The 72089-nt window shown below is 35.2% G+C and overlaps 2 protein-coding genes across 2 annotated transcripts; one reads left to right on the forward strand and one right to left on the reverse strand.

Annotated features, from left to right (window-relative positions):
* Positions 1-1631: 1631 nt before the first annotated feature.
* LOC115443887 (mitogen-activated protein kinase kinase kinase 15) lies at positions 1632-31573 on the forward strand. The gene is given in 26 exon segments (XM_037442196.1): positions 1632-1680; positions 1765-1970; positions 5381-5575; positions 11364-11533; positions 12075-12353; positions 12687-12857; positions 14801-14913; positions 15976-16177; positions 16967-17075; positions 17248-17417; positions 17865-18045; positions 18505-18705; positions 19248-19398; positions 19832-20046; positions 20540-20635; positions 20829-20968; positions 21454-21603; positions 22564-22659; positions 23792-23885; positions 24579-24761; positions 24970-25234; positions 25716-25857; positions 26509-26625; positions 26885-26980; positions 26982-27092; positions 27516-31573. Coding segments are annotated over 26 exon segments (4176 nt in total). The 3' UTR covers positions 27790-31573.
* Positions 31574-53580: 22007 nt separating this feature from the next.
* LOC119190391 (coiled-coil domain-containing protein 38-like) lies at positions 53581-56612 on the reverse strand. The gene is made up of 2 exons (XM_037442162.1): positions 56501-56612; positions 53581-56341 (listed from the first exon to the last, which is right to left on the reverse strand). Exons 1-2 carry the CDS (start codon positions 56506-56508, stop codon positions 54889-54891), a joined length of 1461 nt encoding a protein of 486 aa, XP_037298059.1. The 5' UTR covers positions 56509-56612; the 3' UTR covers positions 53581-54888.
* Positions 56613-72089: the final 15477 nt, after the last annotated feature.

Genomic DNA, 72089 nt, shown 5'->3' on the forward strand with positions numbered 1-72089 from the left:
GCTTGTTCGGCCAAAATATGCGCCATGTTTTGGGCAACACAAAAGTGATGAAAGTCCAAAATGGCCAAAATCCGAGTTATTTAGTTCTCCACCTACAACGACGATATGCGTGAGATTATGGAGAAAAAGGTATATTTGCTATATACTTATAGGTTTTATATTTTTGCTTTGATGCTCTTCGACCCTATTCTCGTATTAATTGACCTATAGGAGCTTTAAATTAATACTAAAGAACACGTAGTTACTCGGCTCGACATTGAACACAACTAACTTGCCCGTAGGTATTGTTTGTTCATATTTTGTTATAAAATACAAGAAACGAAGATGTAATTGGAGAATCCGGGTAAAAAATTGATTAACCAAAAGAGAGCATTTAGCACAATATAATTTTTGGTATGCCACAAGTAAGAACACAACACACAACAGCAAATCAAATGGGTTGGATCGCTAACAAATTTTGCCGGCGATTTAAAAGTATGTACACGTAGAAGAAGATCATTGAGCCACAATTACGCGTACTTACTCGAACGTCTGTCACCCTCTTAACAAAACGTTGGCCAAGCTGGGCAAATAAATAAATTAGAAATTACTGACTATAATAATAATTTGTTTTGTAGACATTAACCATTTTAAAAAGTGCCATCTAGCGGCAAAAGGTAAAAATTGAAACAGATGTGAAAATTATTGTAGACATATGTTTGACATATTTTTGCACAGATGTCGCTTTCACAAAAAACTCAATCAAGGTCTCTAGTGGTGTACTGTTCAAGACATCGATATACAAATTAATCCGACTATCAGAAATTAATATAATATTAACGAATTTACAAATTATTGGCTGGATAATTGATAATAATAATAATATTGTTTTAGTGTACGGATTTCATCGCGTAATACAGTAAATGGGTAGTAAAAAATTACGATGACAAACAACAATCCAATATATTTCTGTACCTAATGCATTATATTATTTGATAATAATTTGCCTTCTACAATCGTTTTATACAATTATATTTGTAGTCTCAAAACAAGTAGGAAGCAGGTTAAACTAAAATATTTTAAAACGGCTTTCTGAATATTTTTTTTTCTACCACACGGTAATTATAAATGTCAGTATTTTTAAGATTTCCTTATCTTTCTTAATCTTGTTTTTTTTTATTTGCCTATCAAATTTAAACATTGATCTTCAATGTTTATGGTACATATAACATAATAAACCCGGCATTTATAAGCATTTATTTGCAAAAGTCATTAATACTTATTATTTTAACGTCATATGGTTATCAATGAAACTACACAATGATGCAACATGAGAATGTCAAACTACAAAATGATTATAATATTTGTTACTCGAGATTGGTAAAATTACCGATAAATAAACGCTGGTAGCCATAATATAAAAGAAGAAGTTTATATTATTACTATATAATATAATAACGAAATATGAATTCGTTCTATACACAATCGAATACATCGATCATAGTCACGACCGTTCACATCACTACAAATGTTAAATAACACAAGCGCGCGGTTCCCGTAGTACTTGTTTGTGGAATTTATTTTTTATGCTGCGTAATTTATACCGTGAAAAGTGTGTTAAACTGTCCAAATGTTAATAAACACGTGAAAAAATGATAACATTCGGCGGTGCGAACACCTCCACGGCTGCGGAGGACACAGGTCCGTCTCGTGAATGCACAGTGAACTTTGTTTTCATGTTGTGTTTTCGTATTTACGATTGACTTATATTAATGTCAATTTTAGGCGAAGTGAGAAGCATCTGCGAGAGTGTGTGCAGTGATGGATCTAACGCGACGGTGCAGCCCGGGGCGTCCAACCAGCGACCTCGGATGGACATCGCCTGTGTTTTGGACGTTACCCAAACTTCCAACCTAACACACAGAAAAAGAGCTTTAGAAGAAGTCCGTTTGGCCTCCGACCTGGTGAACGCCAATTTGCACCACATTCATGTGAGTATGCACGCATGTTGGGAAATTGTATTTTTAAGGAAAAGTCGTAGGTAGGTGTGTGGTACATAATGTTGATGAATAACAAGTATTAAGTTGCATATTGAGACTGATTGCCTTGTTTATTCATATTTAAATTTAGTTAAGCAGGTACAGAGTTTCCTTATTAAACACGAATAATTTAAGAATAATCATTTTGAGTCTTCTCAATACATTGCTAGTATCAGTATTGTACTAAACAATGTAATGCTGGACATGAACCTCAACTCTTCAGTTCCTTATGGCCACCCAACTCAGCATTAATGGTAGCCATAATATTAAATTATCTACCAACATAGACTTCATATAAGTACCTTCAAAATTCTTGTTGGGAAAACTCCAAGACAGATTCCTCACAATAATTTCATCTACTAATAAAGCAATAGATAATTGACAACAAAGTAAATAATTACACACATAATTTAAAAAAAAACTAAAGACGTCTTGGTATTAACCTGAGACTTGTCTTTGGAAGTAGGCTACCACAAATTTGTTTACATATAAATTCACAAGGTAATTCAGATGGAATCACATTCAATTGACTAAATTTAATCTGGTTCCACAAAGTTTGTTTTAAGGATTTTCCCCAGTAACTAAGTTAAAATTGTCTCATATGGTACAAGGAAAATGCATACCAGGATAAAAAACAATAAGATAAGTAATGCAATGATTGTTCATCTTACTTTGTTGAGATCACATAATATCCCCAGTCTGTACCCCTATTTTAGGAATAAATATTTATTGCCATTGGAATCATAGCTTTTGGCATTGTTAATGAAAATGACTGCCTTGGTGGCAAGTGTATTTCAGGATGCCTTGTAGTGCTGAGGTCTGGGTTCGATCCTTGGGTTGGGTACTGAATTTGGGTTTTTTTAGTCAGTATCAGCCCGAAGTCTGAAAGTTGTGTGCAATAGGTTTGTTCCATATCGCATAATCGGACAGAGTACACATTGTGGAAAGTGGATGCACTTCCCACAATGTGTACTCTGTCCTTGAGTTACGCCTCTGCTTACCCCTTCAAGGATAAAATGTGTTAGTATGTATGTAATGAGATTTTGTTGAGATCTTTTGCAACAAATAAGGTTTCATGCTGGACTAAAATGATTAAAGATTAAACAGAAAAGTCAGGTTTAAATATTAACCAAAGTAACCAATTCACAAGCTGGTTAAACTACAGTTTCTCACAAACAGTCTGTGGAAGCTGGTCCTAAATTACAGAAAGCAATTGTCCTAAATGGAATTAGAACTGAAGAAATATTTTAATTAAATAATGATCAAGAAAAAAATGTTATACTCATATAGAGGTTTGTTTTTGTTAAAATTTGTCATCCAATGTCTTTATTGGTCTGACTGCTTCAACGGACTTTGTATGTAGTTGTATTTGTATCTATTAATTACATAAAGCAGTAAATTAAAAACATACAAAGGACCTTCCATAGTTATTGTTAATTAAGCATCTTGACTCTAATTTTTAACGGGGCAATGTAGTCCCGCACTCAATACAGCAACATTTACCAAAATGTGTATTTGATTTGGTCACTGTCATTGCCAATATTTGTAAGTAGTTTTGACCCCCTCGACATTACATGAGCGAATTTTCTGTCCTATGGTAAAAAAGGTAATGCTTAATGAAACACATGTTATACTTTTTAATGTATTTATTAAAATTTTTCATTATTTCATTTGAACATTGTTTTTTATACTTACCAATACTTTTTACTTTTAATGAGCTCTTCTTCCCTTTTGTGTATGGTATATCTCATTTTGTTATAAAGGATCATAGTTCATCACAATCACACCACAATGCTTCAATTTGCAGCAACTTGTATACCTATTTCGTAGGGTGGTAGAGTGTATGATGCATCGGTAAAATTAATTTGGATTATGGAGGAAGTTATTTGGAATTAATTACATCATACAAAATTATTAAATACACAAAGTATTACATTAGTATAGTGAAGAATGTTAATTTTGGCATGCTCATGCTAATAAACTTTTAAGCCAATTAATCATCTAAACTAGCTTTAGTGATATTAATACATTTTTAAACAAGCTAAGCTTTGAGCTAATATTAAGGGGATTTGATGACTTCATTCCTTGTTTTCCACAATGCATATAATGTTAATTTTTTAGAAAGAATTGTTAGTAAGTTATAGTTGTTAGTATCTGTTCTTGGAGAAGTTTATTTTTAACCCCTGATGGAAAAAGAATGTTATAAGTTTAATGTGTGTATCAAATATCTATATAGTTGTATGTCTGTTGCAACATAACTCCCCAACGAATGGACTGTTTTAATGTGTTTTTTTTTGCTTGAACACTGATGTGATTAAGATGGTTCTTACTATGATTTATGAAGATCTATTTAGCGGTTTGAAGATCATCAGCTCATTTCATACTTTCACATATCTGACTGATTTTAAATTTGGTGCACTGTTTCTTTTGTGGTATTTACAACACATGGCAACAGTGTGCTGAAGCTGCAGCATCAAGTATGTGGGATACCTAACACATTGGCTTACAGCAGATATAACATTTGTGAGCTTGTAAGAATGGTTTCCATGATTAGGTGTTAGATATATGACGATGGAGGACCCTTGTAGAGGAATTAATTTATGAACTAAAAAGGTTTAAACAAAAATTAAAATACCTCTGAGACAAAAAAAAACCCCAAATAAGTAAAAAGTTAAATATGTTAGTTTGCCCATGATAGACTTTATTGTAAATAACTATTATTTAAAACCAAGCCAAAGCGAACTATGGACTGGGGGAATGAAAAACCTTTTTTTATAATAATATTATTACAAATCACACACGTCTTTCTCCTTTTTTTTACATACATCCTATGGTTGTCTGGAAGATATTGCCTAAGCAGTCGAGCGATAAGATCGCCCTTTGTACTCATGGATGATTTTTTGTTTTAAATAAAATGTTATACTCATGTGCTAAAAAGTGTGAATAAATAAATAAATATACATAATAATGTATTTACAAAGTAATTTACTAAAACAAATAAGTTAATAATATTGTTGAGTTTGTGCTACTAGTAAGGTGTTTTGGACTGAGTACTGAACAGATGTTATCATTGGCGTAATCTGGGATTTTACCGTCTGGGGTCGACGGGAAATGTTCTGCCTCGTTTATCTACATAATAATTTAATTTCAATGAAGTCATTTTGATTTTTATGTGAAATTAAAAAATGTTATACTTTAAAAAATGCAGATCTCAAACCCACATTTTCAGGTGCCGCCCGTGGCCAGGGCATTATTTAATCCCCTCAAGCTACGCCACTGGATCCTATCATAACAATACCTAGTAATATTCGATGTCCCTGGACACTCAAGCCTTAAATATTAATATTAATAATAATTTACAGTTCGAAAAACTAGACTTCGGCGAGACGAATGTGCTGGACACGTTCTACAATGCTGATGTGGCGCTGGTGGACCTCAGCGTGCAGGTGCAGCAGAGCTCGTTGCTCTACCACCTCGGAGTGAGAGAGAGCTTCGACATGAAAGAGAATGTGCTGCTGTACAATGATGTTGATCCTGACGCTACGTTGCGGCTTAAGGTAAGCAATTGTGATTATATATATTTTTGATATTTGTCTGCTTCCTTAGTTGCCAATCGACGGTTACCAAGAATAAAATCTCATCTGCAAATTACTCTAGTTGCAGTATGATGGTTTTAAGTTAAGTGAAAATATAAATATCAATTATCCATTTCAAAATTATGGATTGCTATAAAAAAATAATTTCTACTTTGAGGTAATTGATATTTATATTTTCTATTTATTTAAAACCTTCATACTGCAATTAGAGAATTTTGCAGATAAGATTTTGTTCTTGGGGACTGTCGCTATATTATAACGTAGTTATGTCCGGCTATAATTAGGTGAACAATATTATAAGTCTTGTTTGTACGTTATACACATGCGTATGCTAACTATTGTATCATCTGTTGACTAAATAAAATGATAAAAATAAATAACATTAAAATTTACGTCAAAGAAATTACTGTGTTTTAGCCCATATTGCTACTCGTGCGAGACTGGTCATCTTATGCCTCATATCGTTTATAAAAAAAATGTATTAAGCTATTAATAAATACAAAAATACACATTCAAAATATTTATAAGAAAACTCATTTTGACATACAACGGCGAATACTATATTCATTTATTTTGTATAAATTGGGGCTTTAGTTGCATTGTAGGATGTGACTCGATTCAACTAAATCTATTTAATAAATATTTAAACAGGTAAATTAGACTTTATGTTTCAAAATTTACCTGTTTATTAAAATCGTTGGTATGATATCTGTCTGATCGTAGAGAGCGAAGTAAAAAACAGTTTTTATCTATACTTATAATAAATCTGTAGAGAGGTCAATTCTGTACATGAAATATATTTCCAAAATAACTATCAGGGGGTGATTAGGGATCGATACTGATGCCAAAAATGCAATTTGTAAAATTTTTGTCTGTCTGTCTGTCTGTATAACCGTTATAGAAACAAAAACTACTCGACGGATTTTAACGAAACTTGGTACAATTATTTGTCATACTCCTGTGCTGGTTATAGTATACTTTTCATCACGCTACAATTAATAGGAGCAGAGCAGTGAAGGGAAATGTTGGGAAAACGGGAGAAGTTACTCCATTTTTTTAAGCTTCCGTCGCGTGTGCTACCTTAATGGTTAAAGCTACACAGAAATCATGTATGACGGAAATGTTCTCCTTAAAATTATGTAAAAAATATCCCACGACAGCATATGTCTATCTTTTATGGTTGACTCACAATAACACGTGTAACTCCCGATAGCTTAGCAGTTCGAAGCTTTCTCATTATATTTGTCTACTCTTACGTTTATAACACTCTCAGTCATCCCTAATTAAAAAAATTAACATTATTAAATATTCCATAAATAGAATCATAGAAATCGGTATAGAAACACCAAAGTTATACATGATATGCTAATAATAAGCCATCACGCGTGAATACTGAATCCCATCATCAGACCCTGACCGGACAATCGGACCACCTGCATACCACCATACATTAAAAAAACATTCCGACAAATTGAGCACCTCCTCCATTTTTTAAGTCCGAAATCCACGCGGGCGAAGCTGCGAGCGGAAGCTAGTTAACAATAAATACATTGTTAATTAATATAGCAAAAAATATTTTATTAATACAGTTTAGCCTATCATTGAATTTACAACGCGATACTGATATCTCTAAATGATGTAGGTATGTGTCTTGAACTGTTGTATCGCGAACTCGGGATGAAAGCGTCGTAATTGTCCCGTATATTACTTGTTGATTATGTTTGACAAGTTCATACAGAGACAATTTAAGTTGTACATACATCGCACGATGTTGCATCAAAACATTAATAAAACGTGACTCCTATATACGTTCAAAATACAATATGAATAAACATCATCACCTGACGAATTAATATTTTATATTTCATGTGGTGTATTAATTATTTTACAAACCGCAAATGAATTCAGTTATGGGATTTTGTGAACTAAGTTCAAAAATGTTTTCCTCATAGTTTCTATATTGACGAGAAATTTTGCGAGCGAAATTGATATATAAAAAAGAAAATTGAGAAATGTTAAATCACTAAATCTACTAAACAGATTTTATTTGAGACAGTCTTAGGTCGTATTTGCAAAGTTGCGCCTTATATGATTTTTTTTCTGCCAAAGTATAAAGCATCTGCTCTTGCACACATTTATAAGATTTATTTATTTATTTATTACACACAAAACAGGTTATAATCGGGTACATATTGTATACAAAATTGCGTTAAGTTTTTTAACATAATTATAACTTAAAACTTGTGTTCCGGATTAATAGTAAGTATTAACGAAATAATAAATGTGCAATAGCATGTATATTGAAAGTATGCATTGTTTGCGTCAAGAAGTACTTATGTAATCGTCCTTTCGAAATGGTCTAAGGAGACAATCATTTGTCTATTGACTATAAAACCAAATGGTAACTCAACTTCAATATTACAAACGAATTACTACGTCTCAAATCTATCTGGATTTTATTGCATTCAGAATCATCCAATAATGCAACATGCAAGAACTATTTATATCTTGTACAATAGTGGCAAAAGGCCCATACAACCCGATTGCTATTCCCTTTTGTAACTTATGTAATATCACTACATAGTATACAACAAAGTCGCTTTCTCTGTCCCTATGTGTGCTTAAATCTTTAAAACTAAGCAACGGATTTTGATGCGGTTTTTTTTTAATAGATAGAGTGATTCAAGAGGAAGGTTTATATGTATAATAATAACATCCATTAAATAGTCAGCATTGCACCCGTGCGAAGCTGGGGCGAGTCGCTAGTCTAATTATAATTAGAACGAATTGCAGACCCCATTTATGCATATTAGTACTTACACGTTGTGTCGGTTTCCTTCGAAAAAAAAAATCACCATTCGCCACTGTTGTACAGTAACAAGTTTATTGAATAATAATTGTAAAATGTAGGTAGATGTAACTTTGCGAATGATCAACACCTCAGTCCCCCGTGACCATGAAGGCCACAGTCTTCGAAACGTCTGGAGAAAAAAATATAAAAATCGCGATAAAATCTGAAAAATTGTTTAAGGGCCGTTCAAGTATTACGTAACGCAATTTTTTCTTGTAAAACGTTACGATGCGTTACAGGGCCGGGAGGGGGTCTCATACAAAGCGTTATGTAGTATATTTTTATATTAAAACAATAACAAAGGGTTTTAGCGAATTTCCTATGTTTTACGTACAATAATTGAGAATATTTAAAAAAATAATTAAAAAAGATACGGCGCTTTACAGGGGGGGGGGGGGTGGTTGTCAAAAATCTTTAAAAAATGCGTTACGTAATGCTTGAACGGCCCCTTAATTTTAAAGTAACAAGTTGTTATTATTGGTCCGGTTTTTCCCATGTCCAGATATGATTTGTAACACACCAACTAGTCCATGTGCTCATACATCTCAATAGCTATTACTCTCAATTTGTCAGATCGTCCTGCCCCTGTCCTCAATCGCTAGGACTAGCATTCAAATAACTCAACGGGTAATTGAATTATACACTGTCGCTATACTTTGTTGTCAAGATGTTCAGTTCAGTTCATAGAGGAATGTAATGTTTAGGAGATGGAAATGGAGCCTAAGCTTTCAAAATATTGCATTTCTGAGGATAATGTTTATTTCGGGTGAAAAAGTTACCATTCCCCCCAATCACATCATGCGAAAGAATACACACGGCAAAAAAAGGTTGCAATAGTTGCGCCTCTGCCTACACCTTTGGGGATAAATGGCGTCGGTGTGTGTGAAAAACATAATTCGCTCTCTTAATAAAACAATGACCTATTCCAAATTGTTAATTTGTGGGAGTCGTCAAAAAACTCACTTCTGTTTGCGACCTTTTTTATTAAATTGCTATAAAATTGAAATTGTAAAAGATAAGTCAAAAATAAAAGCTATAGCATGAAAAAAAAGGGAAAATAAAAAAGGTCGCAAACAGAAATGAATTTTTGGACGACTCCCACAAATTAACAATTTTGGAATAGGTCATTATTTTATAAAGAGAGGGAATTATATACGGGTTCATTTGAAGAAACTATTCCATTAAAAGTTGAAAAATAAATTCAAAATAACAGTAAATCTAGGCAACCACATCCACCACTGAGAACTACTTTATCTCATTTGTTTTAAAATAGAAATGAATTTATTAAAAGACAAAACCACAAACCGAACACTACTAATAACATAAAAAGGATTGTAGAATGTAATTAAAATAAATTTGCAGAATGCAGTCAGTTCTTTATTTTAAACTAGTCTTGGCTCGCGGCTTCGGCTGTTTAAAGGAGTTTTACCGTATAAAAGGTAGCATTATGTCCTTCAAGGGTCTCAAATGATGTCTAAATCAAATTTCATCTAAATCCGTTCGGTAATTTTTCAGTTTATCGCGTTCAAGTAGACTGGGCCAAGGACTTTGTTTAATAATTATGCAAGGATTGTAATTTGAGTTATTTTTAAATAGCTATAAAACCATAATCTATTATAAACATATAAATTAGAAAAATGGTAAGCAATTATGTTAGAAATAATATTGACAGACTAAATTGCCACATAAAACATTTGCTTGCTTAGAAAAGTGTTTAGAAACATTAACCGGCTTCGGCAGTCGCGTAAAAACTCACACGCGAAAAGAAGTTTTATTCGCTCGAATTAAAATCGAACTATAATTAGTTTAGCAGTAATAGTAACATGAAAACATGTTTTGCTTGCGGTTTAAATTGTTTTATATATTCCATCCCATGATGTGAGAGGTGGCGAATCTATCGCCATATCGGGCACAAATTGAAGACTCCGGGCTAACACTAAGCGACCCGGGGAATGAAACTGAGATCCAAGCACTGCAGTCGTACCGCAGTTAAAGATACATATTAATATAGACGAAATTATAGTTCTGGTTCATATTTCTACTTTTTAAATGACCTTAATGCAATAGTCCCTAGAATTAGACGTGAGTGTAAAATATTGTTATTACTTCACGTAGACAACAATTTCTGAGAAGTATAATAACAACACCCATGAGTCCTCTAATTAATGCAGAATCTATTCTATTTATATTCTAGGAATCAATAGTATTGCACCGTTTGTTTCAAGGTCTTAATCTGGAATAAGAATTTTAAAATCGAACCCCAGACGGCACGCTTATGAATCTTGAACGAAACAAACGCTAAGGCCAAAATGATTCGTGTAATATATCATTCACTATTAATAAAATCAATTCATACGAATCGATCGATACGGATTGGTCGTCACAAAAATCGTGTTCACAAATAGACTTTGTAATAATTTTTAACGTTAGCTATTTGTGATATTATATAAATGTTGAGTTCTCCTAACTTGGGCTTGCATTATAGCTATGTTATAATATTTTAAATATTGTATTTGTAGTGTTAAGTTTGCTGGAAAATCTTATTATTAATAATAATATGTACTTGAGTCTATAGTTATTTATAAATAGGTAAAGTAGGTATGTTGTTTGGACACAGAGAGTAAGCTGTGAATCGGATTTCTAATTTTTTTACTAATACGAGCTACGTTATCTCTGACAGCTAAAGACTTTTATATGCCAATAGTATAAACTAGTAGTGGATTATTTTTATATTACAATTTTTTTTTATATTTTATAATTTTTTTTATGTAACTTTAAATGAAGGTTTTCGTTTAGGTTCACAGTAAATTCTTATAAAACCTCGCAATTGAGATCAATGAACATTATTAATATGACTCAATGATACATTATAATTTGTATCGTTTATGAATGAAACAGATGTCGTTGCCGAACTTCCTGTTCGTTTCGTACAAGCTCACCGAGGCGGGAACGTGCGTCACCACGAATCCTGCAGCTACAAAGTTCAAGGGGGAAGAGACAGCAGATCCTAAACAGCATCTTACGTTGCGCCTCAAGAATATCTTGCAAGATGTCGAGGTTCAAACCAAGTAAGTTTAGCGTGAAGGGCAAAGAGAGTTCAAATAGGCGTAAAATTACTTATCGAACCACTGCACCCTTATGTTCAGCGTAGACTGAGTGGCGGCTATGTATATTCTATAGCAATTTAATTACAACTTTGTGTGCTTTTACATACGGTTCAATTTAACAAATATAACTCGTAGTTTTAGAATTCCATCTGCCGCAGCTGTCCGTCTGCGTTGACCTTTAATTGCCTCGAGGTCAAGGACACTAGGTTTGTGGCGCCAGGTTATAATAGGTTCAACACTAGTAATTTTGTAGCGTTAACACGCAAATATTGCTGTGGGGCGATATGACCTTGGCGAAGGGCGTAATAGAGAGAAAATAGGGAAACATGAAAAACTAAATAAACTTAATAAAATTACTTGCCTGCCATCATTGTGTAAAAAAGTAATAAATATTATGTTCTTGACAAATATTTGAGCAAATCTTGTTGCTGACGTTACCAACCCCAGTTTCGTAGAATGTTTTATTTTTCGAATTGAATATACAAATTGACCACACTTTCAGAGCACACCTCCAAGAGAAATTCCTGTCGGATCTACGCAAAGCCCGAGAGACATACAGCGGGCAGGAACTTGCCAATGTACTGCATGCCATGCGACGTCGGCTAGATGACCCTGCCGTTCTATCAGGAGACACTATCCTCAACATGCTCATATCATACCGGGAGATACAGGACTATGACGCGATTGTACAAGTCGTCGATGATCTGAAAACCATAATGAACAGGAAAAACTACGTTAAAATGCCAATCATAAGGTTCATGTACGCTTTTGCGATGAACAGGTGCGTTGTCAGGGTGTGGATTATTATTTATTTTTGTATAAAGGATTGCTAACAATATTGTCTATTATATACAAATACAAGGTAAAACAAAATACTGGACTAATTGCAATTTGAATGACAGGCAACCACAACATGCGCTAGGTATTTTTTGTAGGTGTAATTAAATTGTTGTGACTTTATTAACTTATTTTTTGAACTTTGCACTTGTGATGTTATAATTTTTATTTATATTTGACCAGTTAGAAGTAAATATATTGACTTGATTAATTACTGTATAATAAAGTGATTTATTCTTTTATTACCAAATTATGTTATGTTTATTTTTATTTTTAGACGGAACAAAGAAGGCGATCGCGAGAACGCGTTAAAAGTATGTGTGAAGGCGTTGGAAAAGAAAGAGAATCGGTTCCCTGACATGTTGTGTCTCTGCGGTCGCATCTACAAGGACAAATTCGTTGAATCTCAACACACGGACAAGGAGAGCTTAAACAGTGCTATTCACTGGTATGTGACTTATACTGTACTAGCTTTTGCTCGCGGCTTCGCCCGCGTCAGTCCGATCAGTTTAAAATTGTCAAAGTTTCATACAAAACTTTCATCCCCTATTGGGGGTAGAATTAACCAAAATCTTTTCTTAGCGGATGCCTCCTCTACTACTGACAGGGTTTAGGCCTTAGTCCACCACGCTGACCTAGTCCGGATTGAAAGACTACATACCTTCAAAAATACCCCAAGAAGGCTAGGCGGTAGAAATAAGAGCCTTTCTCCATGACGAAAAAGTTACCTTCACTGTCAAAGCTAGTGATGAATCTCAAAGAATACTCACAACTTTAGGAAAGTTAGAGTTGCCCATAGGTTTTGAATCTGCACACATTCGTCTCGGTAGTCCGTTCCACTAGGCTATCGCCGCTTGACTATTAGACAGAATATATGTTGTATATAATATATTCTGCTTATATAAGGAAAACTACATGTAAATATGAATTAAACGCTTGTTCAATTAATTATTTTCGGTGTCATTGATTGGTATGAGCTATTTGTTTACATTTATTTTTTGCATAGATAAGACTATGAGATATTTATATCTATACTAATATAAAGAGAAAATATTTGTAAGTTCGTTTGTAGGGGCTAATCTCTGGAACTTCAGAACTGATTGTAAAAAATATTTTACTAATAGTTAGTTACATCAATACTGAGCATTACAATTTTTTTATCCCGATAAAAGTTTTATGCGGGCGGAGCCGCGGAAAAAAGCTAGTATTTAATATAGATGGGGAATAAAAAGGGGGTTTAAATTTAGTATTGGTCCGGTAGTAATCATGGCTCCCCAAATTCGATGTCTCCTAAGTAAACTATCGTATCTGAAAAAATTGTGATATTCTCTTTTTTAAAGTTTCGTTATGTAAGTACTATTTACTACCAAACCCATTAAAGAAGAAGTTAGTAAACGAAGTGTTTGGTAGTTACGATTTTTCCAGATACGGTAGTTTACTTAGGAGCCATCGCAATTTCTTCTATGCTCGCACAATTTTAGTCCCTGTGACGTATGTAAGTTAGTAATTTACATAACAGCCTTGGTCTGCTTGGTTCGTTCAGAATATTCAAGCGAAAAACCAGGTATTGAGACACGTTTAGTTATTACAATATAATAGTGAAATACAGTGAATATTGAAGTCATTACAGCAAAAGCAATACTAGTTTCAACAACATGAATTAATACATAAATGTGTCATTGACTATTGTTTTAATATGAGTCATTTATTCAGTTTTGTAATTATACAAAATGTCACGTTTTGTTATGTATTAATCATTTAAATATCAATGAGTGTGAAGAAATATTTATTTAGACACTGAGATAATTTTGTAGTTTTATTTTTTAAATTGTCGGGTACCCTATCAGATAATATGCTCTTTAGGTGTTCATAAAGTTTATCAATTATAATCAATAACATCGGCTCTATGACAGCTAAAACTCCTTAAATAACTTCCAAAACTTCAAACTTGTAACCTCCTTGATGTAATTAGTTGGGAATGAAACGGTCTGCCGAGACGAATCTCCGAAAATTTAAAACCAAAGTTTCACACCTCTGACTTATTGAAGTGGTGGGCATTATTTATGAATTATTATTCGGTCAAACGGTAAAGGAAAAGTTTAGAAACCTGAGTACATAACTGAGAATCGCCAAAAAAAAATTTAAAGGTATGTGAAGTCTACCAACCCGCACTGCGCCAGCGTAGTTGATTAAGGCCTAAAATCCTCTCAGAAGAAGAAGACAGCCACGTTCAGCCCTGGACTATATTATATTTATTATAAGTTCGAAAAATATTACCCCAAATGCATACTTAAAAGAGTTTTCTGCATACGATATTGTAAATCTATATTCACTTTACCATAATACAAGTATTTCGTCTTCCAATATATTTCATGCTGTTATTTATTCCAGGTACAGACAAGGTTTTGAAGTGCAGCCAAATGAATATGCGGGCATCAATTTAGCAACACTGCTTGTGATTGCCGGCAACGATTTCAAAAATTCACAAGAGTTACAACACATAGGTAAGAAATATAATCTGTATATTTCTAATGCCCTTGCTGTTAATGCGGGCCATTCTAAATTTAGTTTACCGTCATTTTCAGTAAGCGATCCAAATCGCTTCTTTCGACCTATCTCAAAAATGGACCAATGAGAACAGTTTTTTTTGACATGCGTAAAATTGAGTTGTTTTGATTGGTTCATTATCGGAATTGGTTTGAAGATTGAGATTAATATTGAAAACGGTTGTTAGTAGCCCCGGCATAGAAGAAACATAATTTTATATTTTGTACAAGACCTATATTGTGAAAGTAATAGTAACTCGAACGGAAACAACGAAATAAATAAATATATTTAGATAGCGAGAATATCCATTACTCGAATTATGCAAAAGAGATTAAAAACTTTAAAATGTTGAATAAAAATCGATATTGACGAGTACACAATATAATTGGCGGATTTTCCTAAATCGAATAGGTAGAATAATCACGGGATTTTCCCCTTCTTATTAAGTGAACAACAACAAAAAATACATAACTTCAGTGTTATAATATAATCATAATATACCAATCAAAAGTAATATACCTAATAGTAACATCTTTCGGTACTACAATAATCTACATTTGCTCTCAAGAATATTCAGATTATCTATGAATAGAATATTTCTAAGGTTCCTTTTAAATCCACTAATTGTATGCTAATATAAAAAAAAAGGTTTGAAAAACTCTGTAACATTTGTACACCAGCTGAGTTTGGTTACATTTAATATTTGTTCCCCCTTAGTGATAGACGTTATTTATCTTAGGACAGAACATTCCTGTGGTAACAAGTCTGTTTCTCAGCTTTGTTTATCTGACAGCCAACTAGTTCAAGTTGTATCTCGATATTAGCCAATCACGACGGCCCTATGTCTACGCACTGCGAAGACTGCCATGCCATCGGCATTGGAAAACAGAATTGTTATCACAGCAATGCTCCGTCCTTAGATAAATAACGTTTATGAATAAGGGGGTGTCTGTTTATACAAATAAATTTATTATTATTTATTTATTATTTATTATTTAAATTCTAACTCAATTTTCCAGGTATGGTATTGAACCATCTTATAGGTAAGAAAGGAAGTCTTTCATCTCTAAAAGACTATTGGGACGTGGCAACGTTCTTCGAGATATCCGTGCTAGCACAAGACTACGTGAAGGCGATACAAGCGGCTGAATGTATGTTTAAACTGAAGCCACCGAATTGGTATCTCAAAAGCACCATAGGGAATATAGAACTTATTGATAGGTAAGTTTTATTATTGAGTATACAAAATTTGCATACAATTTCCATTTAATTTGTACAATGTGGATGAGGGCTAAGATTTTTTTTACTCTATATCTAAAGGGGATTAAATGCCAATGGTCATATTTATTATTTTATATCTCCTTTATAAATTATCAGTCTTATCAAAATTTCGCAAAGCTATTGCTTAGTTAAAACACAAATTTACTCGATCAGCTGTAAAACAAAACCCGCCATCTTGCCTCGTAATATGGTTTAAACTAGGAAACCGATGATGTTTTTGACAGCTATTTAAGCAATTCTTAATGTTAAAACAAGTTTATAAGTAAGACTATGAGTAAATGTTTCAATCAAAGTTTATGTTGAGAATGGGGTATGTGAGAATCATGACAGATGAAAGAAATTTAAAGGCATTTACCAAAAAAAAAATAGGCCAGTTACCTCTTAGTTTGAAGTAATAGCTTAATATAAAAATGTCTTAGGTGTGTACAATGTTAAATTTCATGATGATTCTCAAAATAGGGTACATCCCTGTGGTTTGGGGTAAGTACTCTCTCCCCGGGCTGGCTATGCCAGGTAAAGCCAAGAGTTATTTAGTAATCCTGTATAGTTCAATAATACGTGTGATGTGTGTGAGTGTTTGACTAATAGTCACTCATTTACTCCATTTGTAAAAGATACAGTCATAGAGTTTTCAAAGATTAATTGGGAATAATAAAAATAGTATTTTTTTTTATAATCATTTCTGTTTTGTTGCTAACGGAATTTGTGTGTTCCGCTCAAAATTTTCAGATTTAGGAAAAGTGAAGAGACATCTCCCGAGCAGCAAGTGTTCTCATTTTGGATGGAATATTTTGTAGAAGCCACAAAAAATAGTGATGAAAATATCATCAGATTTCCAGTGAGTAACAATTATACTATCCTTGATCTGAACTTTGGTATCGAAATATCGATATTCGGTATCACATTGTTTTATTGCGCCATCTACTGGCGTATGCGCTAAGTACTGTTGTAGCAGGTTCTAATTTTCAATCAAATTTTGATTCAACCATTAAAAATATCTTCTGTTTAAGGTGTTAATATTAGAAACAACGAAAGTGTACATGCCTTCGTATGTAAATGTGAACATGGGCGCGGAGCAGAAGTCCGTTGAGATACTGAACCTGTGTCTCGACTCGATGCGCGGCCAGTGTCGTCAGGTGCATCGGTGGTTGTTCACGTCGGACATGATCAGGAGTTATAGGTATGGCGTATGAAATCAATGTGGAACCTGTAAAATTATATGGCACATTTGAATTAATTGTGAAATTAATTTTCATGTAATTTAGAATACTTTTTTAGTATGTCGCAGCAATATGTACAATCATTAAATATGATTCATTTTTGTATTTCAGCATGGTAGTGACTGCAGTGTTAAAGTCTTGGGTTCGATTCCCGGGTCGGGAAAGTGATATTGAGTATTTCTGTTCAGTATCATGCCAGAGTCTAGAATTTGTGCCCAATATGTCGATAGGCTTGCCACCTATCACATCATGGGACGGAATACACACTGCGGAAACTTGGTGCACTTTTTAAGCTTGTGCCTATCCCTTAGGGGATAAAAAGCGTGAAATTGTGTGTGTGTGTACATGCCAGTGGTTGTGTCATAGATTCATTCTCATAATAAATATTTATCCAATTATCATTACAGTTTGTACAAACGCGACGAGAGATGTCTATTTCTATACGTGAGCGAGAATTCTGACGATTTCCAAATATTCCTGCCTTCGCTGAACTGTCGACAACGCTTGCACGACTTGCTGGGCGAGCTGACGGCCGACCACGAGAAGGTCACGGATTTGGACACCAGTGTGATGCAGGATCAGTTGAAGGTATTATTTCAATCAATAACACTACTGTACTGTAACGTTTTGAAGTTTTTAATAAATTTTATAATTGTGAAATGCAGGTTGATTGATAGCGGGTAGATGCAGGCAGTTAGGTATCTTTGATTTTTCGGAGGACTTCTTAGAACCATCGGGAGAAAATTAAAATACAAAAAGCCTCTAAGATTCAAATACTAGTTTCATTTCGATGTCCTACATTCGCGTTTATATAAGAAATCTTTATGTTTATTCATAAACTACTACACTATATAAATTGGTTTACCAATGGTTAATTTATCGTTTTTGATACAACTGAATTGCAGCGTCCAGTATAGCACGCAACTGTTAAACTCCATTTATAGCGTAGAAGTGAGTAGCAAGGGGCACAATAGTATTCGCCCTTCTTCCAAGTGGTGTATGGACTCAGTTGACTATGTTTATCAACTGATGTATGACTGTCCGCAGTTCGAATACGAGTTGGACGACAACAACAAGCGCGTGGTGTTGGGCAAGGGCACGTACGGCGTGGTGTACGCGGCGCGGGACCTCAACACGCAGGTCCGCATCGCCGTGAAGGAGATCCCCGAGCGGAACCTGCAGGACGTGCAGCCGCTCCACGAGGAGATCCTGCTGCACTCACAGCTGCGGCACAGGAACATTGTGCAGGTAACGAACACTCCTCACTCATATGTGGAGATTCAAATCACACCACTCCATAATTAATTTTTTTGTTTAACATTAGTATAACAGAAAAAAAAATAGTCAAGCCCTATTCCGTCTACGGGGGTATATCCGTCTTTTTGCAATTACGGTTATTATAATCGAAGGACAGCTTTGATGAATATATAGGAAGAAGAGTCAAAAAATCCCCTAATTAACTTATAAGGCTATCAAACCTGTCCGGTTAAAATGCTCGTAATTTCAAAAAGACTGATTCGCCCTCGTAGACAGAATAGGGCCCTCTGACGATATATAGATGCACAACTAGCTGATGCTTACCACGATATGTGGTAAATCCACAAGCTAAATAAATTCTGATACAATTTGGTATATGGCTGAACTTGCTACATTAGCCTTTAAATATTAATTAATAGCAATTAATTATCAAGATTTTTTGTCTCCTCGCAATCAAATCGAATGATATCTCGACAAAAATGCAATAAAAAAAAATGTTTCATCATTACTTAAATCCATAATTTGTTTTGCAGTATCTGGGATCAATATCCGAAGATAACTATTTCAAAATATTTATGGAGCAAGTGCCCGGAGGCTCGCTATCCGCATTGCTGAGGTCCAAATGGGGACCGCTGAAAGAAAATGAGGCAACTATAGCTTATTACACTAAACAAATTCTGGAAGGTCAGTAAATGTGACAAATAATTCTATATTTCTACATCCTTTTTTTTAAATCCGTGTTTAAATTTTTATTTATATTTTTATAATTATATCAGATGCAGCAGGCAAGTCGCTCGCAATCTAGGCATACATAATATATCACACTCTTACTAAAATAATGGCCTATTTCAAAACCGTTAATTTGTGGCAGTCGTCGGAAAACGAATTTTTGTTTGCTACCTTTTTTTTGAAGTTGCTATAAAATTGAGCTTATTAAATATAGGTAAAAAATTAAACCTATAGCATGAAAAAAAAGGGAAAGATCTAAATGGTCGCAAACAGAAATTGGTTGTTTGACGATACCCATAAATTGACAATTTTGGAATGGGTCATTAATTTATTAAGAGTGCGATATAGCTACCGCTACATATATCATGTATGTAACTGCACTTTTCAGGTCTAAAGTACTTACACGATCAAAAGATCGTCCATCGCGACATAAAAGGCGACAACGTGCTCGTGAACACGTACAGCGGAGTCGTGAAGATATCCGACTTCGGCACTTCCAAGCGACTGGCCGGCCTGTGTCCCTCCACCGAGACGTTCGCGGGCACGTTGCAGTACATGGCGCCCGAGGTCATCGACAAGGGACAGAGGGGATATGGAGCTCCTGTAAGTTGTTATTTCATGCTATAAACATGCAATTTCGGTGCCATCTTTTGTACATAAAATGTATGTATTTATTACTAGCTGTGCCCGTGTGGTAATTAGTGTGTCACAAAGATTTTCCCGCATAAATTTCCACCCACGAGATTTTTTACAATTATCTATCTAATGCGACCTCTTCATCAGTAATCGTTATATTTCAATCAATTTAAATAAAACCGTAATGTACTATAAACTTAAACCTTCCTCAAAAATTGCACTATCTTTTAGTAAAAGTTCAGTTAATTTTGAGAAAATCAATCACATACAGACGGACAGCTTTTGGGGACTTTGTTTTATAATATGTATAAATGATTTATGAGAAATGGTGTATGTCTGGTGTGTTTAGGTTATTTTTAGAACAGAATCTTTATACGGAACATTTAGCAAGTAGTGTGTGTTACTGTATAATTCCTTATTATGTCATATTAATGAGATAATTAAATAATGTTTTTCACAGGCGGATATTTGGTCACTCGGATGCACCGTAGTAGAAATGGCAACTGGAAACCCACCTTTTATTGAATTAGGTTCACCGCAAGCAGCTGTTTTTAAGGTAAGATGTTAATTCATAAAAAATACAGACCAAATAAATTGAATATAACTGTAATAAATAAAATTATTTAGCCTTGTAATTCCTTTCTTTTAAGTACATCATATATAGATCATAGATCATAGATCATGACAGACATAGATCTATGTATTTCAAATATAAAGATTATTCAGTAAGCGACACGTTACTTTCTCAGGTTGGTTATTATAAAATGCACCCGGAGATACCGAGCGAGTTGTCACAGAAAGCGAAAAATTTCATTCTACGTTGCTTCATACCAGACCCCGAGAAACGAGCCACCGCCGCTGAACTGCTTGAGGACCCGTTCCTTTGCGAGTAAGTGGTCGAAATGTTTTCTTATAAAGCCTCAAATATTTGAGTCATAACCTAGATAGGTTACTACGTTATAATACCACCTTACAATTATTTAGTTTAATGCATTTCGATGATTATCGTTGATGCTTTTTTTACTATATACGTAAAACCAATACGAACGTGTTTTTAGTTATATTTTGCTTTATTAACGGCCGTTTTCAATGAACTATCCCAATCTCAATCTCCAGTTCGATTCCGAGAATGAACGAATCAAAATTAATCATTTTTTTATTTTTATTTATTTATAAGCATTTGTAAGCTTGTTAAAAAAAAACTTTGTTCTGATTGGTCCGCTTTTGAGATAGATAGAAAAAAGCAACAGGGCTCCTTTATTGGAAATGGCGGTTGATCGTCATAATAGTTGGCTGCCTCTTCTCTATTTTGAGAAGCTTCAAATTCGAGAAAGAAATCCCAGTGGTTTGATTTATATACTTTTTTAATTTTAGAAAAAAGAAACCGACCAGCCGTCTAGGCGGTAACATGGATTATAGCCGCAGCATTTCAGTGCCAGCGGATAAGGCTCGGCCAATCACCGCTCAGAAAAAGATCTCCGAGCCAAGCATGCCGGGGAATGTGCCCAATTCGCCAGAAATCGAGTGAGTATGCCCAAAGTAACAAAAATCTCTAGTAATGGATCGCATGGTATTCAGTTACCTATATCAGTTGTTTTTCTTTTACTCTGGCAGGATGTTCACTTTGTTGATAGATATTAACGCTTAATTTAAAACAAAAATATTGAGAAATATCGTCATCATCGATGACATCAACGGAAGCAAATCAATGAGAGATTGGTCACCCAAGTAATAGAATCCTGATGTGTAACTTACAAGAAAATGTTACATTAGCCACGAGTCTAAAATTCATTCAATATGATATACAAAAGGCACAATATTTGTGAGGCCAAGTAGGAAAAGTGGACATCCTGTATAACTTTGCCAACATATGCATGGCTTAGACTGAATATTGATTTATAAAGAGTATCATTTGTTTTTGTTTGATGTTTGTGCCATACCATCATACGTGGTGCAAGGGAGCTTATGTACTTGCGAATAAACAATAACACGAATTGAATACATCAAACCGATTGGCATACATAAACTCATTTGTCCTTTCCAACGTTACGACATCGACGTAAAGACGAAGTTTGTATTTTACATTATTGTGATAGTGTAAGGTGTTGTTGTATTCATAAAACTATCGATTTATTTGGCAACTGTTCTGTAAGTGGTTCTGTGAGTTACTTCCAAGCAATCGATTATGCACTTGATTCTTCACATCTTGATTATAAGAATATCCATCTACGGCAGTTTTTGTGTTAGGTTATTTTAAATTTCGAACGATATGTTCATATGGATATGAAAGTGATATCCCAAAATATTTATTGTACAATATCGATTTCATATATCGATGTTTTAATATCGATTAAAAATGACTACAATAACATCACAACAAACATCGCGTAACAGCGTCACACATATATGTTTTATAACACGAACGTAATAACACGTGTCGATTGCTTTGCACCTAAGGCTGTATGTTTGTTTTCCGCCGTCAAGGGTGAAAACGATCCGGTCTAACCCGACAATCACTAGGACGGCCTCGTCGATGCTATCACCGATACTGATATACCCACCGGACCTGTCCAATAGCAGGTAACCTTGTTTATTATGTGCACAAAAAAATTTCATAGAATACTATATTTTAAAAACATTTGTGTTCTCTTTTAGGTGTAGCTGTTTGGGCTATAGAGTTAACATATTTTTTATTTACCGAATAATTGAATACGAATGTCAATATTATATCGATTGTATTTTAAATTTCAGTATAAACTATTAGTTTATGTATTAATATTAAAAACAAGCATCTATAATTTTTTTTAAACATAAAATGTATTGTCTAAATTTTAAAATAAAATATTTTCAATATCGATAATTCAATACGTACACAGTACATATTTCTCGAACGGAAAACTACACAGTAACTTGTAGATACGCTTTATTTAAATGCGGGTAGATGTAGATTGAATAAAATATTGAATTCTATGAAACTATAATCGATAGATTCACATTTCATCATTTATTCACGCAAGAATATCACCAGCATGTCGCATGAGGCTTGTTTTAAAATGTCCCATATGCTTTATCACCTATTAACGCCCTCAGATATAAATTTTTACTTGTAAAACACATTAGATAATAACGTAAATGATTACATAAACGATGTTATTAATTACACATCGAGTAATGAGTATAAGTTACATTGTGACTTGATGTATTATCGATGTGATATAATTGTATCAGTTGCTCGTAAAGTGAACGCCATCGGCAAATGATTATAATCGATAATTATAATCGGAATGGGAATAGTAACTAATATTTTTTGTACTATATACTAATCGATTTGCTAAATAAAAAAATCAATTACGATTGTTATTCAATAGAATAAGGAATCTGAAATGGCTAAAGTAAAAATATTCAGCATATATATCAGAGGGTCTCATTAAAGTCGATTGAAAAATCACGTTTTCTTTCGAGCCCGCACCGATGATGGACTTTCAACCTTGCATTCGTCAAAATACAATGCGTTATCGCATGTGTTTCAATACATAGTCCGTGCTATAATAATCAAAGCACGTTGAATCTGTCATCTGGACGGTTCATAATCATTCGATAATTGAAATAATGCTTCTATTAACAACACTTCTTAGCTACATAAATATAGCATAGTTTATATGTATAGATAATAACAAGGTTTTCCAGTAGTTTTTAATGTGAATGTTTTTAGCACTATGCCAAACACGCCTTCGACTGACGAAATGGACAATGGTGATACAATTCTGAACAGGCGGAGTTCGTCAGGCGGTTTACTGTCTCCAGAGGTAAATATAATTTATTTTTAACATATATAATATAATATCAGCCCTGTATTATATACTGTCCCACTGTTGGGCACAGGCCTCTTCTATTACTGAGAGGGATTAGGCCTTAATCCACCACGCTGGCCTATTGCAAATTGAGACGGTATTTCGGTAGACTTCACACACCCTCAAAATTCCTACAGAGAACTTTTCAAGTATGCAAGTTTCCTCAAGATTTTTTGCTTCACCTTTAAAGCAAGCGATAATTCACAAAGAATACACACATAACTTTTTTTAGAAAGTCAGATCTGCGTGCATTCGTCTCACTAGTGCGTCCCATACCGAACAAGGCTATCGCTGCTTTAACAATCAATAAAGGAAATACAAACGAGCAAGTAGCCAGTGTTAATATGCGTTCCCAACACTTCAATATGACATTGGGAGCGTCTATAGGCGTCCTATTTAAAGTATGCCTTACATTGCTGCTTGCATGACGCATTGATGTAGGCGTAGGTTAGTATTGAGATATCTTTCATAGCGTGTTAGATCAAGCAGTTAATGTATAATTTTTTAATATAAAACTGCTCGTTTATTATTAAAATTCAGAATTAATTCGCAAAACTCCATTAATAATAAAATAAAAAACACAAAAACATTTTATACAGTGTAATTTCATAGAAATATTTTAAATTAATTACAAAATCTGTATTCCAGGTTGACATGACTAACGTCACTCGGTCGTCTATAGACGGCGAACAAGACGGTTTCTACCTTCTAAAGAAAGACTCCCAACGTCGTCTCACTTTGTCTCGCGTGTTAGAGCAGGACAGCGAGAAGATATGCTCGAAATGGATGCTCAGCGTGCAACAGGACTTTGGCAATACTGTTCTTACTATGGTCCGTATTGAGTGACTGGTTTATGTCACAAATATTTCACAAAAACTAACTATTCTTTTACCTTGGTCGTCCCATATAGTTCTACGTGGAACAACAATATCGATATTTGTCTAAAAAGAAGAGATATTGATACTAGAATTTATATTTAACGATCAACTAATTTAATATGAGTAAACAATATTTTTATTAAAATTAATGTTCCTTTTAGAATCACCTAGAAACCCTAAGATGCGCGCTCAAGGAATACATCATGGATCAAAACAGAGCGGTCATAGAGCAAGCGATAACAACGCTAAAGGAAGAGTTGGATTTCGACTCCAACGCAATAAACGAGTTGCATTCAGCGATATACATGTTCCAAGAGGCTGTAAACACTGTATTGAGGATGCACAGTATCAAACCTCATTGGATGTTCGCCTTGGACAATTTAGTAAGGAATGCGGTGCAGGCAGCTATTACTGTGTTATCGCCAGGTGAGAAATATAAAACAATGGAATCAAATATAAAATAATAAAATAATATACAATCAGCCTAATGCTCGATAAAATGATGGGTCTTCTATTACTAGTAGTGAACGACGCCTGCAGGCGCGGGCGGGGTGCGTACTCGTCTCGCAACTCATGCGTCGCCCGTACTCCTGACTTCGCGTACTATAATTTGGTCGATTAAGCGTAGTAGTGAATTTGTATATTTGAAGAGTAAACTTGTTAAATTATAGTGTTTCGTAAGTAGCCTACAGATTTATGCAGGTGTTATCTGAAATAATTTAGACAGTAATAAACGATAAGAATTGGTTTTAAATATCAATACCTGATAGATCAAAAGGATTAAAAAAAAACTATTTTATGCTATTATCGATGAGTTTAAATCGAATTCCGTTTATTACGATCATTTGATCTAATTAAAATCTTAGCTATCAAAGTAGATATTTACATGGTAAGTGTTTGGCGGTAGAGCTGGGCGCGAACCTGGCGGGGCAGGAGACGCGGCGCGCAGGCGCGGCGGGCGGCGCGGAGGCGGGCACGCCCTCCGCCCTCTCCACCGCCACCTCCGCCCGCGACCACCACCACCACGCGCTGCGCCACGAGAACCACAAGTATGTACAGCGAGCCAGGCACCGGCACAGTGCCCACTCCTGCAATACTCAAACATCAATTGTTTGTTTTATATCTTTTTTTTTCCGTCACGGCACACCCATTGCACTTTACCTGATAGTAAGTGAAGTAGGGTCCAGATAGTGCCGACGAGAGATTGTCACCCTTCACCAATCGACAGAATTATGTCGGGTTGTTTGAACTGAATATATACGTGATATAGGCTGATCCCCAAACGGGACACACTTACGATACAAACAAATGTACAAGATTTATTTATTTACGACCTTTTTCAATAAACAATTTCGATCTTAATCTTTGATCCGATTCCGAGATTAAACTAGTTAAAATAAGTCATGCTCAAACATGTAAAAATAAACTTTGTTGTAATTAATCCTTTTTCGCGATAGATTGAAAAAAGCGCTTGAGATCGTTTTTTTAAAATGGCAATTAGTCAACGGGTCGGTTGTTTGGTCCAATAGTAATGGATTGGTAAAAAGCAAGTTTTTCAAATGATGGTAATACTTTTTACGATTAAGTCGAGTTTTTTTTACTAGCTTGTAAATCAAGTGCTTATAATTTGAAAGACTCTAATTGTAAAAATTTTTTTAGTCTTTCTTTACAATTGCATTAACATCGAATTTTATTTCCAGATTGCACCAAGAATTACTTGAAAGTTATCAACATTACCAGGCGCTACTTAGACAAATGTTAGAGGAGCAAAAAGTTCAGACGCAAATTATACGCGAGTTAGTCGACAGGCGAAACAGGTTAGTTTTCAAAGGATTTAAGTACTTTTTAATATATTGGCATTGATTTAGCAAGATTTTTGGTACTATGTGAGACCGATCTGTAACTCTCCAATATATGATTATATAATAATCTAATTTATGATTAAGTTACTTTAAGAATTGATAAAAATAATTGTGTTTTTATATGATATTTTTTCTTTTAAACGCGATTTCTTTTTATATTGACATGCAATTCAGTTATCGTGTTCAAATAACTGAATACAAATTGTGTGTCCAGGAGCAGCAGTCCGTCCGAGGCGTCGGTGTCGGCGGAGGCGGAGGCGGCGGAGGAGCCGCTGGCGGCGGCGGCGGCGGAGGAGGTGCGCGCGTGGGCGCGGGCGCGCGCTGCCCGCCGCCGCCGCGCGCGCGCTCGTGCGCCAGCACTACGCGCTGCCCGACCTGCTGCAGCACGCCACCAGGGACGACCTCGCACGGCTCAACCTCAAGTATGGCGCACGTTACGATAGCCTCCATATCGTACTCTATTCATTACCCTTTAACCAACATTGGACGTCCGTCTGCTAGATGTACAGACGCTACGTACACGTAAGACGTACAAATCTCGCTAGATCCAGGCCGCTTCTAACATGTTGGTCTGGAAATTTTATCGATATATCTATGTTCAACCGTGGAATTTCAAAAGGTGAAGAAGTAAAAGATTGCTACTTTTTTAAGGTTAAATATCGTATACGTATCGATATCGATAGTTTTGTTATGATGAATAGATACCCTTTGGAATGCAAGTCATACCGCCTCGTCTATTATTTTCAATCCCATATTTTTTGTATTGAACATTAAATTGTATTATTTAAATGATGTAATTTTTTAAATAACGTCAAAATTTTAATTTCCTCCAATCCTTCCACCAGAGGCGGCATCGAACTCCGTCTATGGCGCGCGATACAAGAGCATCGCTTACAAACAAGTCCCGGCCATCTCCGCCGCACCAGCAGCACCGAGACAGACATGGACACCAACTCAATGGTCGTAGTTGAGTGTCAACGGTGCAAAACGCTGCGACGCACGATATCGACTAACTCGACTTGCTCGAACAACCCTACCGTCGTGATCAGAGACCAACAAGTCAACGGTGATGATACAGTAGCCGAGTACTATGGGGAGAACGGGGTGGTCAACCTTTGACTATTACGCGGATGGTGCACTCTGCAATAGGTCTCGCAGGTCTGTGTTGCCAGGTAACTTACTCGATCAAAATATCGATTTGATTGAAGTAAATAATCGATATAATAAATATGATTCATCGTACGAAATATCGATCTGGCAACCTCATCCCCAAGCCAGTATAGGGCGCTCATTTATTTGTAAATATTTAAACCTATAGGAGACTAAATGACCTGATAAATATACTTAACACAACGGCATAGAAACACTGAAAGAACTAATTAAAGTTCTAAAATGAATAGAGAAACACACTGAGAGCGTCTACTACTAGCACAGTCCTTACTTAATTACACTAATAGTAATCGATTAACCAAACGCTTATTAAAATGGCAAAATTGTTAATACAAGTGCTGTATAATTATAGTATCGCGTTAAGTTACCATCTTTCAAGTCCACGTTGTATTGTGGGGTCAGTTTATGGTATCCAATATATCTAGCTTTATTTCTGTTTACATTAATAACATACATATTTTCAAATGCAATGAAAGTCAAATAGAAGCAAAAATCAATTTTAAATGTAGCCCCTGAACACTTATACGTATATATACTTATAAGTATACGCGATACTGTAATGTAAAGAAACAATATTTTTAAACGCTTAAATTTCCCCGGATTTGTAGTAACTGCGTCGCTAACGCTTCCTTACAAATTAATACAAAGCTAAAACTGCTTGAGGCCTTGAGTGTATCGTCCAAATTTAATCACATGTAAATATAGTAATCATTTTGTATTTATTCGCTTTTTGACATCGTTTCGTTGTTACTAGTCTATTGTAAATAAATTCCCATTAAAATTGTCTCACTTAATCGAGTTTTAGTGTCACTCGAAAATCGGTAAAGGATTGTTTTTATTCATATTTCGCACAAACATTGTAAATGGTGCTATCACATTGTGATCGTAATTTTAGGAGAAAGTGCCTTTCGTTATTGCTTAAAGTTTTGTGAATAAGCTTGGTAAGGGTATCGATATATCGAGAAAGGACATTGTTAGAGACATCCCTATTTTGCTTAGCAATTGCAATATACGACGAAATAATGTTACTATTTGTAACATTTATAAAGAAAATAGTTTTTGCGCTATTAAAACAAGCAATGACAGAAACTATATTTAAAAAAATATTTTTATGAATAAATCTACCGTTATTTAGCAAAATAGGGATGGAGTTAGTGTCTTTAAGGATTCGCGCAGTTACACTGCAGTTATTAGATCACGCGTCACAAATTGTGATCACATATAATTCACATATAGGTTATACACATGTTAATTTTATTGTTACGAGTGCCATACGTACCCATTGTATAGTATTATATATTTTATTAGTGATATACGTTAGTTCGTACACTGCTGTTAATATACAATTAGCCCTTTAATTGGGGTTGTTATTCGGCTTATAATTAACCGATCTTAATATGGCGGTTATGAATAACAAGAGATGTTCATGTGTGTAGAAGTATGTCCTTGATTTTTATATCGACCAACTAAACAATAATATATCAGTGTTGTGTTCAATACATACAACTACATACATAAACAACTCTTATCGATAATATACGCCCTATTACAGTCGATTACGGTGCAAGTGGAGAGCGCCTTAAAATCCCAACATAAATGTCGGATTGTTACCTGTTCAGTAGAATAGTGTCATCCTTGCCACTTAGTCCGTAAGTCGACTTTTAAACGGGGACAAAAAAACATACATAAGCCGAACACCAAAGTTTACATTTCTTAGAAATGTAATGTAATGATCTGAGAGTCACATATTTATAACGATCAATAAATAATTTTGAGCGTTTTGCGTGTAGCTTTACGTCTTAAAGTGGTGTGCACAAGACGTACAGTGACGTCACGGAAACGCATGCGAAACGAGATTGGCGAAAATCTCACTTGTATAAGATTTATATCGAACCAAGTTCTAGCGCTTACGATTTATGAGAAGTGTTTTATTAGGATAGGTGGTTTAATGTGCTTCCTGAATGCATACATATTAACATATTTAACGTATCGAGGCTATATTTACACTTAAAAGTTTCAAATAACGTGCATACACGATATTTTTCTAAGTGAAAAGACGACTACGAGCATAGTTAACTATTTTTGTGTTGCGGTCTTGGAATCACTTGTGACGACACACTTTTAATGCACTTATTCAAGTGCAAGTGTTATCAAAGATGTTTTAAATCATGTTTCGTTTTGGTAAGAATTATTCGTACAAAAAATTTATTACATTAGATTTTGTTAATTAAAATAAAGTCGTGTGCTTTAAAATTACAGTAAAAATAATGCTTGTAACGCATATTAATGTAATAAAAATGTGTTATACATATTATCTGTAAGGCCGAACGCACATTACTTGTCTATGGTCGATTTCATAGTGGTACGAAAGTTGTAAACATACTAGGATTACGCCTGCAATAAAAAATAAAAATCTTTTAAGCTTATATTGAAGTGCGGGCAGCTAAGCTCATTTTAGTCACTCTTCATGATCAATCAAAGCCCAATATTTTTAGGCTTGCATTCAGCCTGATAAGGCGTGAAGTAAGCTAATATACTCAACAATGTTGTGAAGTACAAAATACAGTGTAGTTACTTGCATACGCTTCGTTATCAACCGATACTAGTAATAAGCACTATTAAGTGGATTAACGAAACGAATCGTATGAGTTTGGAGGAATGATTTAATTTTGATGATCGATAAGAATTTGGATGTGTTTAACTTTTTGTTCATGAACTTTTATTAAAATTGCTATTATTTTGTAATATGCTCTAGTGTTGGGAGTTTTTTTTTTCTGAGGATATGTAAAAGGCGGGTCTACTGATTCCGATTCTTCTTTATAGTGCATGATCATAAAGTCAGTGGGGTTGTGACTGCATTTCCGATTATTAAGAAGGAATTAAGGGGGGAAAGGATTTATATTCTTGTAAAATGTCATAAATAATATTGTTAATAAAAGTTTATGAATACGAAATTTTAGCGCCTATTTTAATGAACGATCCCAACCTATTTTTCGATCCGTCGTGAAAATAGACCAATCAGAATAAAGTATTTTACAAATGGATTATTTTGATCGGTTTATTCTCAAGATCGGGTAGAAGATCAACTTTGAGATCGTTTATTAAAATCGATGGTTAGGCAACAAGTCTACTAACAATACGAGCGATAGGGAGGCTGTGTTTGAGACATACTCCATACACAAATGATTTGTTTCGTTAAAGGCTTCACACATCAAATTAACTCGACACTGATTCAATTCATTTTAATACAGCATCAACCATTTGTGAACTTAGCGCCTTAGGCCGAAATGAACTCTATATACAGAACATAAAGTTCACATTTTAATGCTGTAAGTTGATTTAGCGCCGAGTTTTAAGGTGTGTGGAAGCCTTAATATTGCTATAACTATACCCTTGGGCTGATCATAGTATAGTAGGAGTCATAATATAGACTTATGTCAATGACAGCTATTGACTGTTTTCAGATTGTACCTGTTTATTTAGAATCTTATCTTCAGAGAAATAAAGGCCATTATTGTAAATTTCAAACATTTTGTAAACTTACATTGAGGTACAAAGTTGATGAATTATGTAAGATGGCAGAATCATCTGGACTGGCTTGTTTTGTTGTAAACCAAAGTGCCTACACCGATGAGAAGATTACGGTCTAATAGCAAACAAATGTTACTTTAGTAATCTGCCCACGTAACTTTAATGTATTTGAGTAGCTAATTAATAAATTAATAATTACAAATATGCGTTTTATTTTTCGAAGAAATTATTATCATCTATATATATAAAAATGAATTGCTGTTCGTTAGTCTCGCTAAAACTCGAGAACGGCTGAACGGATTTCTCTTATCTTGGTCTTGAATTATTCGTGGAGGTCTAGGGAAGGTTTAAAAGGTGAGAAATATTCGAATAATTGCCGGGAAAATCCTCAAAACAGCATTTTTCTATTTCCCATACAAACGTTTTCTAACTAATACGTAGAGTCAATTTGAGCTTTATTGCTATTGTATAAAGTTCACTGTTGTCTAAGCAATGTAGGTGTGTTCCTAACATCAAAGCAGTGTGCGTTGGAGCACAGAATATAATAATGTAATGTCGCGTTCTGAAACTCAACAAAAGTGATATCGCGGACCCGACTAAATTGAACAGTCACAAAATTTAATATATCATTAGTTATTTGGTTGGCTTCACGATATTATTTCTTTTGTTTTACTTTAAAATGCATGTTTTCGTTATGGACAATTTTTGAGCTACTTTTGCATATCTATACTTATAATAAATCTGTAGAGAGGTCAATTCTGTACATGAAATATATTTCCAAAATAACTGGGGGTGATTAGGGATCGATACTGATGCCAAAAATGCAATTAGTAAATTTTTGTCTGTCTGTCTGTATAACCGTTATAGAAACAAAAACTACTCGACGGATTTTAACTTAACTTGGTACAATTATTTTTCATACTCCTGAGCTGGTTATAGTATACTTTTCATCACGCTACAATTAATAGGAGCACAGCAGTGATGGAAAATGTTGGGAAAACGGGAGAAGTTACTCCATTTTTTAAGCTTCCGTCATTTCGTGTGCAACCTTAATGGTTAAAAGTTCCTTCGATTTCACCAGGATTCCATCATCAGACCCTGACCGGACAATCGGACCACCTGCATACCACCATAAATTAAAAAAACATCCCGACAAATTGAGCACCTTCTCCATTTTTGAAACCCGAAATCCACGCGGGCGAAGCTGCGGGCGGAAGCTAGTCATTTAATAATAATTTATCAATCAATCAATTGTTTTATATTTCGCAAAAATTATTATGGTTAAATATAATTATAGCCTAACTGAAACTGGTCAGAAAAACAAGAAACCTTAAAAAGAGCCATTTTTGCTTTGACGTTTTGAAATGATCAACACGAGTAATCAGTTCCATATTTTATCACATGGCGAGGTTTTTCAATTTACTGGTCAGTCACCAAGATGCTTTAAGATACTGGTATTAAAGACGAGAGGAAGATGTTGGTTTCCAGAAATGTCACTCACCATTCAAAACGCAACAATAGGGCAAATCACTTTAGTTCTGTGAGTTAATTAAATAAACTCGATAAACCGACCAAATCATTCCTCAAACAAATCTATATTTTTTTTACATGATCCACAGACATCTTAGTTATTAAGCCTCGATCGGTCCTTAAATTCGTTCACCTACTTAAGTATCTAAAAATGTAATTAAAATAAGTTTTGTTTAAAATATTACTATTTTGCGAATTTTATCACTGGTTTTATATTATAATTTTCTCCCGACGCGACGTTTCGAAGGCTTCGCAGCCTTCATGTATCACGAGGCTGAGGGGCGGACTGAGGTGTTGGTTATGCGAAGTCAGATACAATATCTACCTATTTAAAATTATACAGTTTTTTATTTTTACTGTTGGTAGTCCTATCTACGCTGAATGAGCTCACAGTGACTTGAAATTATAAAAACCGCGAATAAATCCGCAAAATAGTTTTATTTTAATGTCTAACATTCGCGTAAACATATGAAATCATTACGTTTTGTTTATCTTCATGAAAATCACTTAAAATTATCGAATACATTTATAATAAAGCTCAAGCGAACATGGTTTTTTCTTGTTTGAGGGCATTTGTGACATCGTGTGGGATTTGCAAAAAATTAACGGGCCGCGTGTTGAGTACCTATTACTTAAATACAGCGAACTTTGGTTACCTCGGTGGCGAAGTTGAGATAGAGATTTTTCTATCTCAAAAAATACTGTCGCAGCTCGGAGTCAGACAGTTGGCGGTGTGATACCTCCGTGCCTCAGAAAGCACGTAAAGGTCCTGCGCCTGATCTCTCTCCGGTCATGTCGGATTGCCGTCTCACTGGACTCTGAGAGTACGATTGTGTATGGCGCACTACTGCATTAGGTTATCCTGTAATAGTAGATGTAAGAGAGGAAAATAAATATAATAGTTATCTCCTGTGTATTTGGCTGTATCGTATCTTTGTTGTCACCATGGCCGAACTTTGGATAGGAAGGAATCAATCAACTACAACGAAGCTCTAGTTCAGACTGGTTGACTATTTATAACGAGAAAGATAAGATATAGGTACAAAATATTAATTTATTTTAATTACAACACATTACGTTCATCGATAACTTAATTTACATTTAGCAACGTACAATCTAAACACATATCTCCTTAAAATCCCTAGGGACTTAGAAGACGTAGCATTAATTCACCCAATGTTTGCGGGCTAGCGTCTACTCTAATTTACATACAACGATGCGTACCCTTAATGGCATTTATATTAGTTTGTAATGTACCTTATGTTGACATGTTGACGGTAATGTAATCACGGATTAATCTTCAGCTTTGGGTTATTTCGCAGATTACGTAATCCCAGTGTAATATAGAGAAGTTGATAGATACGAAAACCAAACCATACCTATCATAACAATGTATAATTTTAATAATATTTTTTGTATAATAGGAACGTAACAATCATATCAGAAATAACGCGAATAAATTCTGAGATTAAACATAAATAAAAAAAATACCACAATAGCATTAGTCACGTATTAATGATTGCGACCGCAATCTGCCTACAGTTTTATTGGTAAAAGTTTACGCTAAAACACTGGGGTGGATGTCTACTCAATTACCGAAGCGTCTTAATTATATTAGAATATGGAGTCTTCGAATTTGAATTTCAATTCCGCTTTAAGCCCCCGTCTGACGAACGAAAGAACTGTTAATTTTATTAGACTCGCTCGAAGGCTTTTTAATGTAAATCTGGACGGTGATCTCATTAAATTACTTTTTTACATTCATTTGTTTAGTTCCAATAAAAATAAGTAATTGCATGTTCGCGTCCTATCTTCTTGTAGTTAGGAGCATTTTTGTATGGTAACAAAGTGGATTTGTTGCTGAGTTAATCGGATGATGCGGATATACAACTTCTATCGGTAACTCGCACATAGCTCCACTCCTATGGGCTGGTCACGTAGTCCAACTCTATCTTTGTGAAAACAATTTCCATAAATAACTCCAGCGTGAGGTTAGCGCAAAACACTTTATTAAGCATGTTGCAAAACCCTGTTTAAATCCCGGCAAACCTTGTTACTCTGTAAATGGAAAATTGGACCTCTCTATAGTCCAAGAACGGAGGTAGGTAAGTACTAGACCAAGAATGCAATAAACTATTATTTCTTATTTAGCATTCAAATAACTTAAATATTAAGAATACGGAATCGGTATTCCTTAATTAAAAACACATAAATTACCGAAGGTCCCACCTATTTAGTGAACATGATAAAGCTTATACTTATATAATAGTATGTGTAAATAAATCCCCAGTGTTAAAGAACGAACAAGAGAAACTGCTATAAATTGTTATAATACCAATTTTGGCGAGTATCCATGCTTCACCTGAAATATTTTAAGCTTAGCGTGCGACAGTTGTAATCCTATTTAGGTATCGCGTGGAAACTCCATACAAAGCAATCGTTTTATAGTTATTTCTCTTCAGAAATAAGTTCACGCTTAACCGACTCTGAAACCAGCTTAGGGAACAAACATTTATTTCCTTATTTTTATTTTCCTAGAACCTGTAATATATTGTGCTATTTAGACAGAAATAGAACTATTAACAATGACATCGTTATCTAAATAATATAATATTGAATTTGTGAAATATGATTATGCAGGTCATTCTTAATCAAAGTTTTCAACATGACTATTGTTTATCTATTTTTCACAGCATAATTTTATACACTCGTAGATATCTTGGTTGTAACAATGCGCTTTATATATTTAGTATGGACGACTATAGGATATTCAAGCGTTATATGTTATTATCAGTAGTAGAGGAGGCCCGTGCCCAACAGTGGGACTGCATATAATACAGGGCTGATATTATTATATATTACTAGCTTTGCTCCGCTCGCGTGAAGAAGGTTTTACCGTGATAGATATGTTCTTGGAATAAAAAATAGCACTCGGTAATAATGTAACTTCCTATTAGGGAAAATATTTTCAAAATCGGTTTAGTAGTCCTTGAGATTAGCGCGTTCAAACAAACAAACTCCTCCGATAAATCGGAGGAGTAATATTAGCATAGATAACCAACGGCAGTTTATTGCAACAATAAATTACACAATTCTTTACTCGTCTCTATTTTTTTATGATTGTCTTGCATACAAATTAGTGATTTTAGACACTCGCTGAGTAGGTATATTATTATTAAGTATACGAAAAAAGTATTTCCGAGCATCAAAGGTAGATATTTACTTATAGGTACAATCTGGAGATGGCAGTCTTCATTCTACCAAATGATTGTGATAACTCAAAAGAACCATAATCCTTTCCAGTGCTGTTTTTTTTAGTAAAAATAGTGTCATGATTTGCCAATTTTTGCTAAACTCAGATACACACATTTTAAACCAGAGTAAAAAGTGCAAGTGGTGGCGTGAGTGGGAATCTATGTTGTTGCCACTATATTTCCACACTAGATGTCGCTGTATAAGTGGGAAATTTGCCTACATCGCGATGTCAATATTCTTCAGCGTTTAATGAGATTTGAATATGGAAAATGCCATGGGTGCAAGCATAATAACCATTTTATAGACAATAATCGAATAATCTAAATTTTTGAAAGTCCTGTTAAGGGACTACATTATATTTATACGCCAATCACCTCAAGGGGTGCTCTATCTCTGAACCTCCGCTTGACACTACTTTCTGGGACACTCTGTAATCTGTATATTGTCTATATAATATGGTAGAGTATATAGTATAGTGGAGCGTACGATGTATGATGTATTAAATGAAAATAAATGTTCATTAAATAAATAGTCACAATTTTATGTAAAAACATCGTAATACTTAATTTTATCATTATGATATATATATAGTTCCTGTTGTAATCATGTCTTCTATACATATTACTTGTACAAACACGGTGTTTCACATGTGTCAGGCGTCCCGTAACAGCTCTCTTTTTTTTTATTCAATTTTCTTATAGAATATTAGACTTCATAGGCGCTTCTTGCCTAAAAGTAACTAACAGTTTTTACCCGACTATGGTAAAACAAGGAATGGCAATGATTTATCACCCTATGTTTGTATCCACTTTATGTTTCACCCTAGATTCCTTCCTACTGAACTGATTTTGCCAAATGAGGTGTCTCTATCTATTCGTATTTTTTTCGTATTTATTCGTATTCGTATATAATAATATCAGCTCTTGAAATAAAAACTAAAAACTATTTAAACGGATTTTATCGCGGTTTTTTATATTATTATTTTCTCCCGACGTTTCGAAGACTTTGCAGCCTTCATGGTCACGGGGGGGACTGAGGTGTTGTTCATCCGTAAAGTCAAAGTTACAATATCTACCTACATTTTTCAAATATACAACTTTTTAAAATTTTATCTGTTGACGGTCCGATCTACGCAGAATGAGCTCACAGTGTCTTGAGGTCTGGCAGCCGGTCTTTTGGGATCCGATTTAATTAAATGTAGAACAGGATCCCAGGCTTGTGCAAGCTTCCAACCATCTTCCCTATTGAAATTTGGGTGTTTTTAATTTCAATAGCCTCGCGAATCATCCTAGGCAGGAATCGGTGTTCTTTGGCAAGGATTTGTGGCTTGTCTAATCGCAAATAATGATTGGAGCCTCCTTCAGAATGTTCAGCGACTGCAGACTTCGTAGAGCGTCGGTGTTTCAGGTCAGCTATATGTTCTTTTACGCGGGTCCCTATATTTCTTTTTGTTTGTCCTATATAAGAGAGGCCACAGTTGCAGTCTATCTTGTATACACCCGGTTCTTGCAGAGGTATATGGCACTTGACAGGTGGTAAAAATTGACTAATCTTCTTAGGCGGCTTGAAATAGGTTTTTATTGAAGCACGCTTCAGGATGTAGCCAATCTTGTCGGTGACTCCTCTCACATATGGTAGTACAACCGGAACACGTTCAACTGTGGCTGGTTTCACTCGGTCTCTGTGACGGCGGCGTGGAATTTGGAGCTTGTTGTCTCGCAGTACTTGCTTGACATGTTGTAGCTCAGCGGCCAGGTGTTTCTCGTCACAGATTCCTCGTGCTCTCTGAAACAATGATTTGCCCACGGTAGCTAACTGTTTTGGATGGTGGTGAGATTCACCGTTCAGATATTTATCAGTATGGGTCTACTACTTTGTAAGTACTTTGAAAGTATCTGCATTTTTAAATCACCTTAACTCCATCAATAATAAAATCCAATTCACTATGGAGTTAGAACACAACAAATCTCTTGCTTTCTTGGATGTTTTAGTCATTCGTAATCCTGATCAGACCTTAAGTCATACTGTGTATCGGAAACAGACCCATACTGATAAATATCTGAACGGTGAATCTCACCACCATCCAAAACAGTTAGCTACCGTGGGCAAATCATTGTTTCAGAGAGCACGAGGAATCTGTGACGAGAAACACCTGGCCGCTGAGCTACAACATGTCAAGCAAGTACTGCGAGACAACAAGCTCCAAATTCCACGCCGCCGTCACAGAGACCGAGTGAAACCAGCCACAGTTGAACGTGTTCCGGTTGTACTACCATATGTGAGATGAGTCACCGACAAGATTGGCTACATCCTGAAGCGTGCTTCAATAAAAACCTATTACAAGCCGCCTAAGAAGATTAGTCAATTTTACCACCTGTCAAGTGCCATATACCTCTGCAAGAACCGGGTGTATACAAGATAGACTGCAACTGTGGCCTCTTTTATATAGGACAAACAAAAAGAAATATAGGGACCCGCGTAAAAGAACATATAGCTGACGTGAAACACCGACGCTCTACGAAGTCTGCAGTCGCTGAACATTCTGAAGGAGGCTCCAATCATTATTTGCGATTAGACAAGCCACAAATCCTTGCCAAAGAACACCGATTCCTGCCTAGGATGATTCGCGAGGCTATTGAAATTAAAATACTACCAATTTTCAATAGGGAAGATGGTTGGAAGCTTGCACAAGCCTGGGATCCTGTTTTACATTTAATTAAATCGGATCCCAAAAGACCGGCTGCCAGACCTCAAGACACTGTGAGCTCATTCTGCGTAGATCGGACCGTCAACAGATAAAATTTTAAAAAGTTGTATATTTGAAAAATGTAGGTAGATATTGTAACTTTGACTTTACGGATGAACAACACCTCAGTCCCCCCGTGACCATGAAGGCTGCAAAGTCTTCGAAACGTCGGGAGAAAATAATAATATAAAAAACCGCGATAAAATCCGTTTAAATAGTTTTTAGTTTTTATTTCAATGTCTAACATTCGCGTAAACATAAGAAATCAATATCAGCTCTGTATTGTGTACTGTTGTCTATTGGGCACGGGCCTCTACTACTGACAAGGATTAGGTCTTAGTCCACCACACTGGCCTAGTGCAGATTGGTAGACTTCACACACCCTCAAATTCCTATAGATTTTTCACTGTTTGCAAGGCCCGTTATATACTCTGAAATAGAGTTGGATTGCGTGAGGACAGACTTACAAAAAAGTTTCGTCTACTCGAAGTACCCACGGCCTTTATATGTCAAGGCCATTGTCGCTAAAGTAGTCTTTGGTCATTATATATAAGAAATCAAAATTAGTTTTTTTTTTATAGTTGAGCTCAGTATAATTCAAAATCTTCAGTTCATTAGCGGCAGTTATCAAATGAGCAACGTGTGCATCAACTAAAGTTGCAATTGATTTATATTTGAGCTGTTAATTAACCTTATGCTAAACATAATTCCCTGAGCTTGCATTTAAAATATTTATACAATTAATACTCACTGTTCAATACTTTCACGAACAAAGCTTAAGCTGGCGATAAAGTTATAAATAAACCATATTATCGCATCAAATAACGCTTCGTTCACAATGAAGTGCGAGTGCACGGTCACTTACTACGAACAATACATTAGGCGTGTCCTTGGCTTCAATGACTCATTTACATACGAAACCACCGTACATACGTACCCAAATTACTCTGGAAGTATTGGTAGAGCGTAGTCAGGATTGAATGACGGACTTAAAACCAATTCTTTTTTGTTTTCCAATTGGAAATGGCGCACCTTTAACTTTCATGAATACTTATTATGAGATGGGATCGCTTTTTAAAAAAAATATCAAATACTAAGTTGTTGTTCCAAATGGGTTATTTAGCACAGTAATGTCTCCCTTAGAATTTAAAAACTGAATAGTTTATTTACTATTAGCAGAGATAAATCGAATGTATAACAGTAACCATTGTAACACCATTTTCTTGTTCTTGTTATTTTCCATCGTTATTAAAATCACTATGATATTTACAAAATCAACGAGTTAACTTCAATGACGTTTTACAAAGTATGTAATAAAAACATCTTAGGCTAAATTGATATAATATAAAACCTTCAACACATTTGCTCCCGACATAACCTGCGTGAAAGAGTTTTTTCAGGACAAAAGCCCCATTACATATTTTTCCGGGATATAATTAGCATGTTCTTCCTAAGATCTTAAAATCCGTTTAGTAGTTTTGAGTATATCGGATTAAAAGACAGACAGACGCGTCGAGGAATTGATTTTATAATATGTAATATAATTAATTAGTCAGTACTTTCGTTATACATATTCTCACTCTGATTAAGGGTTTTGAGTGCCTAAACTCATCCGAAAGTCCAATGTGTTTGTATAAACCGGCCCTGTCAGGCTTAGAAACGTATAGTCGGTTAAAAAAAACCTCACTCTCACATAATCTAACAATGTTATATTAAACTCGTATTATTTTCCTATCCCTTTATGGGCTATACTAGTTCCTAAAATCATCCGCAAAAATCATATCTCTTATAAAACAAACGACTCAAATGTCACTTACATTTTATATTCCATAATAGGCAGTAACAACTATACAATACAATTTTTTATAATCGAAATACCTCCCTGTATTTAAGACAGGGGGCTAAACCCATCCTCCATGAAACTACGCCGACACTCCAGAGGCTGGCATTGAACCAAAACGTTGTTACTCGCATAATGCGGATTTATACCGTGATCGCATGTGTAGCGTCTGCCCCCCAGCAATTTGCAAGAAAGTGACGCTCACACCCCGCCTACGTTATCTTAATCCGCGCTAAATTATACTGACTTGCTTACCTTGTTTCTCGTTGATTTTTCAAATGTGTATTGACTTTTTGTGTGCTTATGGACAGTTCATCTATTATAGTTATTGTTCTATATTTATTTCTGATCGCAAATCCTTTTATCCAAATACCAAACAATCAATCGTAAGTCTTAACGTTTTAAAAAATAATATTAACTCCCATAATATCAACACGTTGTCGCGTTAAATTTGGCTCATCGATTGGCTGCCGTATAAAATCTGTCGACGTACGTATCCTTAACTTTATGCATTGCACCGATAGCGTCTTTTTATAAATTTATTAAAGTCGGTCCCTTTGCGGCACCTGCGTGCAGCGCCGAGCACTCTCCGCCTTACCCGCGAGAGGCGAGAATCGAAATCATAGATCTTGCGACAGACGTTTCCACCACGTGTTGAAAGGTCTTAGATAATATAATATAAAAGCTTTCAAGAGAATAGCGCTCCACGGCGTGTCTGAAGTATCAATTCAGCTTGTAAGATGACTACCTCTCGGATGTTGGAGACCTCCTGATGGCTGTATTGGAAATTGCTACGGCACGCTCCCCGCATCTACAGGGAGTTGATTTTTTATTAAAACTTTATAAAGGTATCTCGATCGTTGCGATTTAGCTTCGATAACAGTTATGATAGTGTTTATGCAAAATGTATCGCTTGTATATAAATAGGCGGTATCGTTAAACATAAAAGATGTTTTCCGAGCCACTGGCTCGTTGGGGGAATGGAAAGAATGCGCACCGACTGGCTTGTGATATTTTACCAAGGATGGAAAGGAACTTAGGGATTCCACTGTTTGTTTGAACAAACGAACAACAAATACGTTGCGGAAATGCAAACTCGCTTTTATTCTACGTATCCGAGCTATTCAAAGGGATTCAGTGCTTTTGAGGTAACTTAACGGTAAACGTAATAGTTACGAACACTACATACATATTTTACATTCCTTGGAATATTTGTATTGTTTGGCAGTCAGAGGGTATTCGGTTTTCCTGCTGCACTATATTATTTACTAACTATAAATTACTGCCTCGGTGGCGTAGTTGTAGTACTATACGACTGTAGTGCTGAGGTCTCGGGTTCAATACTCGGATCAAGCTAGTCATTATAGATTTTTCTACTTAGTATCAGCCCGGAATCTAAAATTTGTACCCAATATGGCGATAGGCTCACCCCCTATCACATAATGGGATGAAATACACACGGCGGAAAGTGTGTGCACCTGTTGCGCCTCTGCTTACCCTTTCGGGGATAAAAGGCGTGAGTGTGCGTGTAGTATGAATGATTAGTAACCAGCTTAGGAGTTACCTGGCAGCATAGTGCTATAGCCGTAGCGTATAAGTGTAGAAAACTAAGATAGAATAACAGCTTTACTCAACACTACATTATTGTAGACGGCTTATTTCAATTTAAATACGTAATATTGACACTTAAATTGGAAAATTCCCGAAGTGAGTTGTAGTAAGTGACCTTAGAGTGGAAGTCAGTTATTTGATATTAAAAAGACGGATGTAATAATAGGCTCGTCCCATCACGACATGGGACTGAAATAAACTAACTTCGCGGGCAGTAGTGGCTCTCTCCCTAAGTTCTCGGTGATACTGACGAGAAAACACGGCGTTCCGCACTTTCGCTTATCCTGCGCTGTATCTTAAAAATAAACATGTCTAGCCGTCTGTTTGCACATGTTCACGTGGAGGATATCCAAATCCCTACTATCCCTGTCTACATTCTAATTAAAATTTGCTTAGGTTCCAATACATTTGCATACTCGCATCCCGAGCTGTCTTAATTTTGTCATAATGTTTGCGAACTGACTTCCACATGTAGGGCGACGGTGCGTTTGAATTTCTTCGGATTTGAGTAAAATTTTGAGAATTGCAAAAATAGAGTTCTTGAGTTTGACATTGATTTTTAATTGAAATAGCCTTCGTGACACAGTGGGTGATGAGTTGGTAAAATTAAGCATGGCATCGAGACAAAATTATATAATATTATGGTATTCCAAAATAATTGTTTTGGTTTTGGGTATCGTACTGAAATTTTGATGTGCATCGTAGTGTGTATGTTATTTCTTTGTTTATATAAAACCGATTCGTCATTTGTAAGGTATTCGAGCAAGATTTCTTGTATTGGTAAAACCCATAAATTATAGTCTAAGAAAACACTATTATATACTGTCCCACTGCTAGGCACAGGCCTCCTCCAATCAACCACGCCACCCTAGTGCAAACTGGAATATTTCACATACCCTCAAATTTCCTATAGAAAGCTTCTCAGGTATACAGGTTTCCTCACGATGTTTTATTTCACCATTAAAGTCATAGATGTCCCTTTGGTTTTTAACCTGCGGACATTCATCTCGGCAGGATGTTCCTACAACTAGTGTATCTTAAGACAATAACTACCAAAGTAATCTATTTACACGAAGAAAAATTAACGCAAAACAATTCTCTCACCCGAATGTCTTGCATGATGTGTTTATCCGTTATCGGAAGCAGTGATGGTCGACCTACCCATGTGGGTACAGGGTGTGCCCGCATGCTGTTACAATGCAATTTATTGTTTCAATCTGTGTACACGCTCAAATTAAACTGACATGAATAAAGATGCGTGCGAATTTAGTATGGATATTGTATTAGTTGTTGTGTTATTTTAGATTACTTTGCGATGTGTTATTTATTAATAAGGTGATCGATGAAAGCCCGGTTCCTAACAAGGCCCACCATCCGTGGTTTTAGTATTTTCTTTTGTGTTGTAGTGCACATACTACGGTTTTGGTTAGTTTTTTATACAAATTTAATTAGTAGTGATATATTGCAATTTAATCAAAGCTTTTACTGTATTCATGAAACGACTTTGTGAAGATTTCCTTTAAGGGTTTCCGTAAGAACGATATTTATTTTCCAAATGTAATAATGGCAAATTAAGTATTGTTTGTTTGTAATGTAAGCAATCTATATATGTATATGTATTAAATAAGTTTATACAGAGAATATAGGTTCACTTAATATAACAAAACACTCAATTGTAATTATTTATTTGTGTTAATACCTACTATATATTGCAATGCAGTAAATGGCATATACTATCTTTTTAAATCCTTAATAACTTGAAATAATTATAAATTTGTATCTAAAGAAATTGCAAAGTATTTAATATAACATTAAAATTAATAAAACAGACGTAGAGCATACTGTGTGTATAAAAACATAAAAGCATTTGCAAATGAAGCTATGTATTAAACGAAAGCTATTGTGCAGCTCGATAAAAGCGAAGAGTAACGACCCACCAAGCCCTTGAGCGTCTAAGCCACTTATGGCTTTAGTATTTTCACAAAACCCCAAACACTGAGGTTTTCATGACAAAAATTCGTGCTATTCGAAGTTAAGATTTCTCGAATAAGTGTCCTCGTAGGGCCAAAACGTCTTGGAAGCAATAAAAATACCAAGCCGTGGGTCAATCAGAATAAGTGTTTTGTCCACCGGAGTCGCCAAATATATTATAGGTACGAGATTTATAGTACTCCGAGTAAATAGAGAAATGCTTGAGATAACACACGAATATCTGAAACTTTTGTTGAATTGTCGAGTGTTTTGTCTTTAGTTTGAAGATATTTGCAGTTTGTCGACTGTTACGTATATTTGAGGTTATAAATTATAAAAGATTTATACACGTTAGTAGTTACTTAATACGAATAAGATTATTTATTTAAATAAAATATTTGATCTCTATTTATTGTAGGATTTAATAATAAACGAAGACATTTTCCATGGAGAGGATTACTTGCAATGAATAGGTTTATAAAACACTTTGAGAAATATGGTAAAGCAAATACAAACACTAAAAAACAGTCTGTAGTCGGTCCTTAAGCTCCACCCACCTTTCTATTCAGTCAAAGAAAAACGAAACGTAAATAAATAAATACACTGAGCTTGTATTTAGTTTTACCATTGTCGGCTTGAAAATATGCGATTATTTTATATCTAAGTTTTGTTCACAGCTTCACTGTTGTCAAATTCGGTTTGGAACTAAAATTAAAAAAGAAGCTTATGTCTTTTTTATTTTATCCTGTAATAAATTGTATCTACATCAGTTCAGTGATTTTGCCTTGAAAGCGTATTAGAGATGCGGAATTCCTAATATTAATATACGTTATTAATATGGGTATAAAAAAATACTTACATTTAGGTTTTAAATTGAATTTATCTGCCACTTCCATCCAACAAGCGTGAGGTAATTTACGATATTCGTGATATTTATTTTCTGTCCTTGTTAAATTTTTCACATCGAAACGTATTTGGTTCAGATGAAGCAAGTTTAAATCAAGTGGAGGTCGGCAACAGGTAGGGAGACTAGCATCTCCGCCATGTTTGATTTCTATATGAGAATGTGTGAGATTTATATATAGGTATCAGGTGTCCTTCTCAGTCTACGGGGGCATATTCGTATTTTTGCAATTACGTGCTTTCTAATCCAAGGACAGCTTTGATAGCCGTATAGGTAAAAGTGGCAAAAACCCCTATTTATTTTTAAGACGGATATGCCCACGAAGACGAAATAGCCCCCCTGAGTATATTGCTTTATAGCTCGAATACTAGAGTATTTTTATTATTTTTATCTAAACTTAATAGGCGATAGCCTAGTTGGGTGTGGAACGGACTGCCAAGACGAATGTCCGCAGGTTCAAATCCCAAGGGCACACACCTCTGACTTTTCTAAAATCATGTGTGAATTAATCGTTCGCTTTAACGGAGAAGGAAAACATCGTGAGGAAACCTGCATACTTGAGAAATTCTTTATTAAGAATTTTCGAGGGTATGTGAAGTCTACCAATCCAGCGTGGTGGACTAAGGCCTAATCCCTATCAGTAGTAGAGGAGGCCCGTGCCCAACAGTGGGACAGTATATAATACAGGGTTGATATTATTATATTATAATCAAAGAACAGCTTTGGTGACTATATAGGGGTTTTTGGCTCTTTTACCCATACGGCTATCAAAACTGTCCTTCGATTGGAAAGCACGTAACTGCAAAAGACGGATATGCCCGCGAAGACTTAATAGGCCCCCTGACTATATTACTTTATAGCTAGCACTGTATGCTAGGAAAGATAAAACATTAAATAACCAGTTGAACGTTTTGTTTAGGTTTAATTTTTCGTTCCTATTTTTAATTGTATAGTTATCAAACATAGAGTCTTGTTTTTGGTTTTCGTTTATAGTTCAATCTCAATTATATTAAAGCAATAATTGAAACATAAATAAATACATTCTGGTATTTATCGTCATAATGATCTTAAAATGATTGCCAGGGCACGATGTATTCGACGATCTACCAGTCACCATTATGTCGGTGTATTCCATAATTACTACTGACATTTTGCAAGTGCTTGGCATAATACTAATGAATTCAGAAGAATCATTTTGTTGCCTAGTTGAAGATACTCGAAGGGAACGGTTAAACACAGTAATCAAAGATATTTTATTAAATAAAATCTAAGTATAGTTGACGATAGTTTCGACATACATTTTTGAAAAAATGACTTTTTAATAATGGCATTTATTTTACTGAAATCTTCCATATATATTATAAAACCGACTCCCTTCGCATCTGTCTGAACGCGAAAGGTACACTTAAAAACTACCGCATAGATTTCAATGAAATTTGGGAGATAGTTTAAGATCCGAGGAAGGACATAAGCTACTTTTTATCTCGGGATATATATAACAAGGCTTTTGTCCTAGAAAAAACTATTTCATGCAAGCGAGGCTCAAGCAAAAGGTTGTATACATTAAAACCACGATTCACATGAGTTATCAAATGTACTGTATTGCATGCTCAAGAATTTTAAAATACTTTGAAATTATCATTGCAGGTCTGACTACAGTTTTTAATTAGTACCCACAATTGAATGTCTCGCGGACTTGCTTTAATAATTTATGGAATACCAATTTTTCTCCCAGACAACACAGACCGTCTCGTCATAATGAGAAATTAAATTGAAGTGTCTCTTGTCTTAAATTTTAATGCGACGAAATGTTTTGTTATGAGACGGAATAAGCCTTTGCCTTGCTTTCAACGATTGTAAAAAAGTGTTATTGTTTGTTAACAGTTTGAATGATTATTTTTTCAAGTAAAAGAGCAATTATATACCTATTTCATGTATTTTTATTTGCATTAATTATCGTCAATATTATATACGATCTATAATGTAATTGTTTTTTTTTATAAAAAAAATATATCAAAATTTTCAATTGTGAATTAAAGGGCATTTACAAGCGTGATGAAGCATAATTTGCTCTTAAACTTTAAAATCTATTTGCAATATTACTCGGAGCTACATGGATATTAGCAGCATCTTGAGTCTTAAAAGGATTTCAATGTTTTATTTATAAACGCAGTCTGCAGCTCACAGCGCAGTGTCATTTAATATATGGAATGGTCGGAAGCAATGGAATCATGTGAAAGGTTGTGCTAAAGTTATTTGTTTTTTAAACTTCTTTGTTTGTTTTCTTGGTAGAAGTGGGAACCATTGTCCATTACTGGAGAATTACCTTATAGTTGGTACTAAGCTAGCAGCTATCATTCATTTCGATATATCCAGCGTATATCCAGTATCTGGAATGATAAAAATATTAAGGTATAACAATATTAATACTATGACTAGTGATAATGAGAATACTATGTATTTAGCTAATAATCAGATAGTAATCTGATGGTATGAGGTCACATACCCACACGAATATCATGAAAGACGTTTATGTCACTGCGTTGTCCATCTGTAACAGGTGAAGAGAATGTATTTTTTGAGACGCTAAAAATACATCAACAATCGTTATAAACAAGAAACACTTAAATGTGTTATTTCACTTAATTTCCTAGAAGTACTACCATCATAGTTTAGTGATCCATTCATATCGTTTTCTACTATTCCCAATCAAAAATCTTCCATAGTAAATCAACAATGTTACGCCAAACAACGAGTTAATAACAAACTTATTATATCGCGACGCGGAGGGCGGTGGGAGGGCGCTAATTGGAAATACATGAGAAATTTGCATTTTACTTTGTCCTCCGAACTCCCGCTGGAGTGCCGTTTCGTCGAGAATTCCTTTGTCGATTCTGAAATGTATCAAGTCTGCAGTGCTCCTAGATCCTCAGAGCGATTATTAATAATGACATTGCTCTATCATTAGACGTTTTATTATTAAAATATTCCTTGCTCTTAACGTGTTTATTTATACTTTCATCGTATTTTCTATTTTTATAAGGGATTAACAAGTGAGTACATTGATAATGAGCGAAAGGAGAAAAAAGGATCGTTATTCTCATTAGCCAAGCGTCGGGAATTAGTAAAGCCGGTACCTAACGTTGGTAGACGACGGCTTCACCCCGTGGTCAATGTTTGAGAGGAAATTAGTTTCATCATTTGACATCATATTTTTAGACACTTCGCTAACGAATATGATACGTAAGTTCAGTTCATTTAAAGTAAAATTTATGAAATACAACCACAGGCATGAAATCTTTGTATACCCAATTCAAAAATCAAACTTATAAGAAGAAAACAAAAAAAATCGATATCCAATCGCATTGTCAACATTAGACATCTTCAGAAACTTGAGCGCAATTGTTTATAGGTACGTAGACAGTTCCCGAGGGAGTCTGGCAATCAGTGCGAACACTCGCGGCTCGTTCTAAACCCATTACGGATAAATTAAGCCCGATCAGGAGCTCGCGAATGCAAATCCGGGCTGTATCACCTGCGTAACTACATTTCCAAGTGGAATACCATTGAGAAAACTTAAATTAAAACCTGCCAAGTCGAGACGCCGCGCCGGAGCTTAGTGTGTTTGTACGATATATACGTATATATTTAATTGCTAGCTGTAGGGAACGGTGAATTTTTTCGAAAGGGAACCCAACACAACATATAGGTGGTAATATGCAAGAATGCGGTTTGCAAATAGTTCTGATGATAAACTTTACATAAAGGGAAGCCGGTAGGAATCGGGTTGTATGGACCCTACGCCACTGACTGCTAGTGTTATACAAAGTTGTGTTACTTAATCCTTTGTTTTTATAAAAAGTGTCGTTTAGTTTTATGAAAATTAAAATTCAATTTGAATAAAAAAATACATAAATTTGGCTTAGGTAATTTCATAATACAATTAAAGTGAATTAAAATACATAGTTTTAAAATTGGTGAATTACTTATTTAGGAGTTAGTACTGCCAGTCAACCTGAAACTAGCAGTGATGGTAACAAAGTTGTCGAGCTGCATTCTAAATTGAGTATGGAATATATTAAGTCCCCGTCCTAAATTGTACAGGGCAGGTTCCTTTAACCTTTTTAGGTCATTCATCTTCGCACCGTATGCTTCGTTTTGTATTCATTTTTCCTAATTTTATATCAATCGACCATTTTTATACAAGTATGTGACGGAGAAGGATGAAACACGAAATGAAAGAACTCTCAAACTTTGTATTTCTTTCCTGATTTGTTAATTTCAATTTAATGAAGCGTTACTGAGATTTCAGAAGTCAAACAAAATTGCAATGTTATGAACTTTGTTTCTAAGTAGAGTCTACCATAGTACCTAATAAGTTTATAGTACGCAGGTGCTCAATTCTTACCCTAATTAACAGAATTCGGTAAGTAATACTGCTAAGTACTATTCTATCGTACTATAATAATTTAATAAATATGACGGTTTCTAAAAAATATTTGGATTTCTTTTTTTACGGAAAAAGACACTCGGGCCGAGCCGCAAGTAAGATCACTGGCTCAGAAAGTCTAGAAAGACTCTGAAAGATATAATAATTTAGCTAAACCAAAGAGTGAAAAACAATCTTTGAGAACCGTTGTAAGTTAATTTACAAAACACAAGCAAGGGTTGGAGATTAATGGTGACCGTCAGTTCACCCTTAAAAATGCGTCGCGGGCCGCGTCATATCATAGTGTCGTTAGTGAAACGCCATCAGTCATGCGTGAAAGTAATCTATTGGATCGGGCGGTATACACTCAATTTGCAACAGCTTTGTTCAGTGAAGCTATTGAGGCTATCAGGGGGTCAAATTGCCCTCTTCTTACTTAATTTATAGTCAAAGAGAGTCAGTAGAGAAAAATTTAACTTTTGGTAAATAAGAAGAAATAAAAAAAAAATTGTTGAATATTCAACCTTTCAACATAGATGATGTTTGTAAATGGAAGTAGTTAGTTATTACCATTTGCTTGTATTTCAGCCTTCGTAAAATTCTTTGACAATGATCCCGCATTCGCGCCGAAATCACATCTTTTAACGGAAAAGCCGTGTAATTTTCAGTTCAATTTGAGATAACATTATTTTAATTTAGATTTTGTGTTTGGCTACATTTGTGTAAAATAATGAAAAAGTTTTATATTATTAGAAATAGAGACAGACGTAGAATGAAATGCTATCCGCCAAATAGACGATATTTTACAACGTACCCCAATAGAAAGAAGCCGTCATAAAGTTTATACACAGAGGTATTCATTTCAATCGCTACGTTGGACAAAATACGAGCAATTAATACTAAAACTCCAATTAGTCTCGTGGCATCCATCTACCGAGCGAGGTCGATGCGGTTATTAAGTAAAAACAACCAGTTGCAATTATTGAGAAATAAAACAATCATAAAGATATTATTAAACACTTTATTGTTTGTGTAACTTGTATATCTTAAATTCGTCCACTTGCAAGGTGGGTACACGACTTGTCAAAGGTCACAGAAATACACTGGATGCAGGCCGCCTTGGAAATCTGTAGGGGAGGCCTACTTTCAGCGGTTGACTATGTAGCTGACGGAGTTTGTTTATTCTTCGTTTACAACACTGCATAATTTTTCTTTATGCTTAATTATTTTTGCCACATACAAAAATATAATGCCTTTAAAAGTCATCAGTACACCAGTACACCCGTTGCCTATATTTTAATATACGTCCTATCATGTAATGTAATATCATGAAAGAGTAGGTTCAAGTGGCAATGAGCTGGCCACGTATGTCGCAAAACAGATAACCGCTGGAGTTGAAATCGCGTGTTGGCAAACGTCGCGTGGGACGCCCTCTCGACAGATAGCGGGACAACTTACACAAGAGGATTGGCAGCGACTGAATTCATAAAGCAGCAGACTGGGCTCTGTGGCACACCTCGAGCGAAGCCTATGTTTAGCAGTGGACTACAGCGGGCTGATGATTATTATGATGCAATAGGACGCGAGCCCATTTACCTATAATAACTGATCTTTTGAAATCAAAATTTTCGTTTAGGTTTTTTTTGTATATAGATATAATGCTATACTGAACTGTATATGTTTATGGGTGGTTGAAATCACTAATAATTGTTACAAGTCACGTTGGTTTTCTTTGTGATAATGATTACCAGCTGACCTGCGTCGTTAAATATGACCGCGGTGTGACTATATCACTCCAGAACCTCTTCTACCAACTTAAAAAAACATGAGTAAAACACAATATACAATAGTTCAGTGTAGAGTTAGACACATAATAACCTGCGAGGTGGAGATCGCCGTAATCAATCAAGTCACCACAGCCCGGGCACCGGCCCAGGGACCACCCACGCTTTATTCATAATGCACGGCTCTTCACACGATACTCCGACACCGATATTAAATTCTCCACAATAAACAGTATAGACTTTATTAGAAATTGAAAGCGGTTTGCGTCGTGGTTTTTAGTTTTTGTTTGTGCATCGTTAGAGTTGAGTTCGATTGTTAGGTTGAGCATTTTGTGTCTGATGAGTAAATGAGCTTGTCCTTCCATAGGGCGGGAATAGATCAGAAACATAGTTGCATCAGTATCTCTACTAACCCCTTCGCGGATAAGACAAATGTTTATCTATTCATGGTTGTTACATTACCACTGTGCCCGAAGTTTGGATTCTATTTTTACATCCAACGCCATAGTGTAGCGTGGCTTTGTAGGGAGTAAGAATTTTCACTCATCGGAAATATTCATGATCAACTGGTTAGTTTAAGAGATTTAACAAGAAATATTTTGGTAGACCTAAAGAATAGGAGACGAAATCACATCATCTGGTGAATTCAACAGTTATCAAGCCCTTTACAATAATAATATAAGTCCGGTATAATATATTGTGTTATTCGTAGGCACGGGCCTCCTTTACTATCGAGAGGGATGAAGGCTTAGTCCACCACGCTAGCCTAGTGCGGATTGGTAGACTTCAAATACCTACAAAATTCTTATAAAGATCGTCTTAAGTACGCAGGTTTCCTCACGATGTTTTGCTTCCTCATTAAAGTAAGCGATAATTCACAAAGAATACACACATAACTTAAGAAAAATCAGAGGTGCTTGGGTTTTGAACCTCCGGACATTTGTCTCGGCAGTCCAGTCTACTCCTAGCTAGGCTATAGCTGCTTTGTTAAAAAAAACATTCTATATCTCCAAAACCACGTTTCTAACATTTTTTGTATTCTCTCGATCTACACCGACTTTGTCATCTAGTTTGCAAGCCTAACGTCTAACTTGGTGAGATACTTTGGAATAAATCGGTCGGGTAGTCAGCTTCAATACTGCGTACTATGGCCAGAGCATACATTGGAAAAGATTTAAAAATGTATGTCTCCACACAACGTTAGGAGTTTGCAATGCAAGTCGGATTTCGAGGATGGAATCGTGGACAAAAGCGTTGCAAGTCTTTTATACTTATACTTGGGTTGGCTACGGCTGACGGTAGATATTCTCATTCTTTTATTGATTCTAGTTCTTTCAAAATGACGCCATGCTGGCAAAATTTATGACACAAGTTTAAATGCTTGTTGTTTACATTACCTATTTCGGGGGCATTTGATGTGAAACCAAATATAAAATACTAGCTTTTGCTCGCGGTTTCGCCCGCGTTAAGGAGTTTTCCGGGATATTTTTTTTCCAACTTACTTGATATATGTGTCGTATTGTTATGACCAAATAATATAAAATCATTATAAATTGTAGCATATGCGTTATTCTGATGTATAAACAATATTACTGTAAAGTTTTATCCAAATCCGTTTAGTAGTTTTTTTCGTGAAAGAGGAACAAATATACATCCATACACCCATCCTCACAAACTTTCGCATTTATAATATTAGTAGGATTAGCATTTGCCTGCGACTCCGCTCCCTTGTAAAAGTTTTTCCGGTATAAATATTGTCCCAAGATAACAAGTAGCCTATAGCACTCAGAAGTTACGTAGTTTCGTAAACGTGAAAAAAAATCAAAACAATTTAGTATTTCTTGAGATTGGCTCGTTCAAATAAACTCTTTAGCTTTATATATTAGTATAGATTGTATTAATAACAAATAAAACAAAACAATTATTTTAATATAGTAGTCTAAGACATATACTAAAGAGAGTAAATAGCAACAATGTTTATCTAACAAAGTTCTAAAAACTTAACAATTGAAAACATTTATCATAAACGAAACTATCATAAACAAGCTAACATAAAAATATCAATAACAAATTATAAAACTAAATCAAAACCGAAACAAAACCGAAACAAAACCTTTCTTAAACGAAGATAAAATTACAAACGGGGAATGTTTAATCGCAAATTTTATAATCAAACATTCCCTAATTAAAACTTATCTAAACATTTAATAGCATTACAGAATTAGAACGGCTGGATGGTTCTGTTCAGAGGCAGGGCGCAGCTCCAAGATACACAGCTTCCACGGGTTTATAATAAAACAATATTAATTATCAATCGACGGATGGCTGCTCCCTTTGTTAGGCCACGGCGGGCCCGGCAGCCGACGCTTCAGCGATTTTAATAACAGCGGAATGCATGCATTAAACCTCCGCCATTTCGACGTACTTTTGTTTAAACAATAAATCGAATTTCTATAAACGCTCAGCCGTGAAAGAATTCGTGTTATTGAAATATTTATAAACGGTTTAAGTTCGTGCTTAATCTAAAACTCTGTGGCGGAGAAATTTGTTTTTTAATAATTATAAATTGCAATTGCAAATAGAGTGTTTATAGAAATATAACACGTTCTATTATTATTTTTTGAGTGAATGGATATTTAAGCTAAAATCAATTTGTTCCCCTCGAATTGTCAGCGACGAGGCGTATTCGAATCAGTTTGTTAATACATTCAAATTTATTCGTTGATCGGGCGCGCGTAGCTCCTAACGTATTTAAAAAGTGATTAGAAGTTAAATTGACACAATATGAACTTTTTGTACCCGCCGCGAACTGTAATCAGAAACGAGATTATTCAATTTTCATTGAAATATTCATCGGCTTTTAAAAATTAAACAAGTTATACCAAATTCGGTTTCATTCGTATGATCCGTAATCGACGTATTTGGTTCATTTTTGTAGGTATTCATTTTTATATGTTTACCTTGCTTATAATGAAAACGTATTTTTCGTACGTAGGAGACCTAAGCTGTAATTACAGCATATTGAAGTTATTGTTGTAAGTTTAATTAAATTTATAATTTCGCGAAAAAATTAAAAAATGGCTCTCAAGCATCTTAAAATAATAAAGCCACTAGACAGAAATGCGAAACGCGCGTTATTTACAATGAGATTGAGATTAAATTTACATTGTTGCTTTTACGGTGTAGGTTGAGTACCGTCTGTTATGGTAAGGTATTCATGAAAGCAAATGTTTGGTCCCCGGGGTGCGCGAGTAACGTAACAGAACACTCGGAATCAGCCGTGTGCGACCTAACTTATGATAATTACATTTGAAATAATCCGCTCAAGGCAACCGAATGCGCGGAAGTCTAGCCAACGTAATAACGCGCATAAAAGACCTTACGTCTAGGAATTTTAATAAACTAAATATCTCTACCACTGGCGAAATACCAAAACACTTTTATGTTTTATTTACGCTTCGATCTTGGCGGTTCAAAGCTCGTGTACAGGGCTTTCTTTAGTATATCACATTCTCGCATACTCCTCTGCGCGTTATGAGCCCTCTTCATTATTTTAATGTCTTCAGCAAAGAATTCATTTACCGCTTGCTTGACGATAGTTTGATCCAAACTATCTAATCCTAAAGTAAGCTCAAGATAGTGCAATTCTAGTTGCAGCATGATTGATGTTATATCGTCTTTGGGATCCTCGGTACCTCCAAAAAGCTGTTTATTGGCATACTGTATATATGTGAATAATTTTATAGTATCTTCAGAAGAGCACAATTCTTTAAATTCATTCATAAGTAATGAAAAGAACGCTTCCTCATACGCTTTCTCTTTTTCTTCTACAAATGTCACCTCATATTTGTATAATTCTACAATTTCCACTACTTCTGCAATTTCAGCCATTACTTCTGCTTTTAAATCATCCTTGTTTTTTATAACTGCATTTAGCAAAGGACTTGCCATAACTTCAACTTGCATGTAGTTTAAACATTGCTCTCCAAGCTCTTCATATACTAGCATTAGCTCTTCTGGGTGTTTAAAATATAACACTGGTTGAATTTGTTCAATTTTTGTCAAGCTTTGTTTGTAAAAATCAATGGATTCCTCGGGAGATGCTGTTTCATCGTCGGTAGGGGCAACTAAACAAACCTTTTCTTCAGAAGAATCTCTGTCATACTTTTCTCGCCATGTGCCCGGGCTCAATGAGTTTAAAAACCTTCTATATTTAGCTAATATCTCGAAAATTGCAGCAGTTGCAGATACTTGGTTGCGCACTTTAACATATTCAAAACAATAAGATTCCAACTTATCAGCCACTTTCGCTAGGAACTGTCCCCTTTCTTCAGCCATCATCTGAATAATTTTTGCCACTTCGTAACTTTCTTTGGCAAACTGTACAAAATTGTTTTTACATTTCGCAAACAACTCGCTGACTTTTTTACACTCAACTCCTTCGTCAACTAAATCGGTTTCAATTTGTATGAGTTGATCCATCAAATAAGCAGCGTTAGCTCGGTAAAGAGTTATGTCTCTTATATTTTTCATGTACATTTTCACGTCACCCGGTGGTCTTAGAGGCCGACCTTCGATGGCTTTGTAAAACGTGTTGTCAATATCGCATATCGTGTGCGGTTCGCTCATGATAAAAGGTTCTGGTTTACATTTCCTTTTACGGTCGGTGAATACAAAAAGTCGTAAGTGTTTAGGTAAATCGAACGGATTCCGGGGGTCTTCTTCGGTCAATTTTCTATCCCGTACTGGAAAAGACCGCTTTTTAATATTCAACTCTGTATACGGTGTATCGTAATCCTTGATATATTGCTGAGCATCCGATGGTATTTTCAATAATTTGCTGTTCCGTACTCGCCTTATGAGCAACGACTTTGGAGTTTCGATTTTTCTTGAAGCCGCCCTGAAAATTTTAATTTACATATTTTATAGTCCTGATAATAAATAAAACTTATGTTGCGGCTAACTGCTTGTATTACGTATGTTGACTTACGTTGAATTTAGGTATTGCTCTAAATTTATTGAATTTGAACGACATTTATCAAAAGAAATAGACACTTACTTATTCATTTTGGTTAAGTCTTATGTAAAATTATGTATCCGTTAATACTACGTTCTATGCTTTTAATTTCAATAGCTATGTTTTATAATTCCGTCCTTTGCTTTGCATGCCACTTTCTGTATTGACAGTGACAAACATTATATTATTCTTTTTGAAGAGTAAATCAAATTTAAAAAGAAATTCATTATAATTTAATTTGGAAACATATAGGTTTTATCATTTCAAGTCTCAATCGTAACATTTCCTGGTGGTAGGATATATTTTATATCCGCCCGGATAACGATCACCGTATACAAGATGTTAAAACCTGCCATAGTGCCCCACATAAGTGTGTCGCGTTCCGGGATCAGCCTGTGTAGATCCAATTCCAACAGGCCGGCATAATTGTGTCGACTGCCGAGAAGTAACGATCATCTCTCGTCAGTCTACATTCTATTGGACCCCTCTCCACTTGCCATCAGGTGCAGTGACACTTTTCAGTGCCCGTAATAAAATTCATTTTTTTAAACCTATTAATGTTTACATCACAGCGTCTTAAGTTAATAACATTTTTCGTCTGCCAACGTTAGCAAACTACCCTATAGACATCCATTGACGTATTCTGTTTCTTAAAACACCAAAGCAAAAAACAAAACACACATCACGCATTTATCCCCGAAGGGGTATGCAGAGGCGCAACCAGGGCATCCACTTTTCGCCAAGAGTGTTCCGTCCCATGATGTGATAGGGCGCGAGCCTATCGCCATATCGGGCACAAATTCCAGAACTCCTGGCTGATGCTGAGCAGAAAAACCCAAATATCACTTTGCCCGACCCGGTATAACACCAAACACACAAAATACCCTCTTTAATTAATTTCACTATATCCAATAGTTCTCAGAAGTTGGTCCCTATGGCTCAAGAATTGAATGCTCGGCTGCCAGTCAATTTAACGCGTTTCGGAGTGACCGCGGCCCGTTGGCCCCGAGCGAATGTTTCCCACTTTCCAGTCGCCGGAGGAAGTGTTCTGACACCACCCGCTCTCGTATGCGGTGTAAGGCATGCGCTTTTGATAATTTTGTTTATAGTGAACACCGATGAATTTCAGATGAATAGATCATGTACCCGCTAAGACCACACAATTATATGAAGTCCATTTCTGAACACAGATCTCCCTTAAAGATTTCCAGACGGATTTGTCAAAAGCATGTTCATCCAACGTGTTCCTGCGATCTTTGTCAAGTCGTCTGGCCACTATTGTGTTATTTTTCTCCTTGTGTATATTTTTATTCTCCATAATGTACTGTAAAGAATTAGTCTTTGTACATATGAAAATGAAATCAGTATTTTATTAATACTATTATGAATAAACTTTTATTTAATTTTTATCTAATTAGATTGTTAGATAATGGTAAGGTTGTATCGATTTAAATGACCAGTAAAGGAAAATCAATAATATCGAATTTTAAAATTCAGTTATTTGTACTTTAATTCGTATCTATACATAAAAAATATTCTATCCTTATTATTGTACTTAAATTAGTGATTGAAATAAAACTATTTCACACATATCTATTTTAATCCGTAAAATAGTTTTATGTTAATGCATAAAATTCGCGTAAACATAAGAAATATTTAATTCGTGTTCAGCCGAAGGTCGATTTTTAATAGGCCATCATCACCACCATTTTGAAGACTACTTAAAAACGCAAAGAAATGAATTCTCCTAATTTATACTTTTAGTAATGAAAGTGCAGAAATAACCTCAAACTTTATAAACAAAACGACTACTTATAGCTTGCACCAACGCAAAACAAAATCTTGACCGGTCCCTATGAAACCTTGTAGACTGCGTCGAGGAGGGATGACATGGGGATGTTAATTAAATGGACTGCACACTGAATAAAACTTTATAAATATAGAGTAGTTCGTTACACAGACATATCTCGGCAAAATAATATAACACCTTTACAATTTGAGAAAATAATATGTATTAGCAAATTATACAGGTTGTCCCAAAAAATAGTGTCAAGCAGAGGTCCAGAGATAGAGCACCCCTTGGGGTATCCGAATCCGGGCAAAGTACTACTACTTACTAGTACTAAATTTGTGGCCAATATGGCGATAGGCTTATCCCCTATCACATTATGGGACGGAATACACTCTGCGTAAATTTTATTTTATTTTTTAAACCATCTAAATCCATTCATCGGTTTCTGTATTCCTAACAAACATTTAAAAATTTAATCATAATCAACAACTTTGGCAACCTTTTTAGTATCTAAATATGATAAATAAATACCAAAATACTTAAATATAGTTTCAGCATAAAAAATGTCTGATTAATCCACGCGGAAATCTTTAGCTGTCTACGAAATCGTAAGTACAATATTAATCAGCCCAAGGCGATTATGTAAATGTGTGCCGAACGAACGGATTTACCCATTCAAATTAGGCTTACCGGGACCTACCAGCTGGAAACAGTTCGTGCAAAAACAATGTGATGAACATTAAACATGTCTAATTGGATGTACACAGCTTTGATGATTGGCTCTTTGAAGTGAAATCATTTTTATTAGTATTGTTTTTGGCACAGATTATTTTCAGATAAGAATCTCAAAGTAAACTTGATCATTGGTGTGTATGTGTTAGAACAAATATACAACAATGCCTTTTATCCCTGAAGGGGTAGGCAGAGGCGCAACTCCGGAATCCACTTTTCTCCGAGTGTGCGAGCTTATCGCCGTATCGAGCACAAATTCCAGACTTTATGCTAACGTAGAAAAACGCAATATCACTTTGCCTGACTAGGGGATTGAACCCGAGCCCTTAGCACTGCAATCGTACCGTAGCACAACTTCGCCACCAAGGAAGTCTAAAATTCTCAAATAATAAGATATATACGTATTTATTAAGCTCACGCCTACAATCCTTTAAAGGGTTACTAATAATGCTTTTAGTATACTCACATTTTGTAGCCCATTTTTGTTATTCCAACGTATGTTTACTTTAGCAATCGAAAATTTAAACAAATTTTTGGTGTTCGGCTTGAAACTGCAACCCAGGATCCCACAGTATGAAATGCGAATAGTTGACAATAATGGATAAGACGATATATTTAGATACTTATTACTATACATTTGAGGTCCTCTATTGCACGTCTTAATCGTTATAAAGAAGTAAACAACAATATTAATTTAGTTAAATGCGTAGTCACAATTCCGCTCCACAACCTCAAGACCGCGGTCAGGGCCGGTTCTAGCCGTCTTGGTCCTACCACGGGCCCTTCAAGAATAATTGACTCCCAAGCCGTCTGCGGTCGCTTCGTATACAGATACTAATAATGTTGGCAAAGAACCTTGCTACGTGAAGCGTTAGGGGTTATACTGTTGGTTAAGTGAATAATTAATACTTCAAGAAAGCCCTGATCTTATTCTTATACTAGTGGGTCCGGGCATCGTCCTGCCTCAGACGGCATTTTATGTAAACTTCGTGTTATGTTTTAAGTCTCAATAAAAACGCCACCTATCGGATCCAAAATTATGCTATGATTCAAGCTGGAAGCAACTTTTCATTGATTGGTTTGGTGAAATCGGAGATTAACGTGTAAAAATATATATTGCTACAAGAATATTACTAAAATTGGCAATTTTTTCCGTCTTTTCCCGTAAATTTTGCAAATTATTCCTTAATACAAGCCTTATGCTGATAATTAGGAACGCAACAAAAGATAAATCAATCCAGCCAGTCGAGGTCGTTGCTAAGTGATGCCCTTACATACACGTAGCAACAATTTTTATTTATATAGCATTAGCTTATGCTCGCGGCTTCGCCCGCGTGAGGAAGTTTTCCGGTATAATTTTTTTTTTCGACTTACTTGATATGTATCGTTATATTATGACCAAATTACACAAACTCATTATAAATTGTAGCCTATGTGTTATTTCTGATGTATAACCAATATAACTGTAAAATTTCATTCAAATCCGTTCAGTAGTTTTTTCGTGAAAGAAGAACATACATATATACATCCATCCTCACAAGTTTCGCATTCATAATATTAGTAGGATATAATAGTGGTTAAGACGTTTGCAAGAGCCGTAAATCAAATTGACTAAATAAATATACTTATATTTAGTAATTTTGATTTGATGAAATTAAAATATAATGTTATCTTCCATAATATAAGTAAAGTTACATAATAAATATAAGAAGATAACATTATATTTTAATTTCGGAAAACTTACTAACGCGGACGGAGCCACGAATAACTTTTAAGATAATATGTTGACCCAAAAAATGTATCTTGCCAATCACCTATCTTTCAATTTCGACATAGCACATCCACGCCTTGTAAAAGTCAAAAAACGTTCTATCTAAATATTTTACTGGTCACAAATGTATCTCAAATCTGATAAACAGTAAACAGCAGACAAGGAATGGCGCACGGCGCAGGGCATCCGGCCTAAACACAATGGTATACAATTATGTCGAGACGTTTACGTCACTTCGATTCATGTGTGACGCCTGGGACGGCTTTAAAAATTGCCTATTTACGTCATAGAGTAGCAAATATTACCTTTTCAGTTGGTCTTGCATTACTGAGGATCGTGATCCCGTCCAAGATCATTCAGCAGTCTTCCACGAGGCACGTTCTTCGGCTTGGTGCACCGCTACGTTTATTGGGGAGTTGGCGATCTGGCCTGACCAGCGCTGAGCTAATATATAAATGTACATAATATTATGTATAAAGATGTTCAGTGCTACACTTATGGGTTCGTACCTAATTATTTTTTATACGTGCACAGTGATTCCACTACACCTCATGGTAACTGGAGTGGGGTCTAATAGAATGTCGACTGACGAGAGATGATTACTCCTCGGCAGGCGACACAATTATGCCGGCCTGTTGGAACTGGATATACACGACCTGATGCTGGAGCGACACACTTACGTGGGCCACTATGGCAGGTTTTAACACGTTGTGTACGGTGGTCGCAATCCGGATGGATAAAATATATCCTACTACCACCGTAGTAATATTTATTCATATCTCATCAATAAAGGCCTGTTTGTATATTTTTAACCAGCAAAATATATTATCATTCTCATACAATTTATTTTTCAATTGATGTAACTTTTTCGTTCATTTATATCTTCTGTAATTAAAAATATTTTTTCATTTTCATTTCTAGAGGACTCAATGCGAGCACGGTTCGAACCCTTTTGATCTTGTAGTTTTAATCCATACGCCATCTGGGCGTAAAAATCGTGATTTTTTAAGTTATTGGATCCACATCTTTCCATCTGCCCCTGTAAATATTTAACTCCAAAAATGTATTCTTAAAAAACCCGCACAACGCTACCTCTGCTCGGAATCATTTCCACACCCTAGAGCATGTTATCACTTATTAAAAAGGTCATTAAACCGATCAATCCACTCGAAAAATATACAGTTGAACTGAAATTAAATGCTTATAACAACAAACATCTAAAAGCAGCTCTAATTCATCATACTTTGCAGTGCTAAGGCAAAGATCCTTAACGTAATTTCGTCTTAAGTGCGAGTAAACAGGCTGAAAACGAGAGGAGCGGTGCTATGGTAATTAGACGACACGGCGTTACGGGCCGACGAAAGAGTTAAGGCCACAGTTGATTGCCCAGTAACACAATTTTAATATTTTACAAAACATTTTTCTCTCATATCAATATTTTAACTAGCAAGAAATCCTTTGTCGTGGCGGTGGTTTTATTGGCGGTGGTGATCACTTACCATTAGATATATCACTTACTTCTTTATCGCCTCTCCTGTTATTTATATTTTTTATTAAAGCTTGATTAAATGTAATTGTTTTGGTTGATATCTATTTAGTAGGTAAGTAAAACAGAACTGTCTTGAATCACGTCTGATTATTTTAGTAATTGTTAAAAATAATTTGATGCGGTAGGACCCAATACAGTCACTGTGCACTAGGATGCCAGGCTAAGACTCCTAAGTCTTAGCATCTGATACCTATTTCAGGATAAAGAGTTAAGTGATGTTTTATAATTTAAGGCGATACCTAATTACTTTCTCATGCTTGCAAACAAATTAGCGGCTTCCTAGTCTCGCCAATTAGTAAGCGCACAAAAACAATAATTATTGTTGATAGTAGAATATCGGCTGTCGGAAACGTACTTGCGCTACTAGTATTTACACTGTGGTTAGCTTTTGCAAATGCATCTTGAATCGTTAATCGGTGCAATCCGACCCTTACTGAGACGTCACACAGCTTTTTGTGAAACCGAGACTGTCAGTTGTCACTAATTAGCAACATGCTCGCTTCTTTGTTCTTCATTTCACTGTTTTATTGTTGCTTTTTTTCATTGTTAGGGTAAGAGAGGGTTGGAAATTCCAACGCAACGTAAGATTATAATAATTTAATGTTAAGTATTGTAGATTGTTTAAATTACTCGTATAATGAACTCACGGCACGGTTTGCGAAGACGTAGGCAATTCACAATTTTACATTTCTTAATATTTTAGTCTTAAAGCTACAGATTTAAAGTGCTTTTAAAGCCTCTCTTCAGGAATGATTATAAAATGTAAAAAGGGTCCCACAAAAGATTACCTGGAATACTCTGGTTATAATCAATTTGCCTTGTCATGAGCGGGATTTGTTTCAAAGATACATGTATCCACAGACGATCTGTAGACAAACTTTCCCTACCCAATCGAAAGTAGAAAAAAGAAAAATAAATGTACATTTTTACCTGTGTTTGAGCGTCTAAGCCAACGTATCTAAATGGATATGCAAATACGGCGAATATTCGCATGGACGAGCGTTCGATTCCAAGGGAAAGGACCGAGCCAACCAGTTTTAAATATTCCATAAGGCGGTCAAGCGTAAAATGTACAAAGAAAATGTATTACCCATCTTTTATTGCATTTCTCCCTATTTTGCGGTTACCGTCGGCACCTAGCGAGTGGATTCAGTGTTATGTAAGAAAATATTGGTAATACAACTTTATATTTTATTCTGAGTTTATTTTGGGTATAGTGAAAGATTTCATCAGAATTAAGTTTTAGCTTGGTTGATTGCAATTTTTCAATCAATTACATATACAGGGCCAATTTCACATTGCGTTACAAAATGAAATCACATACTTATCTTCTTGAAAATAACACTATAATAAGTTCCTCGAACCGTAAATGTAAAAAAAAAATGTGGAAGTTTCGAATAAAATAAATACGGATAAAAAGTAATTTTAATTTTACGCGTCTTAATTCCGCTACTACTGTAAGTAAATTCGTCGCAGCTGCGAAACATTTGTGGTAAAAGATCTTCCTCATTTCATTCGATGATCTATGACAGAAGGTTAGCAGAGGGAAAGATGTATATGGGTTTTCAATTATTAACGCAATGTCAAAATGTACTGATTTTTAGCTTTAATTATACCCACCCCTAAATAGATTTACCGTAGTTTTGCAAACAAAAGAGTGAATCCTGCATCGAAATTTGTTAAACCGTTTCAACCTAATGCTGGAAATCAAAATTAATACACAGCAGGCTAGCGGGCAAAACTCATTACGCATAATTAGAAGTAGACTAAACCTAATCTCCCGGTAGGCAACATCTGCTGTGCGCTCTTTGGCATTGCTTTAGTCCTGAGCGGCGGATGGGGCTCGCCATCAGACAGACCGCTTGCTCGTTTGCCTACTGCAATAAAGTCCAAAGACAATAGTAGCCGGACGGAAAAATATTCGGCTTTCATATCAAAATAAATTCATAAATTTGATGTTCATGAACGAAAATTAAATACCAATAATAAAATTAAATAGCAACTCAATTAGCTACTTATTGCGTTAATTAGACGCGGCTTAAAAGGTACAACTCAAGTACGGGCTCAATCAAATTTCGTTTCCTAAGAAATAAACCCTTTTTCTCTCAGATGTCATTCGCGTCGGTGTCAATTGCACTGAAGGGGATCGCTAATTGAAATAAATATTTGCTAAAGGAATTTTCTTTCGAAACGTCTCTCAATTAGAGACAGAGTTTACGTACCTTTGAATTATTTGTCTTGTTGATAACGTCTTTACTGGCTTTACAATTTTAGAATCTTTGTTAATGTTTTTAATGATGTTTTGGATTTGTTTACATGGTATGGCTTGTTAATGGCCATATTGTAACATGGAAATATTAAATTCATTCGTCAACTATTTTACAGTTTTAGAAAATATTACTTCTAATTGGGATTTGGTTAACTCAATGTGGGATAACGTTTTACTATAGTTTGTATCCACCATATAGTAAGTCATTATTAAACTGATTTGTCTATTTAACCGGCTAACATCAATGTGGAAGTTGTTAAGAAAATTACAGTAATTTTTATTTGTCTCAATGTATCTTAAAATAATAAAATAGTGCCGTTTCATGCAATTGTTTGTAGTTGACAACACTGAGCATTCATAGCATTTATCACCTAGACGGCAACTCTAATTTTTACAGTTATATAAAACTAGATTTTGCCTGCGATAAATTGCTTTGATTTTATTCTTTATTTTTCCGGGATAAAATTACCCCTCAACACTCTGGATTAATGTAGTTTCCTATTAGTGAAAATCTAAATCGGTTTGTTTGTTCCTGAGATTAGCACGTTCAAAGAAACTCTTCAGCTATGTTAGTATAGATACAAGTTAGTGTAATATTTTTTTGTAGAAATAAAGATTTCACGCAGTAATGCTGTAAATATGTGATACATTTCCGGTAACCTCGATCTACTTTTTATGATTCATAAAATGGCAGCTTGGTATTCGCTTAGTATAATTTTATTACGATATTTATTCATAAGACACTCATAAAATAATAGAATGGTCACACACGTCTGTTGGCACGAATGGCATTAGATTCCTCTATTATGTTCGCTTATTCTATCTCTTCTGATGTTAAAGTACGCTTGTAAATTTTTTGGAAAATGATCTTAATACTTAAAGGTTTATTGCCGATAATAGCGTATCACTACTTTTACTACTCACCTACAAAGTAATATAAATTAATTTTAAACTCATACTTCTACGTCAAGATTACAAAACATGAGTACCTGTTTTATTCATATTCAGTTCCAAAGTCTCAAAAGAATATCTTCAACAGAGAGCAACGAAGGCAATCGAATACACCGCTAATGGGATGGTACAATTGAAACTGCTCGGCGGAAAATCGCGTAATAAGTATGCATCACGTCGGTGCGCTGCGGCTGATGTTTTCTCGAGATGTCTAGCCGATCTAGACACGATATTAGAGATGTGGGAACTAGTTTCGCTTTCGGGCATGGTTTCGGTATTTTCGAACATTCAAAAATAGAATACACAGTTGTGGATAATGATAATGAAAACTAACCGCCACATTCTTAATTGATAGCAACAAACTTATATTTAATTTTTTAATAATTATGTATTTGTGTTGTGGCAATTCTTATGGCTTTTGTCTTAGCTGTTACAGTTTATGATGCAAGTGGCTACTAGAAACAAACTTTATGTCGGTGGTATTTGGAAGTATATCGAGTTTTAAGTAAGTACTACAAATAGCTAACTCTAGATAAATACCTATTAATAAAGCACAGAGAGATTTATTTTTTTACGGGAATTGAACCTAAGGTTCTTTGATTTGTGGGTGGCACATCAATTAATGCGCCATAGAAGCTATCCTAGTTCACACAAAGTATAAATTACGTGCAGTATTTTATATCTTAAACACACAATCAATCACAATAATAAAGTTTCAAGAAAATTCACTTAGTACTTTTTCAGGTGGCGTCACCAACTAAATTAATCATATGATAGTAAGTGATGAAAACTACTTCAAAAACATCGACATTCGATCTTTAAACATTTTCCCGAATCGAATCTACCGCAAAAATATTACGAAGATTCGGTTCGATATCGAAAACGAAACGTGCGACATCCCTACTCAATACCATTAGTAGTGGCGGTTCGCTTCTAATACTAGTATGTTTCCAGTGCCCTCTGTATATGCGGGTAATAGTAATATAAGTAAATAGATATTGAATCGCACAACGGATTCCTCGTATGACACTAAAATTCCTAAAGTGGCAGTAAGACAGGATAAAAATTTCATTTACAGTAAATAAACTCTGTTGTTATAGGAGTCGCGTCTATTTTTGTTTGTAAAATGTTTGATTTTTTATCTTTTGTGAAATTGTTGTGGTTTTGTATTATTTTTACAAGAAATGTGATCGAAAATGTAAGAGATTGGTATTACTCTGGCTACTGTTTAGGGTCGTAATGTCTCTTATTGGTCGACTCATCGCACTTAAAATCGCATCTATTGTTAAGTAGATAAAAGTGACATTCGTAAATCGAATCGTATTATCTTGAATAAAACAATGATTAAGCGCCTATTTCACAAATGGAAATGCTTCTTGTCATATAAATGTATAAGTCGACCAAATAAAATTCACAATCTAATCTATTTTCCCAAATAAATAAAATAAGTACTATCTATATTAGTTGTTTAATAAAATAACTGTCAAATCAAATTTATTAATCAAATTTATTTACCTGTCTTTCTTGCTACTGGTATAAAATGGTATCAAAGGTTTTAAAATTTCTGGTTTGACATAACTTCAGAAACCCTTTGAATTAAAGAATAGATGTAAAAGTTAAAAGAAAAAGAAAAAAAAAACAAAATAATACGTAAGGTGCTTATAACGTTGAGTCTCTCCAATATGTTTGTGTTCCTACTACATAAGCAGCTGTTCTAGAATTTTATACGATTGAGAGGTCACGTCTTTCATCCATTATTTTTTTATTACGATAACGTATTTTTTTTTAAGAATGCTCGAATGATCAGTTTCCTTATAACCCTTCTACAACCGTTGAACCGACAAGTAAAGAATCAAAGATAATTTCAAAGAGTCTTACGCTTCCTAATATTAAACACAATAACTACGCCTCTTGATTCTGTCTACAATTAAATAAATTCCACAGACATCATAGCAGACAAACGAAACAGACGGGGCTATATAAAAGAAAAACAAGAGACAACGCAGAACCGCCATAAGTTGCGGCGATGCGGCAAGTGTATGAAATGACCACGTACGGTTTACGGTTATGCGGGTAGGCACACGTTAACGTCCTAATTTATAACGTTAATACAGCTGATATGATTACACCGCTTTGTAGTTTCGGTGTGCCGAATTCGGGCAGTTTTCCCGAATCTGGCATTTTAAATGCATGATAGAGCTATCGGTAACTAAACCGAACAAACATGCTAGGAGAATAAAGAATGGTAACAGAGTTATATTTTCGGCTATCGACTAAGAAATGTAATTTGTTAACTAAACATTACAATTCAGAAAACAAGTGGTATTACAGACGTGTGGGTTTTATAATTTGATAGAGTGAGACAGGAATATTGTCATAATAACTGCATATCCCTTAATCTTTTTTATTTATATCATCACTTTCATCTATTAATTACTTTGAAAAGGGACTTTTATAATTATAATAAAATAATAAATTTAACTAAAAATAATATTATAAGTAAATCAATCTGTTGGAGGTAGGATATATTTCATATCCGACTGCATAGCGACTACCGTACACAAGGTTTTAAAACCCGCTATAGTGTCGCATTCCGGAATCAGTCTGTATATATCCGGTTCAAATAGGCCGGCATAATTGTGCTGACTGCCTAGGGATAATCATCTCTTGTCAGTCGACACTATTCTGGACCCCACTCCACATACCATAAGGTGCAGCGGGGTCACTTTGTCGAGCACGTAAAAAAATCTTATGTAGCCTGTTGTCATTTGTCAATAATGCCCGAATATCGTGCAATTACCGAATATTTGCCACAGTCACATCACTGAGCGCGTAGCGTACAGCAATATTACTGACCGAGCGCGTACTTCAATGTTATTTACAACTTGCATTTAGTGTATTAGAAACATTTATGAAATAATAATTGTACTTACGTTTTAGAAATATACTGCATTACTATTTTATTTATTCGTAATCTATACTTCTATACTATTATATAAATGTGAAGAGTTTGTTTATTTGTTTGAACGTGTTAATCTTTGAACCTTCTTTTTTTACTAATATGAAGCTTTATTAATTTCGGTTACTTTTCATCCCGGGAAATATATATAAATGTAGGTATGTACTAGTTACTATCCACCTATGCACAAAATATATTCGGTCTCTCCCACAAAATCAACATCGATTAAAATCGTTGTAGTTTTACATCCCTAGCCTATAGTGAACTATTGAGTTCAATGTTTGCCTACCCTCTGTCCATGTTTAAAATATTACAGCGCTTTTAAAAAATCGATGTACAAATAAAAATCCACGAACGCCGTCTAGCCAGAAATAAATTTTTAACACAACATCCCCTTTATATTTCACAATAGACCACAAATTATATTTTTTATACATTTTTTATGCCATGCTTTTCTATTTATTCCTTTGAACGCAACGCAGACAATCTTTTTCTGCTTCCAAAGTCCCTGATTCACAAACACCAGCTGTGAAGGAAAATCTATCTTGTAGTGAATGAGAAAAATATATAAGCTGTACTTGCGGACAAATAAATGGAGCCACTAGAAACTTTAAGCAAGAAATTAAAAACTTTATCTTTGAAATATGATATGATTTTATAAATAAATTAGTTGACCCGACAGACATTATCCTGTCTTAACTATGTATGCTCTGCGCATTCTGTCGATCGCTGACAGTTATTTCAAACCACTGACAGTTATGTAAAAGTAATATTGTCGTTAAGTTTTCTTAAATTTTCTAATTTTGCGCGCAATTTTCTGATTTTTTTCTTTCATAAGAACTTTCTCCTGACAATAACATACACAACAAAAAAAATTTGTGAAATCGGTCCAGTCGTTCACGTGTGATGGCGTGACCAAGGGAAATTGGGATAATAATTAATTGAATTTGAATTCTATGATGGAAAGTATTTATTTCCAGAGAAATAAAGCTAAACAAATATTAATAGAAACTTGCCTTATTTTGTCCTCAAGTGTAATTGCTCTGAGAGTTTTGTACTAACGTATAGAAATGAAAGTATAATTAAACAATCGCGTACAATGTAAGTGCTACACGTACTTTCTGATGCAGAATAAGACTTTAATATTACTGTATCAATAGAGATGAACTTGTTTTTATTCTTTATCTTCGGTGTTGTATTCTATTCGTTATAAACTACACTGAGGTCACAGATTCGGATAACGTGGCATTGAATTTTTGCCCAATATCAGACGAAGTTTGGAATTGTGCCTGGTAACTGGCACAACGGGTCATATAACATGAGCTCACATAGCAGGCGACATAAGGATGTGGTAATATCTAGCTACCCTTGGAAAAGATTGTCCTATATATATGTTTGAAGAAAATTTAGGATGGTTCTATGTATACGTATGTATTACTTTCGTGATTGCACAGAGAATTTCCTGTCGGCGCCATCAGTCGCTAAGTTGCGCTCTACGTCATACACGGCAGGCAAGCGACGACCAACATGTACAAATAATGTTAGGCCATTTTTCGTTTGGCTCGGCCATGCACTTTTCCAGGCTAAAACTTCACAATTTTCTGTATGCCAAATGTTTTAATCCACTAACCAATTGTCAAAAACCCGACTTACGTATTTATATATAGGATTGTAGCAGTAAACTTTGCCTCTGAGTGTTTAGGGAAGGAAAATTAATTGCGAGGTTGAAATAGTAACAAACAAGTCCTGGTTGGTGGTAGAAATAGGCATTAGGGCGGCACGGCTCAGACAGACTCTCCATACGAGGGAGCAACCATCTAATCGATTCTTCTTTGTCGTTAATTGAATGGGGAAAAATATAACGCAACAACATCGATTGGTATAATGTTATGTCGCTGAAACGTGTGCAAAAACGAAGCGATTAATTAAAATTTGCAGCAATCAAGTGTCCTAGGGGAGACGCGGCCATTGTTGCGCGGTTATCCGATTGTTTGCAACATCTAGTAACGAACCTGCCCACTACACAGTCCGCATAACGAATACTAGTATATTATAGGGTTACCACTTTTTCGTGTGTTTATGGTAAGTTTTAATTCAATGTTACTTCTTTTGTATGTTTTTTTTTTAAATGTGGTGTGTTTTGGAAGTGGAAACTTTTGATTCAATACAATGTTATATGTCTTATGTGAACGTATTGTTTTGGCTGACTAGCTTTTTGTATTTTTTGCGTTTTTTTTTGTAACCTAATCTCCAATACAGTATCCTTTTTATAAACAAGGTATTAAGGAAAATTCTATTCCAATTACATATAACGTAGGTAGATGATTAATCCGATTATAGTAAACACGTATTTTATTTAAATGAACTGTAGATAACATTGTGTCATGTAAGTGCGCAGATGCGGTGACATCACATATATTTCATTTATTTTTATCGGAAACTTACCTATAAAAACCTACTGGGCCCTTATTCTGTATGATAGTGTAAACGCGTAACGCGGCCGTGTCATGTTATCTTAGAGAAATGTGCGTGGAATGGTATTCTGTAAGCCAAATTTCTATAGTCCTAAACATGACGCGTTGTGTTACGTGCTTGTTACGCACTGTCAAAATAACGTGCGGGATAGAGAATAAGGCCCCTGTAGACGTGCCTACTTGCATGTTACGATTAGTCGCAATTTGAAAATATTTTCTTATCGCAGTTGTAGATACACCTATATACACAACAAGCCGTTGTGTATATAGGCGTTAGAGCTCTAGCTTGAGGATTCTTGATAATAAATCAAACTCCAAAGATGATACGTAGCTGTTCAAGTTTCCCTACTGTAAAATGACGAGACGAGCATGCCATTCGCCTGATGATAAGCTATAATAACATCACACAGAACTTTGAATTATGTACGATGTGGCACACCACTGCGCTCGTCTCTTAGATTCGTAAGATGTTAAGTCTTATAATGCGCAGTAATTACGCTGGCTACAATGTCCTTTAAGCCGGAATACAACAGTGCACGCACATTACTGATGGCAGTAGAAATAGAAATTGCGGTGGTATCTAACCAGACGGCCATTCGCAAACGAGAGACCTACTAACAGCAAATACACAATAAAGTTGTCACAGTAATTATTTAATTTAATTAATACCGCATGATTATACCACATAAAAATAACAATGGACTACTCTAAAAATGTCACTCTGCATCGGATTTTTTTTTATAGATGATCTGTTAAGAAATGTTGTCTCGAAAGTATATACAACGATATAATATTACAATCATATATTAGATTTCCTATAATCAATAATACATACATAACTTTAAAATCACTAGTAAAAGCCCAGGGTTAGATCCCAAGACCTGGAATCCAGTCCATAGCCAACCATAGTTCGATCGTTAATACAAATGAAAATAGATGTAACTCAATTGTAAACAAATAAATTCCTAACAAGTTTCCGTAGACTTTAATCGTATAGACATGAAAAATGGGTGATTCGAAAGCGCGCGGTGAAAATCCAGTACGTTGCATGATTCACAACGTGATTCACCGAGTATGCCTCGAGGTCAGTACGATACGACTTGACTCACCGATTTATTGCAAAAATAAACTCAA

Source organism: Manduca sexta, chromosome 24 (assembly GCF_014839805.1).
Source record: "Manduca sexta isolate Smith_Timp_Sample1 chromosome 24, JHU_Msex_v1.0, whole genome shotgun sequence".
NCBI classification, from domain to species: Eukaryota; Metazoa; Arthropoda; class Insecta; order Lepidoptera; family Sphingidae; genus Manduca; species Manduca sexta.